We start from the raw sequence: 70,588 nt of genomic DNA on the forward strand, positions 1-70,588 counted from the left end.
AATATAGGACCATTTCGCTTTTTTGGATTCGTTTTTATTTTAGTTACAGTTAGTTCTAGTATCTTCTTAAAATATTTGTAATTTTTTGTTCTTAAAATTATTTTTTACTTCACAACTAATAAAAAATATTTTAACATTATGTTCTGAGTTTGAATCAGTCCAGAAAAAATAACTCTTATTTAACCATAAGTAATAAAACAACTGTAAATTATTCATATTGAAGAATTTAGAGTGTCATGCAAAACCAAAATCATATAAATGGTCATTTCTCTCTCTCTATATTGTATAACCAATTGTTTGAAGTAGTAAATGTGTTACAAACTTCTTATAAAAATAGTAAAATAAGAACATTTGTATTTAATTATTTACACATTGTTAAATATCATAATTTTATAATTTAACATAACTAAACATCTATAGCTTGATGCTACATTTTATCATTATAAACGCTAAAATATACCACTTCGTTAGAGTTTGGTAGGGTCAAGAATGCTATTAGATTTTATTGTGTCTCGACTTGATTCAGTTAAACTTTAGCACTACGAACAGAAAATTTAATTTGAAAAAAAGTTCATCAATTTGATATTGTTTCTTTTATCAATTTAACAAACATATAAAATAAAAAATAAATACTATTATACTTTGAATACTTATAATTGACTAAGTTGGTTTATTAGTTAACTCATAGTTTTGTAATTTTTAATATATTTTTACCTAAAGACAAAAAATGTTTCATGGAATATCCTGTCAAAACCACTTTGATTGGTTCTAAAAACTTCGTCTACGAAAGTTTCTTTTTATATTACAATAATATTTTTCTTAAACTAAATTTTAATATTTCTTTATCATTTGAGATGACATATTATAAATAATTTTAAAATATAGAAAAATAAAAAAATAGAAAAATGAAAAATTATTTAAAAGATAACATCAAATTATAAGAAAAAGTTAAAATTTAGATAATAAAAAATCATTTTCCAATTTTAAACGCCCACCACCAAGGAAAAAAAAATCTAGATAGGTTTGAAATGGAACCTCCCTGACAAGAATCAAAAGCATACTACTTGATTACTGCGAGATGAATTAAGAGTTGGTGTTGCAGTTTGTTTGATTCACTCACCTTTCCCGGGGTAATGAGACCTTTTTCCTCAGCATCTTTGATCATGCTAAATGCTGTCCTGAGTGCAATAAAAGAACATCATAATTAAAATTTCCGAAACTGAAGTTGCAACTGTAGTTTGTAGAACAGTGTCATGTTCATGCCTATCTTTGATACTGAAGCAGGGTTGCATGGATTCTAACTTAGCAGCAATGCGGGCCACACACCCCTCCACTATGTTATTCAGATAAACCATTGGGGTATTACCTATTAGCTGCACAACAAACATCGTAAATGTTAATTTTTTGATGATAATAAAAAAATCATACAAATCAAAGCGTGACAGTACAGTACTTCAGTAGCATCTTTCTTGATTGCGCACTGTGACTCCATGTTTGAAGGTCTGCTGCAAGCTGAAGCAGTCAAAGAGTTTAGTTAAGAGAAAAGATGAAAAGGCAAAGAGATATTTAAGTAGGACCTTATGATTGTTCACCAAAGGGGTATTGGAATATTGAATGAGAATGATTATAAAGAACCCTGTGAAAGCCTCTTCTCAGAGAACATTGCTTTGGTTTGGTATAATATAATGAGCCAATCATTGTCAAGAAAACAATAAAGAATTCATTGTTTGTGTACGTACAAAGCAACTACACAATGCAAGAAAATACAAAACCAATGATCCCTTTGGGGTTTGGGCAGAGTGGGACAAATTGTTCATCAATTATCTTGGTTTTATTGGACACTGGTTCTCATGGACATGGGTACATACGATTGTTGTTTCAGATAAGGATTATTTAAGTGGCTACAAAAAGTCCTCGAAAGAGTGGCATAGGACGTGCTTTGTAAAATGAGTTAAGTATGTTTTTAGTTCCTGAACTTTGATCCAAAATTGGAATTTGTTCTTGGTCGAAACTTTGATAAATTTTGATCCCTAAACTTAAAAAATGAATGAATATAGTCCTTTTAACCAATTTTGTTAATTTTTTTTAGGTTTCGAACGAATTTTCTCAGTAAATATTAAGGCGAGAATGTGTCAAACGGCGTAAACAACTTCAATATTAACATGAAACACATTCCACATGTCGACAAAAGTCAATGTAATTGGGTTAAAAGACCTATATTTATTCATTTTCAAAGTTTAGGAACCAAAATTTATTAAAAATTTCGACCAAGACGAATTCTAATTTTTGACTAAAGTTCAGAGACTAAAAACATATTATTGTAAAATTAATTTAGCATTCTTTGCTTTGGCCCCATACGGAATAATTCAATCTTGCGTCCTTAATCTGAACCTATTTAAAAGCGTCGTTGGCATAGACAACCCAATCAGAAATTCTGAAAACCAAGAAGTCCTGTTATTGAAGAAAAAGTTTTCTATTTAGCTGTTGCAGCAACAATTGAACAAGTTGGAGGAGATGACATCATAATGAATGAGGTGCATTTTATGTAACAAATATAGTGATACACATTAGTTGCTTTGCATCCAGCACTGTGATACCAAAAAGTAGTTTTTGTATTGTTCTTTGGGGTTTGGTAAAACAAATTTCATTGGCACAAGAAGAATCCAAAATTGCAAGCACAGGAGGAGCTGCTATGTAAAAGCCAAAATCACAACCACGTCAAAACAACGGTTCTTTGGGGAAACCAACACGACAACCACATCAAAACAACGGTTTTAATAAAGTATTTTTGTTGATATTTTTTTTTTCTGTGAAATTAATTAATTTATATAATTTTTAAACTATTTTTCTCCATCTTTCATATATTTTTTTATGTCATTAAGAAGCTATATATTTAGTTTTATTTATACATTTTTAATTTATATTTTCTGTATTTTTATCCCCTCTTTCTCTCATTCCTAGAAATACATCGATCATATTGTTATTTTTAAGTGTTCACATGCATCTTGGCTTTTGGATACCAAACAAATTATATAAGTGTAGGGTAGAACATTCATTTAAATAATTTTTAAGTCAGTGTAGGATCGATCCGTCAAAGAGATAAATGTTGTAATTAATGTGAGATAAAAGTTTCAATAACCATACTTTTAACTTTTATATATAATTTTTTTATGAACCTGTAATTAGAGTCGACCTAATCATGCTCCAACCACTCTTAATCCTGATTACGAACCTATTTATGTTAATGAGATGATTAACTAATTTATACAGAAATCGTTCGATTTATGATAACCAACCAACTCGATCACATAATTTATATAAAGGATATTGATGAATCCTTTGGATGATCCTTTTTTTTTAACGTAGTCTCAATGTATAACTGGTGAATCATTAGTGAATTGATTAGCCCATACACTAAATGTGTTTATTCTGTTATCAACTTGGTTATGCACCTAGAGGTAAATTTCACGTTTTTTGGACCTAAAATCATTGGTAATATACTCTCTCACACACACACTTATATAAAACTTTCTGTCAAAAGAAGTCATTAAAATACTCAAATCTATCTAAAATCACACTTAATTACCATTAACATTGAGTGATGCATATCCCAATAACGTCAAGGAAAAACAAGTGGACGAAAATAGTATTTGCATAATTCTTAAAAATATTAAAAGAAATATTATATTCATATATATATATATATATATATATATATATATATATATATATATATATATATATATATATATATATGAATATATGAGAGTGAGTTTTTGACAAAAAAATAGTTAGCCAAAACTTCTTGTTTGAATTAGCCGACCAAAAGAGGCAGATTCTTTTAATAAATAAATTTGGGGACTCTCGGATGACATGTCCAATTCTGAATGGACACAGAAAAATTTAAAAACTGAAAGGGTCTTTTCTGTTTCCATTTAAATGTCTTTTTCTTTAACAAAAAAAGTAGAGGTCTATTTTTTAACAAGGTTTTTTTTTGGATATGAGAAAAAATATGGACACACGATTTTCTTTTTTAGTTTTTATTTTTTTAGAAAAATCATTTATGAAAAAAGAAAGCGTCTTTGCAAAAATTATATTTTTTATAAAAAATCATTGAAATTATATAAAATTGTTAAACAGGAGCTTTATCATAAAAGAACATGAGTAAAGCTATAAAACAAATTTAACTTTATAGTTTGTACACTTTACGTTGAGTAATTTTAATGGTGGTCCATTTGTTTAAAGTTTTTGAAGTATATTCAATAGTTTTTAAGCAAAATTCATTTTGCTCTATTTTATCATTTCATTTGTTTGATCGAACATGACTTGGGAAGGTATTAGTTTATAAGAGAAGTAAGGATATGAGTAACACCGATCTTTTTCTTCTAATGGATGAAAAAGAAGTTAGTTTGTGCAAAATATCCTGCAGCTTGATGTAACCTTTCTATGATCATATTCATAGGACATAAAATCAAGCTCAACTTGCATGTTGTGTGGTCAGCCATATGAAGAGCCAAGACTTTGTTTTGACTTTGACACAGATTGATGAACAAGGACAGTGTGCACTACAACCACTACTCTAACTTCCGTGTAATCAACTACTAACTATGACAGAATGAAAAGCAAGCACACTCTAGGTCTCCTTCTTGAGTCTTTAATTCCATCTTAATGATAATTACAACAACTTTCCTAGCTAAATATATAGATTCGGCTTTTCCTCATCAATTTTGTATTTGTGAGGGTTGGTTTGAAAACCGCATTTAGAGAGAAACACAGCTCCAACCATATAGCTTTTGCATTAACATGGAATGCTGACAGTTACAAACAAGCTTATGGTTTTTGTTACGGTACACACAACAATTTCACATTGTTAAGAGTTAACGTCAATATCAGTTTAAATACACTTTCTCCCAACTCTTAAAAATGTATTTTAAAGACAAAACCGTAATAAAACTCCCTATTTCAAATTAAACAATACCTCGTAATATTGTTAGACAATACCTCATAATATTGCTATTGTTTATGGTTTTCTACCTAAAGATCCAATTCAAAGAATTTGATTTTTGGTTTTAACTTACTTGGTCTTGCCTTTTAAAAGCATTTTGATTTGAGTAAATACCGATAGTATAATAGATTTTTACATTGTTAAACTTACTTTGATGTCTGATTGGTAGAGAGAACATAATTTTTTAAAACTGATGCATAAAAGCTAAACAGTGACTGTTTAATCGTAGATGGATGATCTCAAAACAACTTTTGAAACCTCATATAGTGTTGTTGGGTTTATTTTGATTCTGTTCTCAATCCCGGTGTTTATTCAACTTATTTTAGACCAACAACTGATAGTAGTCCTTGATAAACAAGTACTGGATGAGTACTAACTTCAGGTATTTATGCATCTTAGTCGTGTGTCATTTGTTCAGCTTCTTTCCTAATGGATTCAAACAGTGGTGAAGATAAGTAGCGTTCTCCAAAACTGGGGAAAATCACCTGCACAACAAAGATTCAGCATTGACATTAGCTAATAATCTGCCATTCAATGCATACATTACGCAATTTTTTGAAATTTATAAACTTATCAAAGATTACAAACTCACAACAATGAGCTTTCCTGCATTCTCTGGTCTCTTCCCCACCTTTATTGCAGCAGCTGCTGCAGCTCCAGATGAAATTCCCATCTGCAAAAGATTTGTTCATATAATCAACATGAAAAATAACAGTTTGCATATTTAGAATTACAAATGTACAAATGCACAGGTTCATATGTATCACGAAGAACCGTATGAATATTATAGTAAAGGCAATAGCTGAATCACAAATTATCGTTACCATACCAGCAAACCTTCTTTCACAGCAAGCAACTTGGCAGTTTCTATAGCTTCTTCACTCGAAATCTGCAGTTCATAAAACCTTGTTTAGAATCCGTTATAATATATATATATATATATATATATATATATATATATATATATATATATATATATAATTTGCTCAAAATATTAGCATATTTCAAGAATAGGAAACCTAGCATTAATACGGCTCACTGTCATTGAAGATTGGTAGATCACAGATAATAGATAATGAATGTCAAGATGTGTTGCTTTATTAATTTATATGTCAGAAAAATGTTAAAAACACTATCTATAACAATTAAGAGCTGAATTTAGGCTGAGTAGGCTTGGAGAATTCATGACTCAATGTTAATTCGACAAGACACTATGTCTATTTTCTCGACTTAGGATGGTTCGTTGCTACTTTGGCTCAACGACTTTGTCCTGTTCAGTTATCATACAGAGAAACAAAATGATAAATTAAGATCTCCTATTTTTTTCCTTGTATATGTTTGCTTACTGTGTTTAATTAATTGATCTGAAAAATTGTAAGAATCTCCTTCAAACACGGATCAGAAATATATTTCTTAAGGAGACAACAACCTGCGTATTACTAAAAAGTTACAAGTCCTCCAAAAATTATTTGGGATATAACAACTGAACGATACATTATGAAATATTTGAAAAATACAACACTCACTACTAAACAATGTATTAGTGTTAAGAGCTACCTCAATAACTTCATCTAGGATATTAACGTCCAGAATGTTGGGAATGATGCCAGCACCAAGTCCTTGGATCAGGTGCTTACCTTTTACATGTGTGCAAATGATGATAAAAAAAAAAGGTCAGTAACCAGCAGCCTCTAGTAGTTTACCACAGGATTGCTCAAGATTAGAGAATAATTTTGTAAGAATTTATGCATGACATCTGAAGGAAAGAGACATTTGAACAAATAAAATAATTAGTACCTTGATTACAATTAAAGTTAAATGATGAATAGCAAAACTGAGTCCAGTTGACAGGTTAAAATATTCAATACCTCTTCTACTTGTCCTTCTTTAAAATGTCAGTGTCGTATGTAATAAAGATTACAAGTATCCAGAGAGAGTTTATGTGGGGTTGGAGGAATGAAAGAAGGAGAATAACCTGGGTCAATTGGGATAAAATATGTAAACCGAAGACCTCAGAGTCAAGGATATCAAATTGTTTAATGAAGCTCTGTTAACAAAGTGGAAATGGAGGATGGCAAGAGAGCAATGGATTTTGGAAGCAAGTATTGGAATCTAAATACAAGAACTGGAGAAGTCTTAAAAAGGAATGCAAAATGAGACACAAATCTAGGTGGTAGAGGAATTTAAAACAGATGTGTGGATCTACAAATCAGATGAGTTGGTTGATAAATACATGACATGGAAGATAGGATGTGGCCAGAATATGCAATTCTAAGCTAATAGGTGGAATGTGGAGGATGTAGAAAACAAAGAAATATATGGAAAAGGAGATCGTATATTATTGAGTGTGTATAAAATGTTACAAGAAATGTGGTATATATACATGGTCTATGCTAACAGAGGAGACATATGACGAAAAGTAGTACGGTTTGTCATTGGTTTATTCTTCAGTATAGCAGACTCACCAATGCTGTTTGGAATAGACAAATCAAATAAAGTGGTGAAAGGTGCTAAAATAACCTGGCTTTCCTCCATTCAAAACTGCACTCTCAGCTGGTTCCACACCATACAGCTGGGGGAAACGAAGAAGAAATTATGAAGTTAGCATAAGAAAACTTGTCTCATGATCACTGCCAGCATAGTATGCACGATAAAAAAATTATATATATACCTTGATGTCTGGGTTTTTCTCCTTGAGGAATTTTCCAGCACCTGTTATTGATCCTCCGGTTCCTATCCCTGCAACCAAAGCATCAATTTTCTCTCCTGAGTCTCTCCAGATCTCAGGGCCCGTTGTCTCATAATGAATCTACAATGATGGAAAATTAATCAGCTGCAGTTTTTCTTCATACAAGCACCAAACTAGAAATGTTCTGTGAATAATGAGAATACATTTGGGTTGGCAGGATTATCAAATTGGTTGAGAATATAACCATCAGCTGACTTGGCTAGTAGTTCTTCTCCTTTCTCAATAACCCCAGCAATTCCTTTGGCTGGGTCTGTAAGATATACCTCAGCTCCAAAGGCTCGCAGTATAATTCTTCTCTCAAGACTCACATAAGATGGCATAGCAACCTGAAGTTTATAGCCCCTCAATGCTGATATGAATGCCAATCCTATGCCAGTGTTACCACTTGTGTACTCTATCAGGACAGTCTTTTCAACCCCAAGTAAAAAATACTAAATTTAGTTAGTATTTTGAACAATACAGACAATATAACAAGTGTCTGATGTGTGGAAAGGGCCAATCTTGAGCATTATAAGCAATAATATTAGACAATCTCAATAAACCATGTTTTCTTATTATGATCTGGAAAACATTGCTGTCCAAAACTCAAAAAATATCATTACAGGCCAAAGTTGAAGGACATTTAGAACTTGTTTGATTCCCTTCTCATTCTTTTGGTTTTAAAAACTGTTTTCTAAAACATTTGCACACAACTCAGTAATCAATTATTTAAATGTAACTTTCACACAGCTAACCTTTCCAGGTGTGATAAGGCCCTTTTTCTCAGCATCCTCAATCATGCTCAATGCAATCCTGAGAGAGAGAAAAAGAAGATTATCATGAAAAACCTCATAAATCTTAAAACCTTACAGATCCAAATAGCTCTAGTTTGAGAAATCAAGGCATTGCATGCCTATCTTTGACACTACAACAGGCTTGCATGTACTCCAATTTAGCAGCAATGCGGGCTACACATCCTTCCACAATGTTGTTCAGATACACCATTGGGGTATTCCCTATCAACTGCACGGTAAAGAGAAAAACATTTCTTAATTTTTCAACAAAACGTAAAGGGAAAAGAAAATACCACAAACATGGTGGAACAGAATAAATAAGCTTTTTAAGGTAAAAGGAGAAAAGAGAAAGAGCTCTACTTCAGTGACATCCTTCTTAATCGCACACTTTGGCTCCATGCTATCAACTCAAGAACACCTGCAAGCAAAGGGTAAATAAATTACATACAGCAAATGAAAATATTTTAGCATATCTTATAATTAGTCTCCAACAACGACAAGCTCTGCCTAATGATTCCTTCAACAATGTATGAATACCCAATCAAAAATCTTTCATTTACAAAAACCACCAACTAAAGAAAAACACCTTAACAGTTGACCAATCCTTAGCACAAAATCAGAGCCAAAAACTCGCAGCACGAAAATATGGAGATTGAAATTACCAAGTAGGACTTCACTTTTATGCCTTCAGTGACAGCAAGCAAAAGCTTTGAATACAAAGGATGGCTCACTGTTTTTGCCTCAAAAAACGCAGAACTGAAATATCTTTGATTGGTGTAAACGTTGTTAAACAATTCATTATATTTTATTTTATTATATTAAGGGAATGTGATAATTTAAGTCTTTGGCGTCTTCTCGCTAACATCCAAAAGTTGCATCTTTATGCAGAAAAATAGACATTAGACATTACACATGGAGTTTCTTCCATGGATAGTTTTTACCTTGGACCAGCAAAGCTCATCGTACAATTTTTTTTGAATAATTTCAAAATTATCTGACGCATACATAGAATTTTTTTGTCTGTTTTTCTTTCCAGTTATCAAACCGGTTATAGTAATGAAACAAAAATGAATTTTAACTCTTTACTAAGAAGAATATTGATTGTTCCGAACACGTATCCATAATCTAAATACCATATATATATATATATATATATATATATATATATATATATATATATATATATATATATATATATATATATATATATATATATATATATATATATATATATATATATATATATATATATATAGTAAAATATTCAAAATAGTAATGAGCATCTTCGGAGCACCTATTCTACTCTAAATGTTATATTTTTGAAATATCTATTTCATGACGAAAATACTGTTTTTTTTAAAACGTCTCTTTCGTATTATATTTAAAATAAGTGTTAAATATTTTTTCCCTATAAAATAAAAATTTCTCTCTATCTCGATTTTTAATATATTTTAATTCTTAAACTAAAAATAATTGGTATAATCCATTAAATCTAAACACATTAAATTTTTTTACTTGTTAAATGATATTTTAGTTTAGCGTCTTAATAAAAAAAATATAATAATATATAAAACAAAATTATAAATAGGTACATAATAGTAATTACTTAAACATTTAGTATATGATTATTCTAAGCTCAAATAAAAAAAAGTTAATACTTATAAGAAAATTTAAACAATCTTAGTTTTATTTAATTTTATTATTTAAAAAAAATTTGAAAATCATTTATATATTGAATTTTATTATTCTACAAAATTAAGAACGTGAATTAAATTAACGAATACTAGCATTCTTAAACTTTATAAAATTGATATAAAATAAAAAATGAAAACTATTTTCTTGAAAAATATTTTTGTGCATAAATAACAATAATGTTCAAAATCATCATAAATTAAATGTTTAATTAATATAGTTAGGTGGTTGATTGTTAAATAGTGTTAATGGAAGGTGATCATATGTCACTCCAATAGAAAAGTTTAAGGTTTAATTATGGTCCCACTTTCAACTCACTTTCAATGGGGTGTGTCAAATTGGTGTCCAAACTTTTGTAAAAAAATTTGCTGCCACATGTCAAGTCCTTAACGTGACATGTGGGACTGTCAATGCCACAAGACAATGGCCTTTGTCAATGTTACTGTCTCATTGTCTTAATTTCAATTTAGTCCTTATATATGTCTCTTTAATTCAATTTGGTCCATATTTATGTCTCTTTGATTCAATTTAATCCCTACTTATGTTCAAGATAGAACACTATTGTATCTCTCCAATTTTTGAGACCAAATTTATTATTTATAACTATATAAGAGGATTCTATCTTTTTGTGTCTACATTTTATAATTTCAATTTTACTATTTACAATATAACTATTTTTAAAATATTTATAAATTAACAGTTACTTTTACATATTTTCTATAAAATTGTCTATATTTTTTCTTCCTATTCATCAAGAGTTATTTTCTCATCTTTTCTCCATTCATTTCACTTTATTTTTAATAATTATAAATTTATTTTGTATATTAACTTAATAACATTACAAAATCATTACCTACTAATATAATATCATGCATATTTTAAAAACGCGTACACACATCAGGCACGATAACATTTGTGTTTATGCTAATTTTTATAAATGTTATACTAATATTTTTTTATTAAAAATGATTTCTTAACATATTACATTATTGTATATTATTAACTCATTTTTACTAGTCATTGTTATTTTTTCAAAATAGAACAATATTGTCTCTCTCGAAATTGAGACCATAATTATTATTTATATAAATGTTATAGTGATATTCTTTATTAAAAGTGACTTTTTAATATCTTACATTATTGTATATTATTAACCTTATTTTGTTGATCATTTCTTATGGTATTGAATTTTAATATAAATATTAATACTTAATTTTGTAAAAATATTTATACTTAATTAGTTTTAATTTGATAAAAAAACATAGATTAAAAAAACATATTTCAATTATTAAAAAAAATGGAACAAAATTGAATCAGAGACATAAGTATGGACTAAATTGAATCAAAGAGACATAAGTATGGACTGAACATGTTTAGGTTAACAAATTTGAGTCTCTTTTTGTAGGATGACGTGTTACAATTGTACTTTAGTTATAATATTGGTTAAATTATTCTTGTAGTCCATGTATTTGTCAAGTAATGTGAGATTGGTCCTCTAAATTTTAGTTGTCTCAATTTGGTCCTTATTTTTGTAAAAATGATTCAATTTAGTCATTGCCGTTGATTTTAACATCGATGTTAAAATCAACGCCACATGTTAATTTTTGTTTTTTTTTGAATATTTTTAATTTTGTACACGTGTCACTTCACAGTTGTGTCACGTGTCAAAATGATTCAATTTGATTCTTATATTTGCTTTTAGTTTCAATTTAGTCCCATTTTTTGTAAAAATGAAGCAATATTTTCCCTCCTTATATTGACACTTAATTTATGATGATATTCTTACTAAAATAGACATTTTTATTAAATATTTGTAGAAATATTTTTAAATAAGTTTTTTTTAGTTTTATTATTAAACAAAGTTAAACCCCAAACTTAATTTCAACAATTAACAATTTTGTCATCATATATAAAGGCATCAAGTGTATCATATTATACAAACTTAGTGAAGATTAAAAATCAAATAATTTGTCACACATAAGTTTAAGAACTATATTTCAAGTTCAAAACAAAACCAAAGTTTAATGTTTTGTATAAAATTTAAATTTAATTTAAAATATTTCTAGAAATATTTAATAAGCATGTTAATGTTAGTAAGAATATCAACATAAGATTTATAAGAAGGTAAATTGAGTGTCAATTCAAGGAGGGACAATATTGTTTCATTTTTACAAAAATTAGGACAAAATTGAAACTAAAACTAAATATAGGAACCAAATTAAATAATTTTGACACGTGGCACAACCGTAAAGTGACACGTGTAAAAAAAAAATTCAAAAAAACAAAAAATTGACACGTGACATTGACTTTAATATCATCTGGTCAAACTAACAGTAAGGACTAAATTGAATCATTTTTAAGAAAATGAAGACCAAATTGAGACAGAAAAAAAAATTGAGAACCAAATTGACATTACTTGACAAATAGAAGGACCCAAAGAGTAATTTAACCTATAATCTTCTATTGTTTCTTGGCTTTGGTTAGTTAGACTAATTGAAATTATTTCGATAGAAAATTAATATCAATTAAAAAAAAATATTTTGCTCATTACAAATGCGAGCCAACCGCAGAGTGGTGGAAGATAAGTGTGACAAGGGGAGCCCCAACGATTTTTTTTGTGTTTTATTTTTTATATATTTAAAAGAAATATTTATATATTATTACTTTATTTATATTAATTTAGTTTGAAAAAAAAAATTAAAATTTAAAAATCATGTTTTTCCCTCTCTATTATAATTTCTTATACTTCTTTATTTGGTTTCTCTCTTTCGTGCCTCCATCTCTTTTCTCTCATCTTATTTCCATCTTAATTTTCACCATCAATTCCTTATTATTTTAAAAATCAAATTGCACTACGGCAAAATTGAGGAGTTAAGGAACATTTTGGACCGAACAATTTATTCTTTTGAGTAAGTTCATTTTTTTACCTTTTTTTTCAAAGCAATATATTTTCCTCTTGTATGCAGCTTTTCACGCTTTAGTCATATCTATATATGTCAGAGATAATAAAATCATGCTCTAATTGTTGATCAAACTCTTCTTTGTGTAGATAGAGCTATTTTAGGCTTTGAAGTTGTGTAAGAGAAAAGCAAAATTAGGAATATACTCTAAGGTAAAAGAAGCTAATCATTTAGAAGTTATTAGTTTTCTTAAAATATTGAGTCTTGTTTTTAAGATTTAATTTGGAGTATTCATAATTTTATGTTTTTGTAAATAGGTGAGATGTGACAAATTTATATTAGAAAAAATATGGTAAAGAGTAAAAGAATTGATACTTTTTTCAAGAGGAAGGCTTGTGATCAGATGAAAAAGATGCATCTACGTCATCTAAAATTGTGAAACTTTATGAGAATCCAAAAATTGAAGAAAATTTAAAACAACTCTCTAAGGTTCTAAATTACATATAATGAATTTGAAAATATTTTAGAACGTGATTCGGGGAAGCGTATTCAAATTTGGAAATACCCCAAATCAAATTGATGAGGTACGAAGAACTTATCTAAAATGGGGTCTATATCAAATGCATTTAGAAAATTATTCGTTGTCTGGTAAAGATGATCATCCAAGAAGATTGCAGTATACATGGTTTAGTTTATTTCATTTCCCACGGAAACAATAACAAAATGTCAGGGAACACAAATCACATCTTACCCCAATCATTGACTTCTTGGACTGGTTTCTCCTTGGCTTGGATGTGTCTTCTCCTAATGTTGGCGGCCTTGACCCTTAAAGGGTTACCTACGGAAATGACTCCGACGATCAAGTCAACGAGGGCTCTCAAAAGTCAAATATCATATTAGTGAATTAATGAAAGCGTACCTCTTAATTGTTGAGGTCCACATGTATTTATAGAATCATTAATTATGTATGTCCTTTCTTATGGGTTGGGCCCCCCTTAGCTACGTTAGGCCAATATTCAGATTCTGGATGTGCTTGGGCCAAGCCCAAATCTCGTGCCTTTGTGGGAAGATATTAGGGGCCTCCTTGCAATTTCCTAAGTTTGGAGTTAGCGCCTCTTCGTTATGCATTATCCTTCATAGTATGTGACTTGAGCTAAGCCGTCATGTGTGTTATGTTGTTCGGTTAACTATCCGTCTATTGTTTTTATAATAGGACTATACGTAGGCAGTTTAGACTGGGTAGTTGTTTGGGTTTGTCTAGGTATAGTACAATTTCTTTCATGGCTAGAGTATTCACCATTAAAAGATGTTGCATATTGCTTACCGTGTTATCTTTTTAGTAAAAAACCAAGCGGACGATCTGGCTTAGATGTTTTCATTGTTACAGGTAATTGAGTTGGTTTTAATGGAAAGGGATATTGCAACTACCTTTAGTTTTGATTTAATTATTGAAGATTTTAAGTCATTGAAAGAACTACCTTCAAAGTTCTGATTTAATTATTGAAGATTTTAAGTCATTGAAAGAACGTAGAGGAACACTTTGACTAAAGGTAATTTTTTTTAATATATTATTGTTTATAATAAACTTTATGTTACTCTTTCATGTATATTATTGTCATATTATTTAGATTCTATTGTCATAAGTGCTTATTTTGAATAGAGAAAATGATGTAAAGAAATGATTTTTTTAATTAAAAATAATAATTTATATATAACAAATATAATTTGCCTCCCTAAAATTTTTGTTCAAGTTTCGCTACTACGTATACCTATTTTTGAACTGTGAGGCGTGCCAGCTCGATCCGCACTTTGCGGGCCAAAACGCGGGATGTGCCAAAGCGGGTCGGGTTGACTTGCTTTGCCATCTCTATTAGTGGTGAAGGGTCATGAAATGGAGGGTGTGACTAAATTGAATAAATTTAATTAAAATAGGGACTTATTTGAACAAAACACAACCAATCATGATGTGAATAATGCCACGTTATGTGAACGATGTCACTCTGTACACCCTGACATTATCAATTTTAGTGGTGTTAACAAAAAGGATGAGATTGAACATAATTTAGCAAATTAAAGACCAAATTAAATGAGCAAATCAAAGACCAAATTGAACGAGCATAAAAAGGGACCAAATTAAACAAATTAGACAAAAACAATGACCAAAATAATATTTGAACTTTTTTTTTTCTTTCGGATTTTGGTTTTCTGCACAAAAATCTTGGTAAAGAAATTAAAATGAGTCATTGGCATTGAAATAAGAAGCACGAGCAACTTTCGCATTAGAGTTCTTCACAACCCACTCAATTCCTCGATTTCATCTATCAAGAAGGTCCCCCAATACCAAAACACTCTAATCTGGCTGCACATAAAAATGATTAACTATGTTTTTTGTCCTCAATTTTAATTAAAATTTAGAATTAGTCCATCTTCAAAATTTTGGTCCAATTTAATCCTCCAACTTTATAAATATGTGAATTTAGCTCATTTAACCAAATTTTATTAAGTTTAATCTACGTTTCAAATGCGATTCATGATAACATTTGAGTTATTTATACCATTTGACATATTATTCGCTTCAATATTAACTAAGAAACATGTTTGAAACGTCAAATAAATTTAACAAATCTTAGTTAAAAGGATTAAAAATTCATACAATTTCTAAATATAAGAGAATAAATTGATCCAAAATTTCAAAAAGAGTCTAATTCTAATCTTCATTAAAAATGAAAAAGACAAAAAATATATTTAATTCACTCATGCTTAAACCATTTTTCTATATAAATTTACCTTCTTTTTGTTTCTCTAATTCTCCATCCGAACTTTTGAAGGATTTACTTTGATTTGATTGAATATACCATAAGCAATGGCTGAAATTTAAAAAAAAAAAATGTGATGTAAATGATACTATTTTTCTTTTACTTCGCATGTATATGTATTTTTGTCTGACAAATTTGTACGACCATGCTAACTATTTTGTTTTATGTGAATAGTCTAATAAGAAATTTAGTAAGAACTTAGTAGGAATTAAATTGAAATTAAAGAGCGGTGTAGGAGAGAATTAGATGAAAGATAATAATTGACTGCAATTTAAAAAACAAATAAAAATAAACTTCAATAATAAAGAGAATAGATTAAGAATAAAACATTTGAGCTCAGGTGGTTTGACTAACGAATCTTGATGTCTCTGATCGGATGAACAGTACAGCAGTGTGAACGACACAGATCCAAAATTTTCTTCTCTCTTTCCGTCGTTTGCGAACGAACCAACCCTCCTCAGCTGTTACTGTAACTATGGGAGTGCCAGCGTTTTACCGGTGGCTCGCCGACCGTTACCCGCTTTCCATCGCCGACGTAGTTGAGGATGAACCCGCCGTCGGCGACGATGGCGTTCCGTTGCCTATCGACGCGTCAAAACCAAACCCCAACGGAATAGAATTCGACAACTTGTACTTGGACATGAACGGCATTATCCACCCTTGTTTTCACCCCGATGGCAAGGTTAGTTCATAGAGTTTGTTATTTCCTCTTCCTTGCTCTGAGCCTGAGTGGAATATGAAGTTCCGAATTTCGGCTTAAACTTCACGTTTCAAGTTCTGGTGCTGATTTTCTGAATTCAATTCAATTAGCTGTTATATAGTGAAATAATGCCATGTTATGTTTCTGTTTGAGTTACTGAGTGGTTTTGCTGAACTTACATTAAATCTTGGAATGCAGCCGGCACCTGCTACCTATGATGATGTTTTTAAATCAGTATTTGAATACATTGACCATCTCTATTCGTTGGTTCGTCCAAGGAAGCTTCTCTACCTTGCAATTGGTATAAATATAATACACTTACGATGTTTTTTCTCATTTTCGTTGGTTGCCAATACCTTTGTTTTTCTGCAAGGATGTCTTATCCCTTCTGACTCACATAGTATTGCTCTGAGATGTGGTGCTCCTTTGACTTATTTTCACATTTTATCAATAAAGAAAACTAAATGTGATGTAATAATAGAAAGATTATCTATATCTATAGAACCAACAAAATTGAACGTCCTAATAAGCTATTCCCATTCTATGCTAGAATAGGATAATTTAACATAGGAAAAGGCTCCAGAGTTCGAGAATGTAACTAAGTGTGCAAGACGAAGGTCAAGACCTTTATTTACCTTAATGTAACCTACCTTAAAACTGACACTGGCAAATCAAAAGCTTACATTGGTGTATTCAATTTTCCTAAAGCTACAATCTTTCTGTGTGTCTGTAATTTTCAAACTGATAGTTCCTAGCTTCTGTTTTTTCTTTGATCCCACTTTCTCATTTCATTTGTTTCTTACCACTACAGCTTTTCCCTCTTCTTTCCTTACTTTGTAATTTGCAGATGGTGTTGCACCACGAGCCAAAATGAATCAGCAACGTTCTCGGCGTTTCCGAGCTGCTAAAGATGCAGCTGAGGCTGTAAGAATGTTAATATTGATCTTGAATGCAAGGGACTCCTACGCTTTTTGTGATGAAGTTTGAGTTATTGTGCTTATGTGACCTTATAGGAAGCTGAAGAGGAAAGGCTGAGGAAAGAATTTGAGGGTGAGGCAAACATTTTGTCTTCTAAAGACAAGCGTGAGACTTCAGACTCTAATGTCATTACCCCTGGAACTCAATTTATGGCAGCCTTGTCAGTGGCTCTCCAGTATTATATACAGACTAGGTTGAACCACAATCCTAGCTGGAGGAATACAAAGGTGCAATTGACGCCTTATCCAATTAATTCTTTATATCTCTTGATACCTTCAAGATGGATCATTCCTATCTGTGGAGTAATCCCGTATATTTTTTTTCTTTACACATCTGGTTTTCAGGATACTTTGTCTCTATATATTTATTTATGGGGCTGCATTGGGTGATTAATTATTTGAAGGTTATATTGTCTGATTCAAACTCGCCTGGTGAAGGAGAACATAAAATAATGGAATACATCCGGTTACAACGCAACCTTCCTGGTTTCAATCCAGATACTCGACATTGTTTGTATGGATTGGTGAGTTTTTGTTCTGTTTCAAATTTTCATTTTATCTTCATTTGGTGTCTTTATCCTTTCCCTGATATTTGCATGATACAATCCTTAAACCAGGATGCTGATTTGATTATGCTCTCCTTAGCTACACACGAGGTTCACTTCTCAATATTGAGGGAGGTTAGTTTCTAATGTAACTTTTTATGATATTGTTAGCTCATTGATCTCTATGGATTGTCTCAAATGATTCCTTAATGCATGAACAGGTAGTTACTTTACCTGGTCAACAGGATAAGTGTTTTTTGTGTGGCCAAGTTGGCCATTTTGCAGCTGATTGTCAAGTTGAGGACTTTGATACTCCTGATGATAGCCCAATTCACAGGAAGAAATATCAGGTTTGAGAATTAAAGTCCAGCATATTGATCTGAATCTTTATATTTCTATGCTTTATGTTTTCAATTTTAAGTTAATTCGTATTATTTACAGTTTCTTAACATCTGGGTGCTTCGTGAATATTTGCAATTTGAATTGGAGATACCCAACCCTCCATTTGAGATTGACTTTGAACGAGTTGTGGACGATTTTGTATTTCTATGCTTCTTTGTTGGCAATGATTTCCTCCCACATATGCCAACATTAGAGATCAGGGAGGTAAGCATCCAAAATGTACCATGTTACACTGAGCTGTAGCTGGAAACGAAAAATATGGCATTGCCATCTACATCTTCTTACAACTATATTTGGGATACGTGGGTTCTAAACATGATTTGGTTATGACTTATGTTACTCTGAACACGTCTCTTTCTATTTATGAATGCTATTATCTTTGATAAACTTTCTCCTATTTCAGGGGGCTATAAATTTGTTGATGCATATATACAGAAAGGATTTTTCTGTCATAGGTGGTTATCTTACTGATGCAGGCGAGGTAAATTTATTTTCTCTATATTTGTAGTATGATACTCGGTTATAATTTATTCTTCAGTATGATATAGTCTTATCCAGCAATGTCTCTTCACTTCTGTTGCTTGTTTTGTGCTTTGGATATGTTAGAATTGTTTAACATGTTTGAATCGGTTGACTTGTTAGGATAGTTTAACTTATTTATGTAATACCTATCTCTCACCTAGGTGTAGTCTTTTCAGATCTTTTTTTTTGTATCTCTAATGTAAGGACTCTTGTAAATACATGAATAAGCTAAGAGATGCATGAATCTCTTGAGCATTCTTTCTCATATTTTTCTTCTCAAGTTGGTATTAGAGCAGGTAAATTTTGCTCTATCTGTCATTGTCCAATGAGAATATTGCCACTTGCTGTTGTCAGCCGCTGATTGCTGTCTTTTTTTCTCTATCAAACACCTGGTCATGTTCGTGATAAAAAATCCACTGTTCACTGTCTTCTACTGTCCACCACTGTCTTCCCCTGTATGCCACCATTGACCATTTCCATTTTCTCTGGTGAGTATCAGATCTGGTTCCTTTCGTCTAGCGACATATAACCCAACCAGTAACCCGTAACAAAGGCTGGATTGTCTCCATGCGCCCCCACATACACCATCTTTGTGCACCCCATTATGCACGTGGAAGCCAAATGCTGCATGGCCTCCATAGGGTTTGTCGGCCTCCCTTGTCCATTTTTCAACCCTTGGTTCTTGCTTTCCATCACTGATTGTTTCAACCCATAGGTTGGAGCCTCTTGTCCCTCTTGAATTTCATTTTTTTACCTTCTTCAAAATTTCTTCAAGACCTTCCACCTCTTTTTCTGGGACTCTCACAATTTCTTTAGAGAAGCTTAATGGAGAAAATGATCTCTGTTATCAGAAATACCCAAAACTAAAATGTAGCAGCCAAGCACAAAATCCCACACAGTCTTGTTTGTCAACAACTTACATTTCTCAAACTGTGGAAAGTCAAAGTTCATGGAAACTTGATTCAAGAATGTCCACCTTCAGGGTGATCAAGAATGTCTTCTTTCATGGTAATCTGGAAGAGGAAAGCAACATGGAGCAACCTTCTAGCTTTGTTGCTCAGGAGGAGTGTGTGTTACATCATGAATACACCAACATCTCTATGATTTTAAACTATCTCTGTATGCTTGGTTTGACAGATCTCTTAGTCTTTTATTTTCATGTATCTCCGAAGATATGCATGTACTCATTTGTGTATTTTGATGACATAGTCATTAAACATAATGATGGCACTAAAATTTCTTAGCTAAAGAATCATTTATGCAATCACTTTCAGACAAAAGATATTGGACTTTTTAAATATTTTATGGGTATCGAAGTAGTTCAAGCAAAGGAAGTTATTGTCATTTCTCAAAGAAAATTTGCCTTAGATATCTAAAGGAAATAAGTGTGATTGATTTTAGAGCAGTGAACAGTTAGTTTTAGGGTTTACGGTTAAATAAAACATTGATGGCAGAACAAAGTGAGCCTTTTTAAAACTTAGAAAGATATGGAAGATTTTTTGGAAAACTTATTTATCTCACTAATGCTGGACCTAACTTGTTCTTTGCATTGGAGTGGTTAGTTAGTTTATGCGAGTTCTTTGTCTTAATCACTAAAATGTTATCATTCACATCCTTAGATGCTTCAAAAGGGATTTATCACATGTAACAGTGTATGAAGATAAGAAAATACTTAGATGTATTGGTATTGTGATGTTGTTTGGACATGATCTTTCTATAAACACATGTTTCATAATTGGATATTGTGTTTTCATTGGAGACAATATTATTTCTTGGAAAAGCAAGAAATAGAATGTGGTTATTCAACCTAGTGCCAAAATATAATCACTTATGAAATTGTGTGGATAAAATAATTCAAAGAGATTGAAATTTTTGTGAAATTCAAAAGATGAAAATGTATAGTGATAACTCTTGTAAACAGAAGGGAATAATTGTTTTATTCCTTATTGATGATTATTAGGTCAATTGACCTATTTAAACATATACATATGTAACAGACCATATACTTAGAAAGAATAAATCCCTATAACTACGGGATTTTATTCTTATTACAATCTTCCTAATATTAAAACAAAATCTCAACTAATTAAAACGCAATAAATAAAAAATTTACAATTAATGTAGGCTATCGTAACAGCTTGCTCTTGACACTCCCCCTCAAGCTGGTGAATAAATATTTTCCATTCCCAACTTGGATACAATATCTTCAAACGTAATATTGTGTAGACCTTTAGTAAGGATATCTGCAAGTTGATCTTGTGTAGATACAAAAGGAGTACAAATCAACCCACTTTCCAATTTTTCCTTAATAAAGTGCCTATCCACTTCAACATGTTTAGTCCTATCATGTTGTACTGGATTATGAGCTATACTAATCGCAGATTTATTGTCACAGTATAATTTCATAGGTTTCTCCCATCTTATCTTCAGATCATCTAGGATGATCTTTAGCCATAGAAGTTCACATATTCCTTGAGCCATGGCTCTAAATTCTGCTTCGGCACTTGATCTTGTCACGACATTTTGCTTCTTACTTCTCCAAGTCACCAAATTTCCACCAAGAAATGTGCAATATCCAGTGGTTGATCTCCGGTCCACAATTGACCCAGCATAGTCTGCATCAGTGTATGATTCAATACTTAGGCTTTGGTTTTTTCTGAACAAAATCCCTCTGCCTGGAGTGCCTTTTAGATACTGAATAATTCTGAATACAGCATGCAAATGTGCCTCTTTTGGTTGGTGCATAAATTGACTTACTAGGCTGACAGTAAAAGCAATGTCTGGCCTGGTATGGGATAAGTAGATGAGCCTACCTACAAGTCTTTGATACATTCCTTTATCCACAACCACATCCTCTTCCATACTTCCTAATTTCATATTCGGATCGATCGGAGTGTTTGCTGGTTTACACGCTGTTCTGCCGGTTTCCTTAAGCAAATCCGTAACATATTTTTGTTGAGAAATGAAGATTCCTTTCTTAGAGTAGGCTACTTCAATTCCCAAAAAATACTTGAGTTTTCCTAGTATCTTTATTTCAAATTCTGTTGCAAGACATTCACTCAACTTCTGCTGCTCTCTCTTGTCATCTCCGGTTACAATAATATCATCTACATAAACCAGCAAGATAGTTACTTCCCCTGAAACTGAGTGTTTGAAAAAAAGAGTATGGTCTCCCTGACTCTGTTTATAACCCAAACTTGTCATCACATTAGAAAATCTACCGAACCATGCTCTAGGAGATTGCTTTAATCCATATAAGGCCTTTTCTAGCTTGCATACAGTTCCTGAGACTGCCATTTCATCATAACCTGGGGGTAACTCCATATAAATTTCCTCTTCAAGATCTCCGTGTAGGAATGCATTCTTTACATCAAATTGTTGTAAGTCCCAACCATTATTCACTGCTAATGATAATATGACTCTGACCGTATTCATTTTTGCAACCGGAGCAAAAGTTTCCAAGTAATCCACTCCATACGTCTGTGTGAATCCTTTAGCCACTAACCTCGCCTTGTATCGTTCAACTGTTCCATCTGCTTTATACTTCACAGTAAATACCCATTTGCACCCTATTGCCTTTTTCCCTCTAGGTAAGATAACAAGCTTCCAGGTCTTATTTTTGTTCAGCGCTTCCATTTCAACATCCATGGCTTGTTTCCATTTTCTATTAGATAATGCTTCAGATACAAAAGATGGTGTGGATATGTTATTCAGATTTGTAAGGAAAGTTTTATGGGTAGGAGAGAACTGTGTGAAGGATAGAAAATTTGATAAAGGATAAACAGGTTTTTTAGTGCATGTTCTGGTTTCCTTTCTAAGAGCAATAGGTAGGTCAAGCTCATTGGGTAGGCTAAGGTTTTCTTGCTGTACTTTTGAGGTTTCCAAAATTCCAGCATCACATTCATTAAACAAATTTACAGGACTAGTAGATGTTACCTCATATAGTGGTACCGGATTGGATTCTTGAACATGACTAGAAGCTGGAATGGACCTCGTTTTTCTCCTTGAATACACCAAATTTTTCCCAATTTTTCTACCATTAGTAATCTCAGTTTCAGATTGGCTTTCAATTTGTTGAGGTTCAATCTCAGGTTGAGTTTTGGTGATAGTAGTTTCGGTCTCTGGTTGTATTTCAATTTCAGGTTGAGTTGGACTATTTTCAGGTCTGTCCATGTTCACCACACCAGGATTAATTTCAGGTCTTGAGAATATTAGAAGCTCATCTTCCCTTAATGGTTCATCTTCCTTTGTTATACTCTCCCCCTGAAGATGAGATTCCTTAAAATAACTTTTATGTTCATGAAAGGTAACATCTCTAGACACATAAAATTTTCTAGATATAGGGTGGTAACATCTATAACCCTTTTGTGTGTTTGAGTAACCTACAAAAACACACTTGACAGCTCTAGGATCAAGTTTTCCCCTTTCATTATTGTGAACATGGACAAAAGCTATACACCCAAATATTCTAGGTTGAAGTTTGTTTGAGGACTCTATGTGGGGATAGAATGAGGACAGGACCTGCATAGGACTTTGTAAATTTAGAAGTTTTGAGGGTAAATGATTGATTAGGTATGTGGCAGTGAGAATAGCTTCCCCCCAAAAATTTTTGGGGACATGATTTTGAAAAAGAAGGGCTCTGGTATGATTTAGAAGATGCCCATTTTTCCTCTCAGTCACCCCATTTTGTTGAGGTGTGTGAACGCACAAAGACTCATGAATAATACCTTCTTTTTGACAAAAAGAATTTAAAGTTATGTTAAAATAGTCCTTGGCGTTATCAGATCTGATTTTCTTAATGGTGACACCAAATTGAGTTTTGATCATTGAGACAAAATTTATACACATGGAACTGACTTCAGATTTGTGTTTTAATAAAAAAATCCAAGTAACTCTAGTACAATCATCAATAAAAGTTAAAAACCATTTAGCACCTGAAAAAGTTGGAATATTCGCAGGACCCCAGACATCAGTATGAACAAGAGAAAAAGGTTGATCACTCAATTTATTATTAATAGGAAAAGGGAGACGTCTATGTTTGGCTAACTCGCAAACTTCACAACACATACTCCCTATATCTATGTTTTTAAATAAAGAGGGAAAGATAGTTTTTACAATTTGAAATGAAGGATGCCCCATCCGACAATGGTGAAGATGAATTTTTTCTTTATCGGTCATGGCAGATTCTGTAACAAGAGAGTGACTTTTGGTAGACAAATTGGGATTTTCTATGTAATAGAGACCATTCCATTTTTTAGCACGTCCAATCGTCCTCCCCGAGTTCCTGTCCTGTAAAATACACATATTGCTGTCAAATATAGCAGTACAACAGAGATCCTTTGTAAGTTTTTGAATAGAAATGAGGTTAGTGGATAATTTAGGAACATGAAGGACATTTTTTAACATGAGGGATGGGTTTATGTGGATCTCTCCCTGTCCAGCTGCAGTTATAAGCGTTCCATCAGCTGTAGAAATTTTTTTATTGCTAGAACAAGGTGAGTAGGTGGAAAAATATATAGGTAGAGGTGTCATATGGTCTGTGGCTCCTGAATCTAATATCCACGAGTGTGAAAAGTTTGTATCTGAAACATTAAAGCCAAGAGAATATGGAATCTTACCAGAATGTATCAAGGTACACATACCTGTAGACTTGTCCATCTTACTTAGAAAGGATCTTACTCTTTCTATTTCTTCGTGATTCAGTTGCCCCATCTCTTCATTCTGTCCGATTACAGAATTTACTTGTCCTTGGCCTCCCCTCTTTTGGGTATGAAATCTTTGGCTGCCCCATTCTCGGTTTGGTGGTTTCCCATGTAGTTTCCAACACTTCTCCTTTGTGTGACGTGGTTTCTTGCAATAAGAACACCACACTTCTTCTTGTTTCTTTTCCCCTGCTGGAAAAATATTCTTCTTTTGGTTAACCACCATTGCCGCTCCATCTTCTACCTTCATTGCGGTACTCTCAGTAGTAGGAATTTCCAACATCAGATTTCTTCTACTTTCCTCACTTCGGATAATGGCTATGACTTCATTCAGACTTGGAACTCTTTCTTTGCCTAGAATTTGAATCCGAACCTGATCATATTCAGGATTTAGGCCCACCAGGAAATCATATACACGGTCTTGCTCAATATACTCATTGAGTAGAACTGAATCCTCTGAACACTTTGCTTTTATCACACGATAATGATCCAATTCCATCCACAAGGACTTGAGCTGATTAGCATATTCTGTGACAGATTTATTGCCTTGTTTAGCTCCCACAGTTTTTACCTTCACTTCATATATTTGGGCAGCATCCTTAGCCTTTGAGTAGGTTTGTTCGACTGCCTCCCAAATCTCTTTGGCTGAGTTTAGAAACATACACGTGTCACTAATCTCAGGTATCATAGAATTCCAAAGCCACGCCATAATCATTGAATCTTCTTCTTCCCATGATCTGAATCTGGTTTCTGTTTCACTAGGAGGATTTTCTGTAAGATGACTGCCCTTGCCTTTGCCTTTTAATATGGTTCGTGTAAGTTGGGACCACTTAAGATAGTTCTTTCCGTTGAATCTGTATGCAGAGTGAATATTCTGCAATTCTCCATTATTAGGGACGAATTTGTCACCTGAATCAGGGATAGAATTCACTGCCTCAGCCATAGCAGCAAGAATAAAGGAATGGGAAAAATAAAGTGCAGCAATGAAGGCTGCAGGAAGACAATCGCAGAGTGATGAAGACTGCTTGAAGATGCAGCAATGGGCTGCAGTAATAAATAAAAACAGCGTTGAAGGCTGCAGTGGGAAAAAAAAAGAAAAAACAGAGGCAGCGGTGAAACAGAATGGGTAAAGACTGCGCAGCAGTGACAACTGCGATTCACTGTTTTGGGATACGGTCAGAGACTCCTAGGATCAGGAGCTCTGATACCATCTTGTAAACAGAAGGGAATAATTGTTTTATTCCTTATTGATGATTATTAGGTCAATTGACCTATTTAAACATATACATATGTAACAGACCATATACTTAGAAAGAATAAATCCCTATAACTACGGGATTTTATTCTTATTACAATCTTCCTAATATTAAAACAAAATCTCAACTAATTAAAACGCAATAAATAAAAAATTTACAATTAATGTAGGCTATCGTAACAGCTTGCTCTTGACAATAACCAACAACTATCCACAGTGCTTCCAATCCTGAATTTCTTGAAGGAATCAAACACAAAAATTGATTGTTATTTCGTTTGAGAGAAGTTGTTGCTAAGGAAATTTGCACGGAATTTGTCAACTCTTGGGATCAACTCATGGATATTTTGACGAGTCCTTTAGAAGATCTTGTATGCTTAAAACTTAAGGTGATGTGTTAGAATAGTTTAACTTGTTTCAATAGGTTAACTTGCTACGATAGTTTAACATAATTTTTGTAATACCTTTCTGTCACCTTGGTGTAGTAGTCTTTTTAGTGTATCTCTTATATAAGTACTCTTAGCAATACATGAATGAACTAGTAGATGCATTAATCTCTTAAGCATTCTTTCTTATATTTTCATTTTCAGTTGGACATAACTCTTGAATTCTCAATCTACAATGTCAAATTTTTTATACCTCACAGGTTTTCTTAGATAGAGTGGAACGATTTATCCAGTTTATTGCTATTCATGAAGATCAAATCTTTCAGAAACGAGTTTACATTCAGCTGGTATTCTGCTTTTGAACGCATTTCATGAACTGATATTCCTCAGCTATATGTTCTTTTAATATGCTTTTATATCACTGCTTCCTGGCATGTGAATGTATTTACAGGCTGCAGAAAATAATGAAGAGATTAGAGCTAGGGCAAGAGGAGAAATGCCTCGAGAACCCCGAGCCTCGCTTGTGGATAAGGTTAAATATAAGGATATATCGCCAGATTATTTTCTTTATTTATGTTTTTATTTTGTACAGCATGTTTTGGAACACCACCGAAATTGCTTTTCAGGACTGCAAAAGTAATTCTACATGTGTTTCCAAACAAACACTAAGGGTAGCATGTCTGTGACAGGGAGGCTAGGCCAATGTTTGACCCATCAAATGCAATGAAAAATTTAAAAATGCTTATCAATTTCAAATTAAATGATTCTTATTTTTTCAGGTTAAATTAGGAGATCCTGGATACAAGGAAAGATATTATGCTGAAAAGTTTGGTGTATCAAATCTTGAGGAGATTGAGAAAATTAGGAAAGATACTGTAAGTTCTATGTCTGACAAAAGTCTAATCATGCAACATTTTTTGCAGTTCTTGGATATGCTTTTATATTCAAATCTAATGTCCACACACGTGATTTAATCTTTTAAATGCTGACAGTGCCATTTAAATGCATTCTGACTTAGAAAGGAAAACATACAAAGATATTTCTACCTTTTCTTTTTAATGATGTGGCTATACTTAGGGTCTTGATTCTTGAACTTTGTGGTAGTGTTCCCTTTACCTGTGTTCCAAAGGAGGAAAGGGAATCTGCTTATGCCCTCCAACTGCATGTTGTCTTCAAATGGGTTTAGATCTCTTGATACTGGCATAAATAAAACTCAATTTTGCATTGAAGAATAACTTCTTTGATAAATATTTTGGAAAATAGTGTTGGACTAGAAGTGGACACCATGTGCATTCTTAACAGGGATAGGTGATTTGTTGATTCTGAATATTTTGCTTTCTTGTCAATATTATACTTCTCATCCTCATTAATTTCTTATATTAGAACTGGAATTCAGCTCATTGTTTTATTTGTCTTTTAGGTCTTGAAATATGTGGAAGGCCTTTGTTGGATTTGTCAGTATTATTATCAGGGTGTCAGCTCATGGAAGTGGTTAGTGATTTTCTTTCTTTTTTATTGATTTATTAGGTTTTAAGTTATTTTTGTTTATCATTTTTGTCTGTGATTCACTCGACAAGTTGGTGTGTTTACATGCATGAAAGAGAGAAAAAAAAAATAGATGGAAGAGTTGTTAAAAACTGTGTGCATGGACTAAATAAGAGTATATTTTAGACAAATTGAGGACATGACAATAAATATATAAAATGATATTCCTATAAATCGCATTTTAATAAATGTAGTTCCAATTAGATGTTCCTGGAAAGATCCTGATTAAATAAGGAAACAAATTGAAATATAAAAACATTCGAAAGGACATCTTTAGATATTTGGGGAACTCATTAGAGGAATAGATGCAAAAATGTCATGGAGGATGGTACCGCTCTAATATTGCTTTCAATTAGTTTTGCCAAACATAGGCCATGTTGAAAGGGAAAAAACAGGTGAAAGGGATGTGATGAAAACTGTGTATGGACTACACAACAAAGTCATTTTATATAAACTGATGACAAAAATACATGAAGTGGTCTACAAATCATATAATAATAGATCTGATCCTAATATGGTATTCCTATAAGTGTAAAGATCTTAATTAAATAAAGGGTTAAATATGTTTTTATCCCTCAAGTTTAAGTGAATTTTGGAATTAGTCCCTCTTCGAAACTATATACCAATTTAGTCCTTCATCTTTAGAAATGCATGGATTTAGTCCTTCTTACCAAATTTTGTTAAGTTTATTTGACATTTTAAACGCATTTTATGATAAAATTTGAGTTAACATTGAAGCGAAAATGTGTCAAACAATATAAATAATTCAAATACTATCATGAAATGCGCTTGAAACGTCAGATAAACTCAACAAAATTTGGTTAAAAGGACTAAATTCATGCATTTTTAGAGATGAAGGACTAAATTGGTCGAAAGTTTTGAAGATGGACTAATTCCAAATTTTACTTAAACTTGAGGACCAACAACATATTTAACCCTTAAATAAATAATGAAATTTGGACACGGTGGAAAAGTGACATTTGTGTTAAAAATAGTTACAACGAAAGAAGTGACTAATTAGAGTTTCCTGTTTTTTTTTTTTTTTTTTTTGTTTTGGGGAACTCAGTAGCATAATAGTCGCAAAGCCAGTCATGGAGAATGGTACCACATGATATGGTTTTCAGTTGGTTTTTCCAGACACAGGCCATGTTGGAAGAGAGAAAACAGATGAAAGAGATGATGAAAACCGTATGTATGGACTACGCAACAAAGTCTTTTTATATAAACTGATGGCAATAAATACATGATATGATGTGTCTATAAATCATATTCCAATAGATCTGATACTAAGAAGTTATTCCTATAATTCTTAATATCGTAATTAAATAAGGAAACAAATAAAAATATAAAAGAATAAATCCTAAAGAGAGTATCAAAGATACTTTAAAATATTCCAAGATTATAATTTTAGATATTTCTTATATTTTTAACTAGGGATGACATGGGGCAGGATTCACTATTCCATCTCATCTCCAAAGGAAAAGTTAGTCCCCATCTTCGTACCCAATCCAAACAGGTATGAGACTTTTGTTTCATCTCTATCCCACCCGGGTAAAAGGTGTACACTCGTACCTGTAGTACATAACTATTTTCGTACTATTTAAATATCAATTAACTATTTTTTATAAAATTATAAAAAAGTTATTTAAATAAAATATAATATTATCAAATACTCAATATCAAAATGAGTATTTTCTTTCTTAAAATCAAACATTTAGAAAGAAATTATAATTTTACATATTTCAAATTATAATACCAAATATAATTTCATGAGACCAAAACATTTATTAACTTTACAAATTAATGAAACAAAATTGATAAAATTTAAAAATATTTTTAAAAGTTTACAAAAAGAAAAGAGATAATGAAATTTAAAATATTTTAAAATGTCTCTTTACTCTCATTCTTTAGATTCTAATGAAATCACTTTTTTTTTATAATAATTAAAATAATAATAATTGAAATTTAGCATAGATCTTTCATCTTTTGAACTATGATATATTTTGAATGATGATAAATAATATCATATATATGTTATATTATATTATAGTAAATGAATTTTTTTACACAATTGTACTAATAGAATTACATTTATAATAGAAAAAAAAATAATTATATAAAAAACATCAAAATAGTATTTTATATGATAAAAATAAACAACAAATAAAAATACTAAAAAAAGTCAAATGTGTGTCTTAGACACAATTTGATAATTGAATGAAATCGTTCAAAGGAAAACAAATGTATAATTAAGGGTATGATAGGATGAAAGATATCTTAAAGATCTAAGAAAACTTTTCAAATATTAAACTAGTCAAATTGTTGAGAGATAATAAAAATTGTTTTAGCAAAACAGAAAGGATTCTTCAAATGAAACAAAAATTAAAAATAAGAGAATAAAAAAGATAAATATTTTATATTATCTAGTAAATGAAAGGTTTATGCTATTGAACACTTAAAATGAGAGTTAAACATTCTCATGTGCAAAAAATAAACAATAAAGAAAAATACTTAATTTGCATACATTGTTTGAACATAACTATACAAGGTTATGATAAGAGAGAAAGTATCTTGAAGATGTGAATTGATTTCATGGTAAGCCAAACAATTAAAAAAGTGAAAAAAAATGTAACTAAAAGAAAAAGAAAGGTTATAAAACTAAAGAATGAGAATAATATTATAATATATATATATATATATATATATATTAAATTACCTAACAAACTATGAGTATTTTAGTAATTTAAACGGGATGAGTGCGGGTATGAATATTATGAAGGGTATGGGGACGAGACAAATATCTACATACTTATTCCCATTCTCATACCCAATTAAAAAATTGGATATTATCCATACCTAGTCAATGTTGGGATTTCGTTAAAGTGGGGACGAATTTACTTGTCATCCCTATTTCTAACAAATTAGTCACAACTAATAAGTTTTTTGGTGCAAAACGCCACTGTTGGTTTCTCAGAAAATCAAATGCGACTACTTGAACCTGTTGTAAAGCTAGAAAGCTTTTGTGCTAGAGGTTTTTTCATTATTGCTATTATTATTTTCTTAAAGAAATCCTAGGGTAATAAATGGGCTTCATGCAAGGGATCAATAGAAGGTGGACATGGACGAGTGTTGATAACAAAACAGTCATTGTTTTTGGTTTCCAACGAAACGAGCATATCATGTCGCCATTGCAGATAGTTGTTATCGGAAAGAAGAGGAGACACTAAGACAAACAGGATTTTCACCAGGATGAAGAAATAGGAGACGTGCGGGGTTTGTGAGATGATTAGAACATGGGTTAGGGTTCACAGGATTTGTGGGAGGACCAGATGATAATGTAGGATTTGTCATGGCAGGAAATCAACAAGAAAAGAGAAAATGCGGAAGACGATTTAAATCTAATACCATGTTAGTATGTATAAACCATGAGAGAAGGAAGCATGCATACAGAAACACATACTAATACGCATAAGAAGTGTTTGGTGAAAAACAACTTAAAGAGAGTTTGCCTCTTGATTTAGAAACTTATTTAATATATAGAGTACAATGTTCCATACAAGGAGAGCAGTAAAATATAATAAAACAGAATATTTGATAATAATAATAATAAGAAGAAAATCAAATATATGATATCTCTATCCATATAATTAAAAGCAGAAGATATATAATATCTTTATCAAAATATTATAAAAGAATGCTAAATAACGTATATTTACCTTTTTTTCTTGATTGTATTGAATTAGTTGAGTGTAACTTGATGAAATGTAACCGTTCACACTCCTCATCTGTTCTTCTTTGAGCAAAATTCCTGGCTGCACATCTTTCCTTTTCCTTTTTGTGTTAACTTCGATGCTACAGTTCTCGAATTATGTTACATTTTTTATGTTGTTTGCTAGCAGGAACGTATCATTGTGATTTGAGGAACAACTTAGCACAATATAGATTGGATGACTTGATGAGGCTGGGTTAATAGATTGTCTTGAATTTCTAGAAGTTGATTAGATTTAAATATAATCGACAAAGTTTGAGAACTTAGGGGTTAGGGATTGGGAATCAATTTAAAAGTTAGGAACTGAAAACAAAACAAAGAAATCTAGATAAATGAAGGTGCCACTGAAAAGGTTTTATACGCCTAAGGATGAGCGTCACAAGAATTGGTAAATTGTTGATAAGATTGCAAGATGCAGGGAAGAACCCTAGCAGAGTATATACTAATTGGTTTGTTCAAATCATCCGCATCCATTTTCTGAATTGCAAAATGTTTTATTACAAATTTAGTATTAGAGTCTTGCCTCATTTTGTAAGTGAATAAAAGAAAAATAAAATCCCTATATCTCAAGTAAAGCTGATTTGGCTCCATGGTTAAGTGAGCACATTCTAAACTTGTGATTCTGGGTTCAAATCCAAAATGCAAGCAATATATTAATTTTATTTTAGCTCTCCAAGAATGGTATGCTTATAATCAACTTTGTCTCCTCAAAATGTTGGGCCTTGGTCTTGATCCTTCACATCATGGCCTTGGCTTTGATGTTAACACCAGAAGTCTTCCTTCATTTTGGTTGAATTATATCTTCATGACTATGTTCAATCTTCACACTGTTACTTTTATTATTTCTTCAGGTACTACCCATATCATTATGCACCCTTTGCTTCTGATTTTAAAGATCTAGCTGATCAGGAAATAACTTTCTTACCGGGAGAACCATTTAAACCATTTGATCAGCTCATGGGCACCCTACCTGCTTCAAGGTTTCTGCGTTCTCTCATGGTTAAACTAAATCCTTTCTATCATTCTTTTTGTCTCACCTATTTATTTTTTGTTGCAGTTCAAGTGCACTGCCTGAGAAATATAGAGATTTGATGACTGATCCTTCATCTCCTATTTTTCACTTTTACCCTGCTGGTGAGATAATCCTCTATTAATTGTTTATTTTTAAGTCTGTTAAATTTGACATTTTCTTTTTCTGATATGACATGGATACCTATTTGGCAGATTTTGAGATTGATATGAATGGAAAACGATTTGCATGGCAGGTATTATAGCATGTTTCCAAATTAGGAATGCTTTAGAATGAAGTGGGAGTTTTTTAACTACTGCTGTGGGTGCTTTTCAGGGTGTTGCCAAGCTGCCATTTATTGATGAGAAGAAATTGCTTGCTGCCACAAGAAAGATTGAAGACACATTAACGGTTTGGAATTTTTAAGTGAATGTGTGTGGGGAAGGGGAGGAGATTGTTTGTATATTTATGATTATTGACTAAGAATACTTGTTTCATGAAAATTGTTGGTCGTTGAATTGCATGAAAGAGTGAACTGTAAAATTAAACCTTGATGTTCTTCTTCAATCCACTAGGAAATTTTATGTTTAAAATAAAATTAGAGTTGCATAAAATGCTTGTTCAGCATTCTCAACAGTAGAAAATGAAGCTTCTAATTATTGTGTCTTCAGTACTAATTTCAGTTTTCTTATATGCAGGAGGAAGAACAGTTTCGGAACAGTGTGATGCTTGATTTGCTATATGTCAATCGTGCACATGATTTGGCTTCACATATCTTATCTTATTACCATGTTTCTAGTCAATTAGCTCCGCACAAAAGATGTGTTAGGCCAATTGACACAAATGCTAGGTTAGTGAATCGGCTAGTGGTCATCACTCATCATTTTGAATTCTAATAGCTATTTAATTAGCTCATATATCTGTTTTGCTATCCTTGTTAGTAGTGGTGGGATGAATGGATATTTTTGGTTATGTGAAAGAAATGTTTTCAGCTCTGTTGTATCTTCTCCCATCAGAGGATTGCAAGATGTTGAATTTAACCAAGTCTTGTAAGTTTTGTCCTCTGTGACTACACCTATGGAGTAATTTAATCTTCTGTCGAGAACTCATGTTTAGTGTTTTTGTATTTCAGAAATATTACATTTCTTAACCCTCGTAAACACAATCATATCCCGAAACTTCCAGATGGTGTAGTAATACCCAACAAGGTTAGTGTTCTGACTGACTACTCTTAGCATCTGTCTTGAAAAGTTAATCAATTCGTCTGATGGATGGATGGAGCTACACAACTGTTGCTTATTTATATACTCATAGAACCACTTCTTATGTCAATACTATTAACTAGGTTTGGGGAGTTAGGTCAGACAGACTTGTCTATCTTTTGATCTTTATTATGTTTTTGTTCTTTTCAATTGATGGTGATGAATCTTTGAAGTAATAGTTGTAAATGTACTTGGGAAATATCGTCTTCATTTATCGTTTGCTTAAATTCATTTGGTGTGGTATCTAGGAATTTCCCTCAAGATTATCCAAGCGAATAGTCTCCACAATAGGGCTGTATACATATCTTACATAACGTGTTTACTGCATTTGATTAAGTAATAAAGCATTTTCATTCTCTAAATTCTGTCTACAAATTTTGTTCTATCTCTTCCGTTCTAAGTTCAATAATACCTGCTGTTTCCTTCTCGGTTCAATTATATAGATCTCACTTTCACGTTGTTTTTGTTTGCAGGTATTAAAAGCCACTGATATTAAACCTTTTCCTGTGCTGTGGCATGAGGACAATATTGGTCAGCGACTGCAAGCAAGAGAAAGGTGAGAATATGTTTCCATGAGGATGTCAGGTTTGGGCAATATATTTCATGTTCTCGCTGGCTGGGTAAACATACAATATTGCACCGTTGCCCAAACTAATGGTTGAGCTTAATATTCCAAAAGGTTATCAAATCTTGAATTCCAAACTAATTTTTGAATCATAAACTGAAGATCATATTGAACTGTAATTCAGAGATGATTAAAAATAGCTTGAAATGTTGATATTCAATAAAGGATGCAATAGTGCTGAATGTAATACTTTTAACCAAATAATTTACAAAACAAGTCAACCACAAGTCTAACAAAACAATTGAGTCTCACCATCAACCTGTGTAGAGGCCAATACATACAAACCAGTAATACATAATTCTTTGCATGTTTCTTCTAAATGATATTTCGTCCTAAGAGCAGCATCCCATAATGTGGTGCTGACATAGGATAAGAATTACATTTTATTTCTAATCTTTTGTTGCGAACAATAGATTGTGCTAAGACCTAAAGAAATACTCTTTTCTATGAAAAGCTACACATACTGATTGCATGAAGCTTATGCTTTAGCATAGTTACAACTGAGCCCTTATATAGCAAAATGGCGTTCGTGTAGAGTGAGTGAATACTCTATTTCTGAAAAATGTCACTGATAACCGAGCCCGCCAATAGAATAGCTATCAAATTGGGTGAATGTGTGATTGTGAAGTCTATATTTCATAAGGATGAAAACACAGCAATGGATAAATAGTGTGCATTCAATTGTGTTCCTCCATGTCTTTTTCATTTAACATTTAAGCTTACCCAAATTCTCAACTTTTACGAGAATCAATGAAAGATAAAGGAACAGAAGTTAACAAATCATTGAATCATAATGGTGATGTATAGAATTGCAACTCATTTTTTATATAGTTATATTTACAAAATTATTAGTATTTTCTTGATGCATGGAACCTGTCGTTTATTCTATTGGAGATACTTGATTTGCCTGACCATTCTGTATATGATGCATCCCACAGGCCACGAGTACCTGGAGCCATCGTTGGATATCAACTGGGAGAAGCAGCTCATCGACTTGTTAAGAACACCCTCAACATTAAATCAAATAACACCTCCCATGGATTGCTGGAGCAACCTCCACACCATCATAAAACGAACAGGCTTCGATCAGCTGGATATGGAAAATATCATGGTGAGAACGCAAATGGTTATAATGGACAATATAATCACCATGGCATGATGACTACACCAAAATATGGTGGACATAATAATGACAGACAGAATTTTAAGATACGCGATAGGTTACAGCGTGAAGAACAGTTCCACAATGTGAAAACTGAGTTTTCTGCTCTATCAATGGAGGAAAGAGAGAGACCTAGGTCATTAAGGTTTCCAAGCTCCAGACCAATAGCCAATTTACAACCCCGGTTTGTGCAGAACACGGATCCTTCAATACCACCTACAAAATGGATGACTAAACCACAACCTACGAATAGCATGCCTACTAGGAATCAAGAAGCTGCGTTGGGGCCAACAACTTATGATAAGCAGACCAAGAAGGTTTACCAAGTTAGAATACGTCAGCTAGATACACCAGAATCTGCGAAGCAATAGTGGTTGTTGTGGAACTGATTGTTAAACACAATTTGCGCCTAGGAATCAGCACTGAGTGTTGCTTTGTTCCATAGTGTGGAACAATGTTATTGTTCTGTATGTATAATCATGTATCATGTAGAGCTTACTAGCTTTACATAATTAGCCTGTATGTACATACATACCTGATGTGAATAGAATTTGATTTGTTTAATAGGAAATTCAGGATATTTATCTGGGATTGTCATGCCCAGCAGCATCTGTATGTTGTATGAGATATAGAAACTGTTACATGTACCAAACAGTAGTGACCTTCTGTCAATTCTGGTCGGCTTTATTTGATAAATGTCCCAGAGACTCAAAGAAGGGTGCTCTTATCTCTTACTCATATTTTTCACTGACCTAAAAGAGTATGCTAACAGCTAACATGTTCTGTATGTAACCATTTACTCTTCTTTTACTTTTGGTGCATAATAAATACAATCATTTAAATTCTAATATTCAGCAACGGTGATGTTCCTGGTTTGGTGACTATGTTTTATTATGTCAATGTGTCGGGGGTTCACCATTATAGTCAATCTTCATTTATATTTTGGGCCACATTATGATCTTAGCTTTTTAATTTCTATTAATTCGATATTGTTTATGATTAACAAAAGTTGTAAAGATGATATCACATGATTAAGTCTATATTTTAATTCCTAAAACAATAATTATTTATTTAATAATATATATCACAAAAGTTAACTTAGAAGTAAAAAGTAAATAGATCCTTGAATTCGAGTCTTAAGTGTATAATTGTGTTAGGTATATGTAGTCTCTAAAAGGCATATTTTACCAAAAGCATCTAGTATAAAAAATGAATTAATGAAGTTTTAGTTAACAATGAGATTAAGGTGAATAGATCCATAAGTTGGAGTCGTGGTATATAATTGTGTTAAATATTTGTAGCTTCTAAGATGTGTATTTTCTTATAAAAAAATCCAGTTTAAAAACCAAACTACGGTTTAGTTAAAGATTATATTTGGCTGATTTCAAGTTTCAAGCAACTCTAGTAGTTATGTAAACATCTGATCAGTCCGAGTGCATTCCACCACAATCTTCAAAATGAGTACATGTTACAAAAATGTAAATTATAATAGTTAATTGAATGTGAATAACACATATATAATAAACCACAATATGGTCTTCCAAAATTCTCATTTTCCAAGTAGTCTTTAAATGAAACTATACAACTAATCTTTCAAATATTGAATGTCTGTCAAGGTTCATATATTTTACTTAATGTTTAAGGAGAAATTTAAAAAGATATTCAATTTTTTAAGGATTATTTAACAAGTTTTTTAATACTTAAGGGATTATTCCTAAATAAGATAACAACACTTCAAGAACTAAATTAATGGTTCTCATTCTCTCTCTCTCTCACACAGACGCACAGGACACAGTTCACACTAGTCACTAAATTGGGTGATAGATGGATAATGTAATTTATTCCGAAATTGTCCTGAACTTTCTGAAAGTATGAAGTTCATTGTTCAAGCTCATCATTTCAAGATTCTTTTTTATGAACAGCAGTTTCTTACTGTCTCTTTTTTTCAACACTTCAAGTGTATTGAATCTGCATTATATTTTATATTTTTATATATTGTTTGTTTCCCTGACATTCTTTTTGCCATGTGGTCGTCAATTTGGTACTGAAATTATTATATTTAGGAAATTCGAATTTGAAAGTTGAACTATTAAGAAGGCACGGGCTCAGAAATGAAGAGAGATATCCGATAATTGAATTAATCTCACTATATAATGTCTTTCGACCCACAAGCCTCTTTCCTTGAACCAGAGAATCCAAATAACGGAAAGGAAGAAATGTAGAGCACACACTTCAACAGTTCACCTTTCCCAGAATCAAATAGTAATTAACTAACTAGGAACTGACAACAGAAATTGCTCTTCGTTGCAATCTCAAATTTTCGACTTTCAGTACTTCCAGTATGTAGAGCAAAATACACAAATGATCACTCTGATATGATACCAAGAGAAAGATAAGGTTCTCGAATAAGATGATCACGTGGAAATTGATCCTTTCTAACTTTTTTAAACTGGCCCTTCTATTGTTTGTATATTTAATAATTTGAACATATTAAAAATATAAAATCAATGCAATTGGACCCTCAGTTTTTATACCTGAAAAGGATATGTGCCCAAATATGCCAGAGCTCAGAAATCACAAAACCTCACGAGACACTTCATGCAATTAACAGAAATAGTGAATCTTTTGCATATACTTCACAGCACATCAAAGTACAAGGAAGCTAGTGTTGCGCCAATTCCCTTACTCTATCTGTACATGTAAATTATTAATAAGCGTAGAAGAAGATTTTACAGAAGACAAGAAAAACAAGAACACTTTATTAAACAACTGGTGCCTGCAATAACAAAAATCTAAACTACTAAAAAAAGAAAAAAAATAAATTACTAGGTGTGTAAACTACCCTAAAAAGGATTGGTGGATAAACACGTAAAAGCTTTGATTTATTTTGAGTCATCCTCCACCGGCTGATCGTAACTCCTCGAGAGCAACCTTGATCTCATTCTGCACCAATTCCAAACGCTTAGAATACACTTCCAGCTCCAAAATCTGTTGCCTCCTCCACTTCTCATCCGTCACCATTTCCCCAATGCCCAAATTCAATGAACTCAACGCCATTGGCATTTGCAAGGGATTCAAAGGAAACCCTCCTCCAACTCCAAAACCTCTTCCCCCAAAACCAAAACCACTTCCCAATCCCATGCCACCATTCACCAACTCCTTCAACACCGGCGACACGCAACTCCTCACCGTCTCTTCAATCAAGCCCTGTAAGCTATGCTTGTGGTTATAATTTTCATTATCTTTGTTGCTATTATTGTTACTATTGCCAATACCATTAGTATCCTTGTTCAACGCTGAACCGTCGTGGAACTCACGCTTCTCCGATCGAGGCCGCGACCGCTTCCGCGAGAGCGACGTCTTCGCCGAATGGCCGAAATTAGGGTTGGGATTGGGATTAGGGTTAGGGTTGATTTCGTCGTCGTCTTCGACGGGACCGGTGATTGGAGCGGCGTTGCTCCAGATCCTCCGCGAGATTTCGAAGGTGGCCCTGTCGTGAGGGCTCTTGAAGGAGAATTCCTTGCCATCGTTGATTTTGGTGATGACGTTGCGGTACTTCTTCTTCAGCCTTCGGAGCTTCTCGACGAGCTGGTTCTTGTTGAAACCGAGTTGAAGCTTCGACTTGATCTGGTCGTAGAACAAGGCGGTGTCGTTGTGGTGAGAGGATCCTCGCTGCGCCGTGTAGTCAAGAAACCCCTGCAAGAGCCCAATTTCGTCCTCGTCCGTCCACAGACGCTGGAACAATCGCCGCGAATCGTCCAGCGCCTTTTTCTCCTCGACTTGCTCCGTGCGCGGCCTCTTCGGCGAGGAATCGGCGACAACGATAGCAGTTGACGCGGTGCCGAGTGTTTGGGAGACGGCGGAACCGGGGGCAGCCAGGGTTATGGCTGCGAGGACGGAGTGAGAGGGTTCGGTTTCTTCATCGTCTAAAACGTCGTCGTCTTCGTCCTCCTCCTCTTCGTCCTCTTGTGTTTCGTCGTCGTCATCGAGATCTTCTTCAGGGAAAACGGCGTCGTTTAGATCGGATGCCATGGGCATTGGAGTTGAATTGGTTAGGCGAAGGGCGTAGTGGGTGCTTTCTTTCTTGCTTGTTTTCACGGGATTTGGTTGTTTTGTTTCGAAGGTGTCACTGTTTTTTCACTCACTCCTTGCCAATAAGAATTAGAATGAGAATCTGGGAGCTGGTTTATTAGGTACTGGACCAACCAACTTGCCCCACTTCATTTTCTTTATTGCTTAATTTAATACTATTTTTTTCTCAACTTTCTTTTTATCCCATTCCTCACTCAAATTTTCATTTCATATTTAACATACATGCATATGAATTTTACAAGCTTAAATATATTTTTACTTCTTATATTTATATATTTTAATTCACTTCTAAATTTAAAATATTTTAATTCTTAAATTTAAAAAATAAATAAATATTTTCATTTTAATTCATTTAATTGTGTTGAATGATTTTGATGTATCAAACATATTTTAGCATGATTTCGAATTATTTAGAACGTTTTGATATTTAGGTTCAATTATCAGTAAAATATTTGTTTAACAAATTTATAAAAGTTATTAGATTAAAAAAATATATTCATATACCACATGCATCACATCTTGGACAAAATCTAATTTCATTTTTACTTGAGGACTAACACTAACAGAATTGGACCAAAATTTTAGAGGATCAAGTTATATTTTTTTATATATAAATTATTCTTTTTACATAAAAAGAAATATTTTCTAAAATTATTTTCTCTATTCAAAATAATCTTATATGATAAAAAAAAATATAATAATATATATGAAGTGTAACATAAAGTTTATTAAGCAGAAGTTAAATTTAGTCATATTGTTTCTCAATCTTCTTTCAATGACTTAAAATCTTGAATAATTCAATAAGAACATTATAACTAAAGTTTGTTGCAATATAGATTATCATAATGCTTGTTATAAAAACTTTTAAAACCTATAAAGAAACACTCAAAAAAGTTAAAATATGTTGATGACAATCAACTCAATTACATGTAACAATGAAAATATTTGAGCCAGGTCATCTACCCATATTTACTAGACAACAGATAATATTCTAGATACATTTTATATGGACCCCATTTTATATAAGTCATTCGTATCTCATCAATTTGATTTGGTGGGTATTACAAAATTTGAAGACGTTTCTCCGGATCACGTTCTAAAGCATTTTCAAATTCATTATATATAACCTTAGGAATTTTAGAGAGTTGTTTTTCATTTTCTTCAACTTCTGGATTATCGTGAAGTTTCTCCAGTTTAGATAATATAGATGCATTTATTTCATCTTCATGACAAGCATTCCTCTTGAAAAAAGAATCAATTCTTCTATTCTTTATCATAATTTTTTGAATATAAATTTGTCATCTCTCACCTATTTAGGGAAATATAAAATTATGAATACCGCAAATTAAATATCAAAACCAAAAGTCAATATTTTAAGAAAAATGATTAGTTTCCCTTATCTTAAAGTATATTCCTAATATTGTTCTTCCCTTATACAACTTCAAAAGCTAAAATAGCTCTATCTACACAAAGAGAGTTTGATTAACAATTAGAGCATGATCATAAAGATATGTCCAGAGCGTACATACAAGAAGAAAATATATTGTTTCAAAATAAAAAAGGTAAAAAATGAATTTACTCAAAAAAAAGACTTGTTCGGTCCAAAATTCCTTAACTCTTCAATTTTGCTGTGATGCCGTTTGATTTTGGAAATGATAAGAGATTGATGGTAAAAATTGGAATGAAAAGAAAAATAGAGAAAAAAGAAGTAGATAGAGATACCAAAAAGAAAGAAATCAAATAAAAAAGCAAAATAAATGACTAACATAAAGAAAAAACGTGATTTTTAAATTTAAATAAAACTTTTTAAAACTAAATTATATAAATAATATAATAATATATAAATATTATATATATATATATATATATATAATATCGGAGAATTGCATCTTTCCGTTACACTTAAATTCCCGCCTAGAACTAAAAATATATTTAACTCAACCAAACAATTCAAATAATTTTTATATTGTTATGATATTTTTGAGATAGCAAGTATTAACATTTCATCATTAATGCGATATGTATGTTATGAAATTATTGTTCATTATATAAGTTAGTATCTTTTTATATTTGTTATTTTAATGATTAAATGGTGATTTTTTTACGATAAAAAACATTTATTATTTGATTTTAATCTTCTAAATATTTCTATTATGGTTATTCTTGTAAATTTTCCTTGAAGTTTTGTTCTCTCGCTGCTTAAAAATAAAGTTTCGTGTTTCTAACTTACTATATTGCATATCTCAATACTTGTTAGAGGTAATATTATATATATATATATATATATATATATATATATATATATATATATATATATATATATATATATATATATATATATATATATATATATATATATATATGGGATGCATTATTTTTATAATATAAATCTTTTTTAAAATAATTTGATTGAATGATGGCCAATAAAATATAGAATAAAATTTTTAAAGGAACATAGATATAATAGTTTATGATTGATAGTGGGAATAAAGGAATTTGTAGTTTATTAAAATGGTGTACTTTTATTGCAAATTAAAATAATCAATTTATAGGGTGAGATTTCAGTCCTCTTGATTCTCATAATTAGATATTCTCAAGGTTAATGTTCTTCTCAGTTTTGCATTTCGTGTGCTATCATCATAGTTAGCAAAGAAATTTACCTTTTGAATATTTTGAACTTAAAATATCCTTTTTATTTTATTTTCTCTTTGTATTATTTAATTTCTTTTCCTTACTATATACTTCTTTTATTTTAGAATATTTCATCCATATATGGAACTTTAATTTATTATAAAAAAGTATTTAATTATTATAGAAAAATAAGTATCCTAAAATTTTAAAATAGTAGTTTAGTTGTGAATTTGGGTTATAGAATAAATGGTTCCTTGGAGTTTGATGGGTATTTATTCCACAGAAGCTATAGAAGATAAAAGGTAGGAATTCCATGATTTTGAAATGGTTGAGTGTGTATCTCTATCTAAATCCAGCTGGCGTGGGGATGAACGTTGAAACTTCAAACTCCTGCTTTTAGATTTGTTCCCTTCCCAAGCCATTCACATGTTCCGTTCACGTAATCAACTACCAAATACCCCCTACCTCTCTTTCTTGGCAAAATCACAAAAATGGTACCATTATTTTTTTAAATTATCAAAATGATGTAAGTTTTAAAAAAATTATAAAAATGGCAAGTCTTTCTAGTTTACTATGATTTTAATGTGAAAGAAATCGTACTTTGATATGGTTTTTGACAAATTCAAGTGAAGTCGTATCAGTTTAATACGACCTAAGTACAATATAAATTTTATTTTTAATTTTAATTGAAAATGTGTTATTTTGATACCACTAATTTAGTAAATCAAAATTATATCGAGCTAGAATGATTTTCTCATAATAAAATTGTACCAAATTGATATGACATGGTTATTTTTGTAGTTTCTTTAAACTTGCATTATTTTCTTTTAATTAAAATCATATTCTTAAATGTGGTACGTGGGATCAAAGGAAAATAATCCAAACTTTGTCAAATACATAAAAATGTATCTAATTTAATATATAAATATGGTACTTATATTTATCAAAATTTATTACCTTCTTAAAATTATTTATTTTGTATAAAATTATATATAAAATCAAGCATGATAATAAATAAATAGTATATATATATATATATATATATATATATATATATATATATATATAACGTAATGTTTATTTTATCCGTAACACATATTGAGATTATAAATTGAATTAATATAAAAAAAATGGCTAAATATCAGATGTTTCTCAAGGTTGACTATGATTGTTCTTGTCAAGAGAGAAAAATCCCGATAAGCTAAAACAGAAAAAAGTGTATATCACTTGTGTTACTGTTCAAAGCTTTCTTTATGTTCATTGTCTTCCAACTCCTTCAATTTCTTGCCATTTGAAACCTCTCTTTAACTTGACACCTTGTCTTCAATGTACTCATTCATTTCATCATTCTTCACGTGTCCTGAAAGGTTACTCAATTATTAACATTAAAAATCTATGCTCTACTAAGTCGGAATATTAAACTTAACAATCCAAACAGCATTATACAAATCCAATCGATATTAGACCTAATACCATAATAATTGAATAATAAAAGTGTAAATGAATATTAAGTTTACATATTTTACATAATAATCGAAAAATATTAAGTTTACTAACATAATGTAAATGAATCTGCGTCAATTAGATTTGATTGATTGAATGACACTGACGGTGTACAAGCATCAAATTCTAATCCTAATAGTAAAAGCTATTTTATTATTCGAAAATTTCTATTGTTGCTTATCAGAGTCATATTCGAAAAATTGAAGCAAAATTAAAATTCATTCTTCTCTCAAACTTTTAATATATTTTGATTTTCTTACTTTAATATGAAAAAATATAATCTTTACGATTCAACTAATTTATATTTTTATTAATGTGTCAATTCAAATGTCAATGTATAACGTTCTCTAATACAGTCACAAAAATTAACGTCATTGATCATGATCCATGAATCAATCCTAGCTCATCCCTCAATAAACTCTTTTAAGGGGCCTCAATTGAAGGGTCATAAAAAAGTTTAAGTCTTCAAAGTCCATTCTTAAGTGGGTTAGAGTTAGAGCTAAGATGAGTTTAGTTTCTTTATAAGACTTTAACTAGCTCTTAAAGACAATACTTTTAACTTGAGTCATATATCGAGTCGGGTCATCTTGGGTCGGCCTAGGCCAAATGTTGAGACAAATTGTTTTAGACAGAAATTTGAGAAAGGCTAACTCAGACCAAAGGTTGAGATGGGCTAACTCGGGTCAAAGGTTAAGATGGGCCCAAAACTAGACAGACCAGACCTAGCCAAAGGTCGAGAAAGGTCGACTTGGGCCGAAGAACAGGACAGGCTGGCCAAGCCTAAAGGTTGAGAGTGGACGACCTAGGTAGATGGTTGAGACAGGCTAGCCCGGGCCGAATATCAAAACGAATCGAAGGATGAGACCAGGTCAAAGATCAAGATGTGTCAGCTTAGGCCAAAGGTCGAGATAAGCAGTCTTGGGCTGAAGGTCAAGATAACCTCAGTCGAATTTCGTTTGAGTTGATCCTGGCTAAAATTTAGGCAACTCTGCTCTGACCGAAATCCAGGTGACTCCGTCCCGACATAATTTCGGTTGATTTCGCCTCGACTGAAATTTTAACTCAATCAAATCCAACCAAATTTCGGTCGAGTCAGTCTCGATCAAATTTTGGCCAAGTTAAACCCAACTGAATTTCGGTCGAGTCAGTCCTGGTTGAAAATTTACCCAATCAGTCGAGTCGTCCGCAATCGAAATTTGGCCAAATTTTGCTCAGTGGGTCTCAGCCAAAATTTGACCAAATTCAGATGAGTCGGCCTCGATCGAAATTCAATCTAGTTGACCCCAACCCGAATTCGATGCCATAATTAGCTAAAGGTCGGAATAGGTGGGTCTAGATCGAAGGTCGAGATGGTTGGCCAGGTCGAATGTCAAGACTAGATGGCTTGACTTAGGTCGAAGGTCGACTCAGACCAACCCAAGCTGAAGTTCGAAATGGGACTGCCTATACTAAAGGTCAAGATGGGCTGACCGGGTTGTAGATTGACCCTAATCGGTTCAGTTGAAGGTCAAAACAAGTCTATTGAGACCAAAGCTTGAGACTAACTAGTTTAAAGAGAAGGTGTAATAAAATATATTAAAAAGATTAATATTTTTTTCATGTTTAAAAAGAAATTCAATGTGTTTGCCTTGACTTACAAGACTTTTGTGAATATTTTGGTCTTATAAGCTTTTTTAATGGAAAACATTTTGACTCTATGAATTTTTTTTACTCCAACCCATGTTAATCAAGACCACGAGACCAAATTTTATGAATGAGCCAAGACAACTCTAAAAGCATGTCTCTTCATAGTTAATCTCCCATGTTAAATATGTGCCAAACCTTTTTCATTTCTCACCATATATTACAGGAAATGTGGGAAAACATAATCATAACTTGTCCTAAAAGTAGTTTCCTTCGCTACTGGTCATTGTCTTTGGAAAAAGCTCTAACGGATTTTCATTTTTGTAGTATCTTTATATTTGTTCTTTAACCACTTGGACGTTAAAATCACTCGGTGGTCACCACCACCACCATTACACGCATATTTTATAACATATAACAAATTTGTAAACTACATTTTACAATTCTATTTGTTTCCGGTATTTCTTCCATTAATCAACTATATATATTATTAATCACGTGATTTTTCAACAGTATTCTTATCACGCATTTTATTGGGCAAGGATAAGCATGCATCCCATTTTAGGGTTATGTAGGTAGAAAAACAGAAGATCAGTGGTGTAATTCAAAAAGACATCAAATATGATAATTGACGTAACCGAAAAGGAAAAGAAAAATGAGGAGAATGAAAGAGCAAGTCGATGCATATTTACAGTTATCCCTGTTTATTATATGTTTTTGTAAAAATATGCAGAAATTCTAAAAGAAAGTAATTCAAGTAATTCAAGTAAGTTTATAGAAATAACATAAGTTTTATTTTAGGTAAATTGATTGGTTCAGTTAACAACCTTTAAAAAGGAAGCGTGGCAAACTCATAATGTGTTTTTTCAGCTGAATTCGGATTATGCGTATGAGAATATACAGGAAGATATTTCTCCTCTTATTAGAGTGGATGTTATAGGCATTCATTCTATTGATAGTAAATCCACATATGCCATGAACGAACCAACGGCTACATTGATACTCTAATATGCGGAAAAAGGAAGTGTGGTGTCTCAAAAATGCTTTCCCCGTTGGTTTCTTGGTTCTTGTCTCCTTCTTCCTCCTCGTCCGAAGAAGAAGAAGAAAACCTTGACATTAACACTCATAATAATCACACTAAGAATCAAAACCAACAAAACTTCAATACACAAGATGATGATAATGACCAATATCTTAGCTCATGCGATGTGGATGACACCATTCCCGTTGCTCTCGCCGTTCCCAGTGCCAGCCCTGCCGTGACGGTGGCCTTTCCGGCCGACGATGAAAGAAGCACGGTTCCCGGCACCACCGCCACTGCCACCACATTTGTAACACGCTCAAAAGGGCAGTGCTCCAACAAGTATTCGGGCATGGTGAGACAGTATCAGAGGCTGTGGACGAAACAGGACGAGAAGGAACTGCTAAAGGGATACCTTGATTACATTAAGCAGCATGGGAGGACAACCACCACCCTCCAAAACGACGTAGCCTCGTTGTATGATCACGTGAGGCCAAAACTGAACGTCGATTTCAACAGGAATCAGCTTGTTGAGAAGCTGCGTAGACTAAAGAGGAAGCACAAATTGGCTTTGAACAAGGAGGTTCCCTTTAGGAACCTCCAGGAACAGGCCATTTTCGAAATTTCAAACAAGATTTGGGGCAATGACACTGATATCCTATTAGACCAAGAGTCTTTGGATGGTGATGCGTCAGGACGCACTCCTGAAAGTCGTTACCTTGGTGGCAACGTTAAGGTGAAGATTGATCAACTTGACAACTTTGATGAAATAGACGAGAGAGTGCCAAAGCGGTTAAGGCTAGATGATGCAGAAGATGTGAACAGAACAAATGAACATAACAATGGTGGTAGCAGCCTACAGGGCTTCATTGAGGAGACCATGAGGTCCTGTTTCTCTCCATTGCTGAAGGAAATGTTGGAGGAAGTAAACCAAGAGCCACCTCCTGGGTCGGTGCCAATTCCATTGCCGCTATATCCTGAGGAAGTGGATCATGAGCAATGGAGAAAACGAGGGATTTTGGAGCTGGAGGTGTATTCGAAGAGGTTGGAGTTGTTGCAGGATCAGATCAAGGCTAGATTGGAGGAAATGCGATCTAGACAGGAGGTGTATGATAAAACTTCTCCAGAATGTGCAGAAACAGCTTGTGCTTTATCCAACACCAACAACTTCAACGAATAGTAATATCTCTATCAATTCTGTAATGTCTGTGGTAAACAAGAAATTTAATTATATGTATCTGTGGAATATATAGATGACAAGCTTAGATTCTTGTGCATGATAGGTTGTCATCATTTGTATATTCAGTACATTAATTTATAAGCCCAATCGCCTCGTCATCTGTTTTGAACAACCTTTACCTCCTCCTACGCAAGTCTCCAATAATTAAACATGTCATTCATGAAGTTAACATATCTATAATCATTTGCAGCGCCTTAAGAAAACAGATCATTCATAAATTTAACATATAAATGGCCATCTGCAATGCCTTAAGCAAACAGAATGAATGAACTAATGAATGCCTTCATAAAGTTACGTAAACTTTGTATTTCTTGAATTTATGAATGTAGTTATAGTAAGAAATTGAATTTTTTCCTGAACAATTGTATCTTGTGTTCACTTTTAATTAGAAAACTAAACCAAATCAGTACAGAGTAAACTTCTCTTTTGTCTTCTCAAATACTTGTTCTGCAATAACAGCACCGCTACCATCTGCTTTTTTTATCTCTAACTGGGCCTTCTGATAAAAACCCGTGCCCCTCAGTGCATCGGCAATGAAATCATCAAATCCAATTGCTATTGCAGCTTCTGCTTTAGCTCCGTAAACCAATCTCTGTTCGATGCCAACAGAATGAACAATTGCATCATTTTAATAAAAAACTACTGAAACATGTGGTGAGAGGAAAATATGAATGATGTAGTTGGCTCACCTTTATTCTTGAAAGATGAATAGCACCAAAGCACATTGGACAGGGCTCACAAGAAGCATAGATTTCACAGTCAGCAAGTTCAATTTGATTCAGCTTTTGACAAGCCTACAGATGATAGCCAGTTATACAACACGAGGTCCTAAATGATGTATATTAAGAAAATAAGTAGACAAGTGATATGGAGTTTGTTTGGAAGAAACTGCTTCATGAACACTTTGGGGAGAGAAAAATAAGACGAAAAAAATGGAATTAATTGACCACAAGCTAAAATTAACTTAAGTATAAGTTAAAAAACAGATTTTGGAGAAGCTAACAGAAAATAACTTAAAAATTAGTTCATGCATAAACTATTTTTCACTAAGGGAGAAGTTGATATCATTTTCTTTCACATTTTTCTCTCTCCTAAGTGTTCACAAAAAATATGTTTCCATAAAGACCCTTGTTCAAGAAGTTAAAAGTGGTACGGGATATAAAATAATCAAATCCCTTACATACATAATAGACTACTATATATATATAGATATATACACACACACATACACACACTGTGATGAAGGGAGTCAAGTGACCTGCTTTTAAAGTTACAGCAAACAATGTAAACTCTCAGCAACTTCAACTCACAACTTCAAGGTATCAAAAGGTGTTTTCAAAACGTTTGAGATCCAAGTATGTCAGAGACAGCTAGAGCAAATAATAGATTATTGCAATATAACATTAAAGAATGCTCAAACTACAAGTTATTTGTTTTGATACTTCAATTGGGAAAGAAAAGAAAAACACTTATAACTTTATCTTGTTTAATACGCCAGGTTATACACATCCAGTAACATGATGCCTGTTTAAACAATTTTTTGCCACACTTCATGAACGTAGGAATGGACAAGGAAAGAACTCAATCTGACTAATAACTTCAGGAATAGTACAATCAACTCCTCACTTAATCAAGTCCCATATTGGAAGCCAAATGGTAGAATATAATATCAAGGTTGCAATTCCCTGATGTTTGTTTCATCCACCACTCTTGATTCATGCTATAAACCTCAGATTTCAAAAATGAAGAAAATTCTAAATGAAAAGAATAAGAAACCTCTCTTATAGCAGTAACCTCAGCATGGGCAGTTGGATCAGTGTTTCTTAAAACCATGTTATGACAGCTTACAACTATTTCATCATTCCGAACAACAACAGCACCAAAAGGGCCTCCATCGCCACATTCAACTCCCTTATATGCTTCTTCAACTGCCTTTGTTAGGAATTTGTGGTCTCTATCCTGTACAGCTGGTATACCAAGAGAATATAATGTTCGGAAAAAAAAAAGAGCAGAAAGGAGCTAGGGAGTAGCAACAGAAATAGTTTCATACCTTCTTGATGACCAGGAAATGCAGAAGCAACAGAAATAGTTTCATCTTTGACTTCCAACACTATATATAAAAAAGCCAGTATCAAACAGTCAGATCCTTCCATCTATAGAAGCAAAACCAACAAAGAGCGTTATTATACTAAAATCTCTAATGTTCAATAAGAAAAATGGACTTTAGAACGGACAGGTACTGAAGAAAAAGGCGAGTAAGAAAACTGATTTGGAAAACAAAATACTCATTTGTTTATATATTATTAAAGCACACATACAAGTGAGAAGCCCGTGACTCCTCCTGAGTAGCTAAATCTAAGTATACTTCAAAAATCACAACTTAACAAGACTTGGGGTCAATTTTCTTAAGAATATTTCAGCTTATGCATACACCCCACCTCTTGTATTAACTGAATTGAACACGTTTGAAATTTGGATTAGAAAAATTGGATTGTGTTTTGCCTTTGAAATTGGTTAAGTCCTGTTCCTGGCTCTTAGATTACAGAAAGCAGCTTCCTTGACTAATGTTTTGACTAATGTAAACACTTAATCTGGTTTTATGTTATCCCCAATGAAAGGAGGATCTGTTGGGTCTATCTTTAATTACTAAGCATGATAAGGGAAACAGTGGAAGAAGCAAAAGGCTATAATCATGAAGAATCTTACCATTGGCAGTGGCATTAGCAGCAGAAGTAGTGTCGTCCATGATGGTAAAGGGATCTGAGGAAGAGAAGAAGAAAAGGAGGGAATATAGAAATAGGAAGAGAAGGGAAGACACGGAGAAAGGAAAGGACTAAAATGTTAGTTTTATCATCCCATCTAGTTTTGGAGTCACCCACCAAAAGCCTTACACGCAATCTAAATTTGCTTCACTGGATGGATCCATTGCTTAACTCCAACACCGTTTTTCACCTCTTTCCTACTTTTTTTTTTTTTTTCATTTGCTTTCATAGAAATTTAGTTTTTCTTACTATTTTCCATTTTTTGTTTTTATTTTCTTACAATTATTTTCTTTATATTACAAAACGATCAATTTGTTTTCTATTTATTACGGTTTTACATAATTATGCAGGAAACCGACAAAATAAATGAAAGAAGTTAGTTTTAGATGTTATAATACAAATATTTAGAAATAGGAAAGAAATTAAAAAAAATGATATATTTGTAATTAAAATTTAAAATAAAAAATGACACTGGAAATGAAAAACATAATGAATATACTGGCTGATAATATATATATATATATATATATATATATATAACAATGGTAATAAAATTTTATATTATTGGTAAACCAGCAAAGCGGGAGAAAAAGCTAATTTGTTGGATGAGCTCAATCTCGTTGATGGGAAGAGATTTGGTGGAAAGAAAGAACTTTTTACAATATTATCTCTCCATTGAACCTGTTCTGTTTTTGTGGATAATGAGTAAAAGCAAGAGATAAAATGGAATCGATCCATACATTTCAGAAAATAATGAATTGGTTTCATGCTAAAATGTAAAGTAAAACGTTTGGATCTACCTTTACTAGAGGACCCATAGTCGGTGCCTTTGTCCTCAGAAACTTCCGGTTGCCCATTCATATTTTATTCCACCCCACTCCAAAGGCAGTTCACTTACCCTCTCTTTTTTCTCCAAAAGAGAGTTTCTCCTCCGAACCTACTAGGCACTCTTCGTCCAAGTAAGTTTAGCTCAAGCTTTCATATTATTCTCCTTTTCCAGTTCAGATGCTTTAGGTTATGTCATGAGGGCTCATTGGGATCTCACTTTCTGTCTGTGTTTACATTTCAGCTCCTTAAGTTGTTATAGGTCCTGGTCAGGTTCTTTAAGTCAGATTTCAATTTAAAGATAAGGGAAGCTAGGGTTTAAAGATTCTTATAAATATTGCATGTTTTAAGTTCTGTTTCATGGTTGAGATGCATGTTTGATGTTTGTGTGGGTATGAAAATAAACTGAATGTTGCTTGGTATTGTTTGAATCTGGCTTGCATGCGTGAACAGTGGTGAAACTTGATATTCTCGCCCAAGCAAGCAAGTCTCGCCTAAGCGAGAGTGACAGAAACTCACTTCTTGTTTCTGCTCGAGTTGTCGCTTAGGCGGTGAGCTTCCGTTGAGTGACAAGTAATCTCGCTCAGGCGAGAAGGTCTCGCTTAAGCGAGAATTCGTAAAAACCTGTCGTGCTCACTATTCGAGCTCTCGCTCAAGCTAGCATGCCTAGCTTAAGCGAGATCACTCTGTCGCTTGAGCGAGGACTCCTAGCTTGAGCGAAATTGGTGCATGGACGTGCTTTAATGTTGTTTTTTTCTCTGAATTGGGTGATGTCTCCATGATTAATTCGTTTATTTTTTCTATAGTATGAAGTATGTATGTTTTATGCAATGTGATAATACTGTTATATGTTGTGTTTGGCATGAAATGAAACATGAATTGGCTGGTTGGTTGTTCATTGGCATGAGAATATAATGCTTGAGATAACATGTGGTTGTGGTATGAACTAGACGTAATTCCATGAGTTTCTCGACGAGACTTCATGCTGGTTTTGTAGTGTATATATAATTAGATAAGGATTCAAGCAAGGTTGCATCCTGAAACTCTAAAGAATCAGTCAGTCTCACATAGAGCAAACTGATTCAAGTAGCAAGAGTAGTAGGAGGTCCTAGTCTTTAGCAGGATAATGGCTCTAGATGATCATGGGCTAACCTTGCGCGTGGTAGGGTGAAACTCATTGGCAATGACTCTGCAGAGCAGTAGAGGTCATCACAAATGCCAACATTTAGTGAATCTGATCTTTTTATATTTATGCAGATAATTGAGTCAGAGGTCTTGCATGGTTGCCATTACATGCACCGTATGTATGCTTACTAAATGATTTGTTTATAATCTGCTTAAGAAATGACCTACTCAATTGTATGATAAAAATATCTTTTTATTTCTAACTTACCCTTTCTCTCTGTGTTATGTTTTTCATATAACTTTTCCTTTTTGCAATGATCACCAATTTTTTAGTGTGAGCAGATGTGGAAACTCCTAGGGGTCACCATGCAGATGAGGATGTTGCTGTGTAGTCTAGCCCTTGTGTTGGATTTTGGCTCACTATTGAGCCCCTTTTGAAGAACAATGTTATCTTGTAATTTCTTACTATGTGAGCAAACTCCTAGATTTAAATTATTCTGTTTAAATTATGTTCATGGCATCGTGTTGTGTCTTTGAAATTTTTTTCCCCTTTCCGTATATTTGGGATAACTATCATAACTGTAATGACCAACCATTTATACTTTATGTCTCGTGCTTTGTAGTATTATAATTATGCGATGCTTTATTTATTATAAATTTATCTATAAAATGAGATGTCACAATAATAATAATAATAATAATTAAAATATATTAATTTTAACTATAAGGGCAAAATTATGATCTTACATTTTAATTTATTAAAACTTTATTTTCTATCTATCCCATCATTCAGATCACTCATAAATTTTTACAAACTTTATCTCTAAATTTACTCAATTTCCCTCTCAAATCTCTAAAAAAAATAACACACACCTCACCCTGTGATTCACTTAAATTTATGATTTCATTCTCCCTCATATTAATCTCCGCATAGTGTTGCAAATGTAGTGAATTTGCTTTTTGTATTCACTTACAATTATTTGAGCAGATCGAGGAAAAAAGATCCGCAGGATGATATGAATTTGCAACTCACACCGAAGAGGAGATTTGAAGGTGAAAGTTGTATATTTATTATATTGTCCCTGCTGCAACATTATTTTCATGTGCAGATGGTTGAGGTTCTATGTGAAGACAAAATAATAATAATTATAATAAAAATAATATTAATAATTAATAACAATAATTAATAATAATAATAGATAATATTAATAATAATAATTAATAATAATAATAATTAACATTACTATTATTGTTAATAAAAATAATATTTAATATTCTTTTTTACACCAAATACATTGTATTATTTTTTTACTTTAACTATATTCTTTTTTTCAAAACTATTATGAACATGTTTAAAAATTAATTTTAACAAATCCAAAAATTATTATATATTAGTTTTAAAATAAAAAATTAATTTTAACCATTGTAATATAGTTATATTTTTTCCAACATAAAAAAAAATATTAGTAGCTAATGAAAGAAGTGCTAACTAATTAATTACATTAATGAGAATGTTAAATGAAAATTACATACTAGAAAATAACTCTGAAATAATTAAAGGATTTTCATTTGATGATAAATATATGATTCTCCGATCTTTAAAAATTACTATTATTAATTTTTTTACAAACTAATAAATAACAATTATTATTAATTTTTATAAAATTATTGGATAACAACTTTTTTTAAAAGAATAATTTTAACTCAATAAATTATTTTATATTATTTTTAACAAGAGAAATTTGATAATTTTTATTTATTATCTATTATTTATTTATTTATTTATCACATCGGTTCAATCATTGTAAGCTTTTCTTTCAAATTCATTTAATTTTATCTTTAAACCTCTTTAAAAAAATATAAAAATTTTACTTTTAAATCTACTTAAATTCATCTGCTAATTATTTTTCTCAACTTCATTCTCACAAAAGACCACACCATTTAACATTGATTAAATATCCTTCTTTACTTTATGGATGCATGTCAGGATTAAAAAAATTTGAACTTCCAAATATTTGTAAATAAAATTTGTCATGAATACTAAATAAATATTCTAGTAATGATGCACTAATATTAAATTACTTGCATATTGATGGTACGAATGTCAAAGTATCTCAGGAGCATATATTCATTACTCACTAACAATTCTTAGGGACTTTTAGTTGGGTATTTATTAATTTAAATAATCAAAATAAAATTATTATTGAAAGAGATATTAAGAATCGCTTAAAATTTGACTTTGATATTTATATTTTTTTTTTATCTAAATCTACAAAATTGAAGTTATTTTATAACAGATTGATTTTTAAAATTTATATTTCAACATAAATCATTTAAATTTATCTTTTAAAAAGACCAAATTTATTTATATTGATACTTTATTGAGTTATTTATTTTGAATTATACTTCAAAATTATTTTTTATTTAAATTTATATTTTTAAAATTTCTATTTAAATATATTTGTTTAAAACATTAAGAAATAAAATATAAATATATGTGGATAGTATTTTTTGACATATACACAACAAGTAACATGACAAGTAATGGAACAACGTTTTTTTAATAGAATGGATAACGAATCAACAATATACATACTTGACTTCGTTATCATCCTTAGATCCACACTCATTATAATCCTTATATTCACACCCATTATCATTGATTTCTTTTTTTTTTTATGAAAACCGGTGTAATTTTATATGAAAAATTACGTAAATGGGTAGGTTTGAAAAAAATTACAAACTTTTAGTAACTCGTGTTCAAAGAGGACGACTAACACAAAGAAGTCGTGCTCCATGATAACAGTTTCACTGATTGAACTAAAGTCATCAAAAGAGAAGAGGACTTCTTACTTTTTTAAAACAAAAATTGGAAGTTGTGTTGAATGATTACGACTTTAATTTTTTTTTTTCCAAAAGTAGTAAATTTTGGGTTTATATAATTTAAACTGAATGTATAGATTATTAACATATTTTTTAAATGAAGGATAAAATAATTGAGTATATGTACGAATTCTTATGACACTTTCTGCGATGAAGGAAATGTAAAAACGTAACAAGGTGTATGCTCCACAACACAAGATAAATATATGTGCACTCCTACCTATCTTTAAATAACTTCTTAGATACGATTTGGCATTATTGAAGGATGAATAGTATAAGCAATAGTTAGTGGAAGAGGAAGAATCAAATCATTTAATATCAACATTGTCAATGCTGTCCTCTTCAACATCTGTGCGGAAGAAACAAATGCATTCACATAATGTATTGTGATCTCACAAAAGAAAAATTATTTGAATGTTTTCTTTTTATCTATAGAAGATAAATATATATATATATATATATATATATATATATATATATATATATATATATATAAGTAACAATATAATCTAAATAAAGGTATGTAATTAATTATGCACACTATAATTACAGAATATTTAATAACTTAATTATATACATTTGATTAATTTAATTACAGGATATTAATTACTAATTAATTTAATTTTAAAAGAATAATTTTGATTATATCACACCCTGCATTTTAAGTGGTTTACAGGTACGTAGACTGGTCCGAAACATGAGGTAAGCCTTTAATGAAGATGTCAACGGCCTGATTGTGGAAGGGACATAAAAAACTCGGTCTTATTATCTTTTCTCGACCAAAGTGAATATACATCTTATCATATTTTGCACGCCAGTGCTGCATAGGATTAATGGAGTGTTTCTTTGAGACGATGATATTGTTTATGTGTATCGGTGAAGACAGATTCTTGACATTTTGTTCTTTTCAGAGTATATGTATTGATTTGCGGGTATGGATTTGTAAGAAAAAGCGTTTATTCCATCCATTTAAAAGGAAGCTGATTTAAGTGTATTATGGATAACATTACGAGATTAACTCTTGGTGGTCTTATTTTATCGTAAGAACATAAGTGGTGTGTGTGTGTTGAAGCACCGTGTGGTGGTGTTCTGTAATTGCATTTTGCACGAGTGAATGCACTGGTGTTGGTGTGTGGTGTGGGTTTGTGAGTGCAGGAAGACACAGGGATGTGGTGGGGAAGGAAGATGGTATATGTGTTGGAGGAAGATGGTGGTGGAGGAAGACTGATTGAAGGGGGTGTGCACCGGTTATATAACTGATGCGGTGCAGTGTGTGTGGCACCGGTTACGTAATTACCGGTTATGTAACCGGTGCCTGTGCAAAATGAAGAGTGACACCTGTGTGTTTTGATTTTTTTTTTTAACTGTGTTTGTGTTTTTAATTCGTATTAATTATTTTTGTAACATAAAATTACAAAATCATTCTCTTGTCCATCAAGAGTATTTTGGTAACTTTCTAATTCTATTTATTTTTACAATTTATTTTATTTATTACATCAATCAAATCTCTCACTCACTCTTATAAAACTTATCTCCAAATCCACTCATTTTACCCTCTAAATCCACTAAAAATCACACACAAATTCATTCACTTAAATCCACACAAATACATTTTGACATTCTTCCCAAAATCTATACCTCCAAAGGATGTGTTCGTTGGGGTATAGATTTGGGGGAGAATGTTAAAATAGATAGGGTTAGAAAGTTATCAAAATATTCTTGATGAAAAAAAGAGAATGATTTTGTAATTTAATGTTACAAAAATAAGTACAAATAATTAATATGAATTAAAAAAATATTAAAATTATATGAAATTTTAAAATAAAAAAATTTAAATTTTTATGAATGTAAAAAATTTATACAATTAAATCAAAAAAAAAGTTATACAATTAAATTTTAAACAAAGTTATACAAAAAAAGTTAAGAAAAAAAAAACAACACACGTAACCAGTGTCATTTTCTTATTTGTACAAGTAACTACTATCACACATACACAATGCACCGCACTGATTATGTAACCGGTGCGCATCCTTCCATGAGCCCACCTCCACCACCATGTTCCTCCACCACACCCCACCACGACCACCTTCCTCCCCCACCACCCACCACAACATCATTTCTCTACACTACTCATAAGCCCACACTACACATTGGTGCATTCATTTCACACACACCCCACATTTGTTTCTTTTATTACAGTGAAGTAACACCACCACTCATCTTTGAACAAATTAAACAACACGATAAGTAAAACAACTCACATAATTTCGTAATGTTATACAAAATATATCCAAATCACCTTAATTTTAGGCGGATGAACTAAACTCTCCATCCCACAAATTCGCGTTCATATTTCATACTATATCGCTGTAAAAGAACACGGTCAAAGCATGAATTTCGTGCTCACAAATGGACTTAAAGAGAGCAATCGCATACATTGCGTAAGGGACATAAACAGTTATTGTTTTCTTACAACTACCGCTCATTTTAATGCATGGAGCTATTGTCCAAAGGATGTAACCTTCAACATGCATCTGGGGTGGTGTTGAACAGCGCTGTGGGGAATAGCGTGTGTGCAGCGTCCTAAGCCCGTGACTTGATCCAGAGCACCATGCACACTCTGTTAAAAGGTACACAAGTGCAACCCTCACATTTCGTTTTCTACATACACATATTAATATTAATTACTTATCTTAACTATTGTTATTATGTTTATAAATAGTTATATTAATTGTTGTTATTAATTTTATAAATATTTATATGGCATATTGTTATTATTTTTATGAATAGTTTATATTAATTATTGTTATTATATTTTAAATAGTTATATTAACTATTGTTATTATGTTTATAAATATTTATACCAATTATTGTTATTAATTTTATAAATAGTTATATTTATTATTGTTACTAATTTCATAAATAGTTATATTAATTATTGTTAATATTTTTTAAATAGTTATTATATTAATTATTGTTATTACTTTTAGAAATTATTATATTACCTGATATAATTACTGATTGCATTTATTATTACGCCACTTGCATATACTGTTGGGTTGATTAAAGAAGATCATAGATATCTTATTCAATTTTGATTAAGATGATAAATAAATTTACTCATGCGTATATTGTCTGAACTCATTCATGTTCTGACAAAAAAGTCTTGTATTAATTAAATATGAGTATGAGAAATATTCGACTTCTTAAATTGATTATGGATATGTGAATGAGATGAGAATATACATATTTGAAATGTAACTTATTATCATTTGTGTAATTTTATCACTATAATTTTATAAATAAATTTTATTTATTATAATATAATAATTTAATGTAATTGGCATGATTTTTTTATCATCATCTAATATATATTAAAGTTTAAAGGATGAAAGATGTATATTAAAATTTTATTATTATTAGATTAAGTTTTTCTCTTTCTTACACTTGTTTGAATGCTTTTCTTTGTGGACTATTGGCATGACTTGTAGAAACCAAATGACTATTACAAGTTTTCTTGAACTTTAGCTCACCCTTGTAATTTTAACATGAAAATATTTTATTACAGGAAAATGTACTTCATTGATAATAAGGGAGAATACAAAAGTCTTACGAGCAAGTCCAAATAAAGGGGCAACAAATAGAAAAGTGGGAGCAACAATCAACAAATAGAGCGGTCCATCATTGGACCCACATACAAACTATAATATATTTAAGAAAATGTTTTTTTAACAATTTGACAATTTTTTTTTATGATCAGTGATTTTCTATTTTTTTATTTTTTTATTTTTTTATATTTTAAAATCACTTAAAATATATTGAACAACCGTAACATGATGAGATGAATAAGCAAGTCAAGGCAGAACAAACTTGTCTTTGGTATTCTCAAATACTTGTTCTGCAATTACAGCAATACTACCTTGAGCCTTTTTGATCTCCAAGTTGACCTTCTCATAAAAGTTATCGTCCATCAGTGCATCAGCAATGTTACTTTCAAGTCCAACAGCCACAGCAGCTTCTGCACTTGCTCCATAAACCACTTTCTGTACCACAGCAGAATGAGTATTATCACCAATTTCATATACAAACAATTGGAGAGGGGAAAATATGAGTAGTGTGCACCTTGATTTTGGAAAAAAGAATTGCACCAAAGCACATTGGACAAGGCTCACAAGAAGCATAGATTTCACACTCAGAAAGTTCAACTTGATTCAGCTTTCGACAAGCCTACACATCATGATATCATAATATCCAAAATGGGTTAATTGATTATACATATTCAAGATGCATAATGATGCCCTTTTAGCAATGAAATTCAAGACAGAAAAGAAAACAAATTGTTAACTAAACCTGTCTTATAGCAGTAATCTCAGCATGGGCACTGGGATCAGTGTTTCTCACAACCATGTTATGACAGCTCGCAACTATTTCATCATTTCGAACAATAACTGCGCCGTATGGGTAACCGTCGCCACTTTCAACCCCTTTGTATGCTTCTTCAACTGCTAATGTGAGGAACATGTTTTCTCTATCCTCTGCAGCAACATATGTTACAAGAGAATACAAATTCCAATTTCATAATCAAGTGTTATAAAAACACATCATGGGACAAATTTAATGCATAACATAATCAGAGCAAGATATGTTTAACATTACCTTATTGAACACACTAGCATTAACTGAAGAGGGACAAAATTGCAGAAGGAAAACAGAAGTACAAGAATTTATAATTATGAATGATTTTACCATTAGAAGCAGTAGCAACATCCTCCATCTTGGTATTAGGGTTAGATGAAAAAGATGACAAGGGAAATTCAGAGCGATCGTGAAAAGCACATAGAAGAAGAGAAGCGCAGTGAAACTAGACCAAGATTTTCCCTTGGAAATGCAGGTTATCAATGACTTGTTTCTGTTATTCTTATGTATCTATGGTCTACTTACCTGACAACTTAAAATATTTAGAATTGGTGCATTTTAATATTTGAAGCGTGTAAAACTTATTTAGTTGTTATTTAAATATTTATTCTGAGTTTTTTATTCCTAAAACAACGTATGTTTGTTTTTAAGGACAACACGAGTATTCTATTTATATTCTTTGTTAATCTTTATTGTACAAATCATATCTACAAAAGTATAAGTTTAAAAGTAACTTTTATTTTAGATAAATATTTTGTAGTGTTTGACACGCTATAATTTATGTTAAATTATATAACTTAATATTAATTACATAATTGAACACACTTAACATTAACGGAAGAGAGACAAAAGTACAAGAAGTTATGATTATGAATGATTTTACCATTAGAAGCTGTAGCAACATCCTTCCTCATGGTATTAGGATCCGATGAAAAAGATGTCAAGAATAATTGAGAGTGATCGTAAAAAGCACTTAAAAAAAGAGAAGCGCAGAGAAACTAGACCTAGATTTTCTCTTGGAAATGTAGAGCTTGTGTTCACAGTTCTTATATATATATATATATATATATATATATATATATATATATATATATATATATATATATATATATATATATACTACTTCAGTAAATTGCTTTCTTAAAAAATATAACTCTTTTAATTTTAAATAATCATTATTATCTTAATTTTTCTGGTCTTAAGCATACTACAGAGTGTGATAAAAGAAAAGTAGCAGAGTAAAGTTAAAAGTGTGATAAATTCTGAAAATAATAAAAAGGTTTTTGTAACAAATGGTGCATTTAAATATTTGAAGCGTGTAAAGCAAATATAATATTTTAATCGCGTGTGTGCAAATAAGGGAGTGTATGTGACCTCGCTTGACATAAATAAGCAGGAAGGAATAGGAGGGAATAGTGTTCTTTCTTTGTCCCTCCATTTAAATTAAATGAAACGTATGTTAATTTAACAAAAAGAATTAATTTCTTTATAATATTATTGATCTGGGTCCATTTTTTTAAATTACGGATGTGAGTTCAGTAGTTAATATTATCGGAGACTTAACAAAATTCGTATATTTCGAGAGATAAAAAATTAAATTAATTTAAAATTTTGAAATAAACTAATTTTAGAATTTATCGAAAAATAAAGAACAAAAATATATTTAATTTTGTATTAAATTACCAAAATATATTGATGGTACGGACATGAAGTATGTGACGAGCATATATTCATTATTACTCACTACTTTTTGTTGGATATTTATTAATTCACTCAATCAAAATAAAACTATTATTTAAAGAGATATTAAAAATTTCTTAAAATTTGACTTTGATATTTATAATTTTTTATCATGAAATTAAAGTTATTTTATAAAAGTAATTTTTTAAAATTTTATATTTTAACATAACTCATTTAAATGTTTCTTTTGTAAAAAACAACTTTATTTAAATTAATATTTTATTGATTAATTTAATTTGAGTTATATTTCATTTTTTTATTTAAATTTATATTTTAAAAATTTGTATTTAAATTTTTTATTTAAAATATTAAGAAATTAAATATAAATATACATGAATAGTACTTTTTGACAAATAAGTAAGTAAGAGAACAACTTTTGTTTGAATAGAACAAATAACTAATCATCCTCAGATTCACATTCAGTATAATCTCAATATTCACACCCATCAACATAGCGTTTTTATTTTTTTATTTATGAAAATGGTGTAGTCTCAAATGAAAATTAAGTAGATGGACAGATTTGGGTTTTTATTTTTTTCATTTATGAAAATAGTGTAGTTTCAAATGAAAATTAAGTAAATGGCCAGATTTGAAAAAAAAAATACACGCTTGAATTCGTGTTCTGAGATGACGACTTTACATAGGAGAAATTGTGTCCTGTGATAAGGGTTTCACTGAACTAAAGTCGTAAAAAGAGAAGACGACTTCCTATATTTAAAAAATTGGAATAAGTTTTTCACGACTTTATATCGTGCTGTAATGACTTCTGTTAATGTCTTTCAAAGAAGTTGTTAGCATGGAAGACGAATTCTAACACTTTTATGATGAAGAAAATATGCAAAACTTAACAAGATGCATGTTCCACAAAACAAGACAAATATATTGATGTGCATTCCTACCTAGCTATGAATAGCTTGTTCTTAGAGACGATTTCACATTATTGAAGGATGAATAGTATATGCAATAGTAAGTGGAAAAGGAAGGATCAAATCATATAATATCAACATTAATTGTCCTCTTCTCACAGTTGTGCGGAAGAAGCAAATGCATTCACCTAATGTATGGAGCCACTGTCCAAAGGAATCTGGCAAAGTGTGAATATAAAGGACAAAACCTTCAACATGCATCTGGCGTGGTGGTGAACAGCGTGGTGGGGAATAGCGTGTGTGCAGCGTCCGAAGCCCGTGACTTCTTGATTCCCAGCACCATGCACACTCTCTTAAAGGTACACAACTGCAACCCTCATTTGGAGGCTTCTTTGTATTTTGGGTCCCTTTTCATTCGAAGTTGTAAAAAAGGTTCCTGAATTTTTTTTTTACGAAACTGGGTTAAGTCGTTAGGACGGAGGACGACATTGAAGGTGAGGTCGTCCTCCATCATGCCAGTTTCATTTTTTTTTTAAAAAAAACAAAGTCGTCAGGCAAGAGGTTGGTTTCTTGGTTATGCGTGATGAAGTCGTCTTTGCAAATGACGACTTCATTTTAAATTTCTTTTTTTTGAACAATAAATGATAATAAATTGAAATAAAAAAAAATAAACATTAATATATTTTAAAATTTATTAAAAAATAAAATACAATAATTTAGTTACTAGAAAATAATAACAGTTATCTATGTCCTCTAATTCCACATGTTGGTCTTCTTCTGGGTCTGTTGGGTTGTCTTGCTGGTTTGTTGTTGTTGTGGTTTGTCGTCATCATCATCATCTTCATCTTGATGACTTTGGACATTTTGCGGATGGTGAATCGTTATTTGCGGTGATTGGGAAGACATTCGTTATCAAGAGTCCACAGTGTCATATATCAAGCAATACCATATCGACAATGGTTATAGATTTGTGGTTGTAGAGAGCAAATCTGGAAAATTTATATGTTGATGTGTCGACTACATTAAAGGCTACCCGTGGCGTTTACAGGTTGCTTATAGCAGAGTTTGAATTGGGAAATTAGAAAGATTGATAGATCACACACGTGTTTGTCAACCATGCAACCTGCAGATCATGTCAATCTTGATTCCAACCAAATTGGTTCTATTGTGATAAACTCTGTAAAGGAAAATCCTTCCATACCTATCAAAAGTTTGGTAGCTGAAATTAAAAATCGTTTCGTATATTCAGTTTCATATGAAAAAGCTTGGAATGGTAAGCAAAAAGCGCTTGCTAAGGAGTTTGGAGATTGGGAAGAGTCTTACAATGAACTTCCCAGGTGGTATCAATTTGTACAAGAAAGCAATCATGGCATAATAATTCAATGCACTGGACCTCCTGTACTTGTAAGTGGCTAACCTGACCCTTCTTGCTATATTATGGAACGCGTATTTTGGTCTTTTGGACCATGCATCCAAGGTTTTAATTATTGCAAGCCAATTGTCCAAGTAGATGGCACATTTCTCACAGGAAGATATCAAGGGGCATTGCTAACAACACTAGCTCAAGATGGGTCGCGTAATATATTTCCTTTGACTTTCGCAATAGTGGAAGGAGAAACAAAGGAGGCCTTAATATGGTTTTTTCAACTCTTAAGGGAGCACGTTACACCACAATCAAACATCTGCTTGATAACAAACAGAGGGAAAGGCATATTGGCAGCCCTACAATCTGAAGAAGTACAATGGGAAGCAGATGGATTGCAATCAGTATACTGCATATGTCATATTGCTTCAAATTTCAACAAAAAATTCAAAAATCATGAATTGAAAAATCGGTTAAAGAATATGGGTAATAAAATTTTTCTTTCATTCACCATATTAAATAATTAAACTAACTAATATAATTGTATTTTTACAGCTTACGAGGTGAAACAACCCATATTGGATGCTAAATTGACGACTTTGAGATCACATTCACCAGAAGTGGCATCTTGGATCGATAGGATACCACTACAAAAATGGACTCAGGCCTACTATGGGGGTAGTAGATTTGGACACATGACAACAAACCTGGCAAAATGTATGAATTCTGTTTTAAAAAGAGCTCGTTCATTACCAATTTGTGCTCTAATTAAGGCAACATTTGAAAGGATCGCTACATGGTTTGTTGAGAGAGGGGTTAAGGCAGACTCCATGTTACGAGCAGGTCACTAATATCCCGAGGAAATTAATGCTATTATTAGAAAAAATCAACAACAGGCGGGAATGTGTCAAGTGCGTCGATACTCAAGAGAAAATAATGAATTTCAAGTTCAAGAGATGTTTTCTCCACATGATCACAGCCTACCAATGTCTTTTACAGTTAAATTAAATGATTGGTGATGTAATTGTGGTCATTTTTAAGCTCTTCAACTGTCTTGTCATCATGTAATAGATGTTTGCTCTTTCTCGCATATAGATTTAACCTCATACATCCATCCAGTTTATAGTCTCTATAATATCAACAAAGCATATGAAATACAGTTTCATCCGGTTAGGAATAAAGAATATTGGTCCATATACACTGGACCAAATTTCATTCTAGACCCAAACATGTAGGGTAAGGGGAAGACCACCAACTAATAGAATCCATAATGAGATGGATGAACTAAATCCAAACAGACGAAGCAAATGTTCATATTGTAGAAATGAAGGACATCATAGGGACAACTGTCCCTATCCTCAGTCATTTATTGCTTTATCTAATTTTCTAGTTCATTTTTATTATGTCATTTTTATTATGTTATTTTTATTATGTCATTTTTATTATGTATTTTTAGGCTGCGAATTTTATTATGTTATTTCTATTATGTAATGTATTTTTTAAAATTAATTTATTGTACCAATAAAAAAATTAATTCCCAACAAATTAAATAAAATAACTACTCTTAACAACATTCTGTAAAAAAAAAATCAAATCTAAAAGGTTAAAAAAAATTGAAAACTGAAAATTTTTAAAAGATAAAATAAAACTGCAATGATAAAAAAAACAAAAATCGGCCTCCTGCCTGACGATTTCAGGACCATATTTGCAGAAATCGGTCTCCTACCTTAAAAAAAAAAAAAGGAAACCGGCTTTTGGGAGGACAACTTCATCTTTAATGTCGTCCTCCCCCTAACAACATGACCCAGCTTTACAAAAAAATAAAATTCAACCGATCCATATTTACAAATTGTTGGTCAAAATACCCAGAAATACAAAATAGCCTCATTTGGATCTCTACATACACATATTAATATTAATTACTTATTGTTCTTATGTTAATAAATACTTATATTAATTGTTGTTATTAATTTTCAGAAATAGTTATATGACACATTGTTATTATTTTTATAAATAGTTATATTGTTCTTATGTTTATAAAAAGTTATATTAACTATTGTTATTGGGTATAATTATTCGCAACGTACACAGTTTCGTTCCAATGTGTCTAAATGGTATCCGCTTTTAACTTTGCATCTATTGAGTACCCAAATTAGTTAATTTGCATCAATGTGGTCCATCCCGTTAAATTTTCAGAAACGCCGTTAACAGAACAGTGATTTGGCATTGTTGAACGGATACGTGTCAATGAGAATAATTGTACAGTGGCAATGGATGGGTAATGTGTCATGCCCTATTTCAATTGATTTTCCCCACTGAAAAAACCCTAATGTCCCATTCCCATGTTCATCTTCTTCTTAATTGTTCGATTGGTGCAGTGACCGTGAAGGTTATTTGCTGCAGTGGTCAAACCCTAAACCCCATCATTCCAAAAACAATTAATTCAATGAAAGACAAATTAAAATGGTTTGTGCACCTAGAATCCGAAATAGTTGCCACTTTGATGTCAATTACAACTTCAATTTCCTCCACAACGCTCGAAATCGCCAATTTGAATTGAACCCTAACTTCGCGACAACGCTTCTCACTCGAACACCAACTTCTAATTCGTTCCCAAATCCTCTCCTTTTAATTTTCAATTTCATTTTTTGAAACATTGTTCCACATCACACACCACTCTCGTGCCACTTAATTTTTTTTTTCCCACTTAAGTAGTCAACATGGTCAGACGTAAGTCATTTAGCGGAGTTAACTAAAAGGGATCAAATTGATGCAAATTAACTAATTTTAGTACTAAATAGATGTAAAGTTAAAAGCGAGTACCATTTAGACACATTGGAACGAAACTGGGTACCAACTAATTATACCTTGTTATTATGTTTATAAACAGTTATATTAATTATTGTTATTTATTTTATAAATAGTTATATTAATTATAGTTGATATTTTTTTAAATAGTTGTATTAATTATTGTTATTATTTTTTGAAATTATCATATTACCTATTGTTGTAATTATTGATTGTATTACTATTACGCCACTTACTATTGCATATATGATATTTTCTTGATTAAAGAAGAAGATGAGCATCTTAAAAACTGTTAAATACTTAATAAAGAATGTTTAGATTCAAGAGTTGAATTAAAAACTTAAAAAAAATTAGTTGTTGAATTAAAAACTTAAAAAAATTAGTTGTTGAAACTATGTAATTTGCATGTTGAAATTAACATGATTATCGGTAATTGCAGAGAAAATTTTCAAGAACGTTGTCGGAAATAATCGATTATTGTTTACAATAATCTATTATTAACTTCGTAATTATAGAAGTTAACTTCTACGTAATGTGTTAATTTTAAAAAGAGAAATCCACATTATATTAAGATAAATATCTATGATCAAGATACAAAGTTAGAACATTAATGCTAAAATTTCTTGATCCAATTTTCAACTCTAGCATGGAAAAAAATGACAAAGAAAGTGTACTTTTTAATAACTTTTATAATAACTTACACTTAAAAATAATAATTTTATACTAATTTAATCATTTTACAATTTCAATTATTAAAACATTTTTTATCAACCACATCAATTTAAATTAAATTATTTACAAATTTTCTTCTCATTTTCTCTTCATCTTTTCCTTAACGAAAAAAAACCTCACTTTCACCTAATTTTTTCACTCCTTTCCACTCCCAAATTCATCCCCTAATCCAAAGACAACAAATGCTCTAATCCAAAGACAACCTAAATTCTCGTTATAACAAGGATTGTAAGTACAAGAACATGCATCGTAGTATTAACGTGTTTTAAAGTATCATATCCATCGCTTTATCAAGACATATTTGGAGATCAAGCAAAATATATATTAAGTTCATAATATACATTTACCTCAATAACAATGAACAAACTAAATTCTTCATTTTCTATTACAATTCACCAAGCCAGATCACTTATTCAAGCTACATAAACCAAAATTCGAGAAAGAAATAGCTCAAATGATTTGGATTATCCGCTTTCACTCATTTATTGTAGTGGGTTTTATTAAATGGCCTAAGATTAACTTGGTACATAACGCTGAATCAAAAACTTAATTTGTTTAGGGTTTGGTAGAAAGGCTGAAACCAAAAAAAATTATCACAATCACAGCACGAGAATTGTTACAAAATGAATCCGTAGTCATATTTAAGCCAGACGTCGACCATACTAATAACCAGAACATCTCACCAAATATATAATATCTAAAGAACATGTTGATATTGCGAATGCATAAAAGATCTTCAATAGTACAACATAGTTACTCTCCAGAACCAGTTCAATTTCAAATATTTATGTACGTTGACAACTATCAGTCATACTAAGTATTGATTTCATTGAGGCATTTAAAATCCTTTTGTAACAATTCCCAAATCAACCAACATGGAATTCATAATCACAAAACTAAATATTTGATAATAATGTGTTCCACTGAATTCTCAAAATTGATCATGCAAGTACTTGATCTCAAGTTGTAACTGAACATCAATTAATGTAGGATCAACAATTACAGAAAAATATCTCATTCTAGGAAACTACTAGAAAATAAAATAAGCAGTAGAAAATATCAAAAGCAATGAAACCTTAAAATCACAAGAGTGTTTGAAAACTCATTTCTTTTTTCCAGCCTTGGCAGCATCGGAGGCCTTCGTCTGCAGAAAAGACATAAGTTATTGTTTTGTAAAGCAAAAATGATAAAACAGATAAACAGTAGTCAACAACACACAATTGTATTACCTTCTTTACACCACGAATCTTCTTAGCTCTATTCTTTCTCTCCTTCATCTGCTTCCTTGATTTCTCCACCTTGGTATCAAGTCCATTCTGCAAAAGAGGAGATTTTAGATTTTGATCAAACAAAAAGAACCCGACATAAAATACAGAACAAAAGCAAAATAAAGAACAAGAGCATTAGTCAAAAAATACAAACCACGACGATAAAAGTATACGAGCAGTACATTTTGCAAATTCAGAACAGAAAAAACGCCCGCAGTTTGAACTATATATATATATATATATATATATATATATATATATATATATATATATACACATATATATAAAAAAAAAAAAAAAACTATTAACACCCATAATAAAATCTGACCAAACCACAAAATCATATCAGTTTACATCCGTCTCACCCAACTAAAGAGTATTTTGTTATTTCTTCAGGACTAACCTTTTTTTCAAATCATATTCCCTAAAATCCTTCAACAATACATTTGGTCACCAGCTATTACAAGTTTAAACTGACTCTCAGTCCCACCGTCCCCCAAACAAAAAATGAAACCACTCATAAGGAAAGATAAAACAGAAGCAGTGATAATGGAAATGGGTAGATACATAATTTATAAAAAGATGAACTAACAAAATAACATTTTCCCAAAGCAAAAAAATTACAACAAAGGCAGAATGGTCCAGTTAACTGACCCTGATAAGCCTGTACTTAGGCTCATACTTCTTCGCATTATCAACTGAATCATAGATCAAACCAAATCCAGTGGACTTGCCACCACCAAAATTAGTTCGGAACTTGAAGACAAATACAGTGTTGGGGTCCTTCACATCATACATTCTTGCCAATTTCTCCTTCAACTCAGCCTTTACGCCAAACACAACACATTAAACAAAGTAAAACGCAAGTCAGCACAAATTTAAACAAAAAGTTAAAAAATGCAAAATCTATCTACTTATGGATAAAGAAGCATGTTAAAAGCAATACCTTGGAAACATTGGCCCTCCCTGGGTGAAGGACATCAACAACCTGAATCACATAACAAAAAGCATCACCTTTTTAAAACCGTAGGATTCTAAGCCTGCTATTAGGGATCACGATGTTCAACGTATCATAGAAGATTTCACATTGGCACAACTCATCTACCTATTTGATTAAATTCAATTTATATTATTCTGATGAAATTCTACTGAAAATTCTACCTATTTCAAATATTCTATTTCAAATATTCTGATGCAACCTAATGGGGTCATCACTGAAAACATTGTTTTCAGAATGTATATTGGTTAGAGAAAAATGTAAAATTGAACTGAAAAAAAAATTAAAAAACTTACGAATTGCTTTCTGGAGAGAAGCCTGTTTGTCATGAATTTTCTGGTTCGGATGGTCACTGCCTTGTCCGCCATTTTTGTTTAGCGCCGGCTATATTGGAGCAAGGAGCAAGTGATATTGTCAGCTCGACGACACCGCTATGGAGGGGAAGGAGCTTACAATTTAACCCTACCCTCTTTAAAAACCCTAGTTCAGTTATCCTTTTCCTTTGGGCTGGCCCAATTTGAACCCTTCTTTTCACACCTTTAATTTTGGGTCCACGAAGTTTGTGCAAAATTCTGAATATCTTCTCGGGCCCATAAATATAAAATATTTAGCCCCTGAACTTCATTTTTTTTTTCCTGCAAATAAAGATGGTAAATTTTAGTTTTATCTCTACAGAATCAAATTTCAAAAAATACTATTGATTTTTAATTTTAATGTAATTGATAATTAAAGCTTACTGTTTCTATAAATGAATACTTATAATATTGTACTATGTTGAACTTCTCAATTTTTTATAAATAGTATTTTCTAAGAGATTCGAATTAGATTATTTTTACATTAAATTTTAATAATTTATGCATTTTAATTATTTTTATTAAAAATATATTTCATAAAAAATAA

At 31.7% G+C, this 70,588-nt stretch overlaps 9 protein-coding genes and 1 long non-coding RNA gene across 24 annotated transcripts in view; 3 read left to right on the plus strand and 7 right to left on the minus strand.

Annotated features, from left to right (window-relative positions):
- LOC114189768 (bifunctional L-3-cyanoalanine synthase/cysteine synthase D1-like) overlaps positions 1-1,832 on the minus strand; it is a 6,727-nt gene extending 4,895 nt beyond the window's left edge. The window contains exons 1-4 of one of the 7 annotated variants that reach the window (XM_085676101.1): positions 1,736-1,832; positions 1,454-1,512; positions 1,264-1,373; positions 1,121-1,178 (exon numbers count right to left, since the gene is read on the minus strand). In XM_085676101.1, coding sequence (XP_085532227.1) covers positions 1,121-1,178; positions 1,264-1,373; positions 1,454-1,512; positions 1,736-1,817 — 309 coding nt within the window. In that variant the 5' untranslated portion in view covers positions 1,818-1,832. Of the gene's footprint in view, positions 1-1,120; positions 1,179-1,263; positions 1,374-1,453 lie in introns of all 7 variants that reach the window. The other 6 variants (XM_028078449.2, XM_028078450.2, XR_003605731.2 and 3 more) reach the window with 6 other exon arrangements.
- Positions 1,833-5,171: 3,339 nt separating this feature from the next.
- LOC114192733 (cysteine synthase-like) lies at positions 5,172-9,325 on the minus strand. 2 transcript variants are annotated; one of them, XM_028082531.2, is made up of 11 exons: positions 9,190-9,325; positions 8,888-8,945; positions 8,647-8,756; positions 8,489-8,546; positions 7,898-8,161; positions 7,677-7,814; positions 7,526-7,577; positions 6,563-6,642; positions 5,835-5,894; positions 5,598-5,678; positions 5,172-5,490 (listed from the first exon to the last, which is right to left on the minus strand). In XM_028082531.2, exons 2-11 carry the CDS (start codon positions 8,924-8,926, stop codon positions 5,401-5,403), a joined length of 972 nt encoding a protein of 323 aa, XP_027938332.1. In that variant the 5' UTR covers positions 8,927-8,945; positions 9,190-9,325; the 3' UTR covers positions 5,172-5,400. The 2 variants fall into 2 exon arrangements, with proteins under 2 accessions (XP_027938332.1, XP_027938333.1); XM_028082532.2 differs by having other exon boundaries at positions 9,114-9,249.
- Positions 9,326-16,255: 6,930 nt separating this feature from the next.
- On the plus strand, positions 16,256-36,527 carry LOC114190881 (5'-3' exoribonuclease 4-like). Of its 4 annotated transcripts, none has more exons than XM_028079949.2 (22): positions 16,256-16,617; positions 16,834-16,936; positions 17,483-17,559; positions 17,649-17,840; positions 18,017-18,136; positions 18,230-18,292; positions 18,379-18,507; positions 18,599-18,763; positions 18,963-19,040; positions 26,682-26,768; positions 26,873-26,953; positions 27,201-27,296; positions 27,842-27,912; positions 32,587-32,715; positions 32,793-32,869; positions 32,960-33,000; positions 33,081-33,155; positions 33,443-33,594; positions 33,686-33,793; positions 33,877-33,952; positions 34,480-34,562; positions 35,570-36,527. In XM_028079949.2, exons 1-22 carry the CDS (start codon positions 16,411-16,413, stop codon positions 36,162-36,164), a joined length of 2,805 nt encoding a protein of 934 aa, XP_027935750.1. In that variant the 5' UTR covers positions 16,256-16,410; the 3' UTR covers positions 36,165-36,527. The 4 variants fall into 4 exon arrangements, with proteins under 4 accessions (XP_027935750.1, XP_027935752.1, XP_027935751.1 ...); XM_028079950.2 differs by having other exon boundaries at positions 16,257-16,617; positions 33,689-33,793; XM_028079951.2 differs by lacking the exon at positions 33,686-33,793.
- On the minus strand, positions 24,327-26,662 carry LOC114190883 (uncharacterized). Of its 2 annotated transcripts, none has more exons than XM_028079954.2 (2): positions 24,724-26,662; positions 24,327-24,370 (listed from the first exon to the last, which is right to left on the minus strand). In XM_028079954.2, exons 1-2 carry the CDS (start codon positions 25,724-25,726, stop codon positions 24,336-24,338), a joined length of 1,038 nt encoding a protein of 345 aa, XP_027935755.1. In that variant the 5' UTR covers positions 25,727-26,662; the 3' UTR covers positions 24,327-24,335. The 2 variants fall into 2 exon arrangements, with proteins under 2 accessions (XP_027935755.1, XP_027935754.1); XM_028079953.2 differs by having other exon boundaries at positions 24,336-24,370; positions 24,700-26,662.
- A 1,870-nt stretch (positions 36,528-38,397) lies between the features above and the next one.
- Positions 38,398-39,995, minus strand: LOC114192319 (putative transcription factor At3g04930). Its single transcript, XM_028082009.2, has one exon. The coding sequence runs from the start codon at positions 39,829-39,831 to the stop codon at positions 38,686-38,688; it is 1,146 nt and encodes a 381-aa protein (XP_027937810.1). The 5' UTR covers positions 39,832-39,995; the 3' UTR covers positions 38,398-38,685.
- Positions 39,996-46,628: 6,633 nt separating this feature from the next.
- LOC114191345 (putative transcription factor At5g28040) lies at positions 46,629-48,021 on the plus strand. Its single transcript, XM_028080515.2, has one exon. The coding sequence runs from the start codon at positions 46,683-46,685 to the stop codon at positions 47,841-47,843; it is 1,161 nt and encodes a 386-aa protein (XP_027936316.1). The 5' UTR covers positions 46,629-46,682; the 3' UTR covers positions 47,844-48,021.
- A 160-nt stretch (positions 48,022-48,181) lies between these two features.
- Positions 48,182-50,828, minus strand: LOC114192268 (guanosine deaminase-like). 2 transcript variants are annotated; one of them, XM_028081930.2, is made up of 5 exons: positions 50,610-50,828; positions 49,954-50,013; positions 49,680-49,870; positions 48,593-48,697; positions 48,182-48,495 (listed from the first exon to the last, which is right to left on the minus strand). In XM_028081930.2, exons 1-5 carry the CDS (start codon positions 50,647-50,649, stop codon positions 48,307-48,309), a joined length of 585 nt encoding a protein of 194 aa, XP_027937731.1. In that variant the 5' UTR covers positions 50,650-50,828; the 3' UTR covers positions 48,182-48,306. The 2 variants fall into 2 exon arrangements, with proteins under 2 accessions (XP_027937731.1, XP_027937730.1); XM_028081929.2 differs by having other exon boundaries at positions 49,954-50,056; positions 50,610-50,821.
- Positions 50,829-51,209: 381 nt separating this feature from the next.
- Positions 51,210-53,221, plus strand: LOC114192623 (uncharacterized). The gene is made up of 2 exons (XR_003606123.2): positions 51,210-51,624; positions 52,958-53,221. It is a non-coding gene; the product is annotated as an uncharacterized LOC114192623 (long non-coding RNA).
- A 5,834-nt stretch (positions 53,222-59,055) lies between these two features.
- Positions 59,056-60,946, minus strand: LOC114190614 (guanosine deaminase-like). 3 transcript variants are annotated; one of them, XM_028079568.2, is made up of 4 exons: positions 60,798-60,946; positions 59,849-60,033; positions 59,621-59,725; positions 59,056-59,541 (listed from the first exon to the last, which is right to left on the minus strand). In XM_028079568.2, the coding sequence occupies exons 1-4, from the start codon at positions 60,826-60,828 to the stop codon at positions 59,353-59,355; spliced, it is 510 nt and encodes a 169-aa protein (XP_027935369.1). In that variant the 5' UTR covers positions 60,829-60,946; the 3' UTR covers positions 59,056-59,352. The 3 variants fall into 3 exon arrangements, with proteins under 3 accessions (XP_027935369.1, XP_027935371.1, XP_027935370.1); XM_028079570.2 differs by lacking the exon at positions 60,798-60,946 and adding an exon at positions 60,155-60,558; XM_028079569.2 differs by lacking the exon at positions 60,798-60,946 and adding an exon at positions 60,245-60,551.
- A 7,358-nt stretch (positions 60,947-68,304) lies between these two features.
- LOC114190199 (small ribosomal subunit protein eS24z-like) lies at positions 68,305-70,195 on the minus strand. The gene is made up of 5 exons (XM_028078994.2): positions 69,985-70,195; positions 69,638-69,679; positions 69,346-69,516; positions 68,653-68,739; positions 68,305-68,567 (listed from the first exon to the last, which is right to left on the minus strand). Exons 1-5 carry the CDS (start codon positions 70,054-70,056, stop codon positions 68,526-68,528), a joined length of 414 nt encoding a protein of 137 aa, XP_027934795.1. The 5' UTR covers positions 70,057-70,195; the 3' UTR covers positions 68,305-68,525.
- Between the last annotated feature and the right edge of the window lie 393 nt (positions 70,196-70,588).

This window comes from Vigna unguiculata, chromosome 7 (assembly GCF_037176805.1).
Source record: "Vigna unguiculata cultivar grain cowpea cultivar isolate G323 ecotype 2 chromosome 7, ASM3717680v1, whole genome shotgun sequence".
NCBI lineage: Eukaryota > Viridiplantae > Streptophyta > Magnoliopsida > Fabales > Fabaceae > Vigna > Vigna unguiculata.

Bases quoted from the DNA above. Each gene is read 5' to 3' on its own strand.
- LOC114192733 (XM_028082531.2), bottom strand. From the start codon at position 8,926: ATGGAGCCAAAGTGTGCGATTAAGAAGGATGTCACTGAA. The intron at 8,547-8,646 runs GCATGCAATGCC...TCTCTCTCTCAG, and splicing joins TGTTGTAGTGTCAAAGATAG to GATTGCATTGAGCATGATTG. The intron at 5,895-6,562 runs GTAGCTCTTAAC...TATGAACTGCAG, and splicing joins TCCTAGATGAAGTTATTGAG to ATTTCGAGTGAAGAAGCTAT.
- LOC114190881 (XM_028079949.2), top strand. From the start codon at position 16,411: ATGGGAGTGCCAGCGTTTTACCGGTGGCTCGCCGACCGTTACCCGCTT. The intron at 17,841-18,016 runs GTGCAATTGACG...AATTATTTGAAG, and splicing joins CTAGCTGGAGGAATACAAAG to GTTATATTGTCTGATTCAAA. The intron at 32,870-32,959 runs GTGAGATAATCC...CCTATTTGGCAG, and splicing joins TTTTCACTTTTACCCTGCTG to ATTTTGAGATTGATATGAAT.
- LOC114190883 (XM_028079953.2), bottom strand. From the start codon at position 25,726: ATGGCTGAGGCAGTGAATTCTATCCCTGATTCAGGTGACAAATTCGTC. The intron at 24,371-24,699 runs GTAAGATTCCAT...TGTATTTTACAG, and splicing joins GTGTACCTTGATACATTCTG to GACAGGAACTCGGGGAGGAC.
- LOC114192319 (XM_028082009.2), bottom strand. From the start codon at position 39,831: ATGCCCATGGCATCCGATCTAAACGACGCCGTTTTCCCTGAAGAAGAT.
- LOC114191345 (XM_028080515.2), top strand. From the start codon at position 46,683: ATGCTTTCCCCGTTGGTTTCTTGGTTCTTGTCTCCTTCTTCCTCCTCG.
- LOC114192268 (XM_028081929.2), bottom strand. The intron at 48,698-49,679 runs GTTTCTTATTCT...TATCATCTGTAG, and splicing joins AGGTTACTGCTATAAGAGAG to GCTTGTCAAAAGCTGAATCA. The intron at 48,496-48,592 runs GTGAGCCAACTA...GGCATCGAACAG, and splicing joins TTCATCTTTCAAGAATAAAG to AGATTGGTTTACGGAGCTAA.
- LOC114190614 (XM_028079568.2), bottom strand. From the start codon at position 60,828: ATGAGGAAGGATGTTGCTACAGCTTCTAATG. The intron at 59,726-59,848 runs GTTTAGTTAACA...CATGATGTGTAG, and splicing joins AGATTACTGCTATAAGACAG to GCTTGTCGAAAGCTGAATCA. The intron at 59,542-59,620 runs GTGCACACTACT...GCTGTGGTACAG, and splicing joins TTCTTTTTTCCAAAATCAAG to AAAGTGGTTTATGGAGCAAG.
- LOC114190199 (XM_028078994.2), bottom strand. From the start codon at position 70,056: ATGGCGGACAAGGCAGTGACCATCCGAACCAGAAAATTCATGACAAAC. The intron at 68,740-69,345 runs GTCAGTTAACTG...CCTCTTTTGCAG, and splicing joins CTAAGTACAGGCTTATCAGG to AATGGACTTGATACCAAGGT. The intron at 68,568-68,652 runs GTAATACAATTG...TCTTTTCTGCAG, and splicing joins AGATTCGTGGTGTAAAGAAG to ACGAAGGCCTCCGATGCTGC.